A 72,089-nucleotide genomic window follows, 5' to 3' on the forward strand; every position below is an offset into this window, starting at 1 on the left:
CTAAGGAAGGAACTCTGCCATACTTTTCATGGGTTGTACCAGGGTGGAGAGGATCCCAGTCCCTGAAAAACAGGACTAAAGAGCCAAAGAAAGGTTCAAAGAAACTTGACTATAAATAATATTTACATAATGTATTATTTTTTATTATTATGATTAATATAATCCTGCGGTGGGTTGGCACCCTGCCCAGGATTGGTTCCTGCCTTGTGCCCTGTGTTGGCTGGGATTGGCTCCAGCAGACCCCCATGACCCTGTGTTCAGATTCAGCGGGTTGGAAAATGGATGGATGGATGATTAATATAATCAACATAAAACTCTTTGAAAACAAATAGCTTCATCTGTGTACTATTACTAAATAAAAGAAATGAATTTTGCATGATCAGTCATGTTTTACAAAAACACTGAACATCTTACAAATTCTACCAGGGGTATGTAAAATCAAGAGTAGAACTGAATATTTTGTATACGTAGTCTAATTTTTATAATCACTTTACTGGCTTTTGAAACAGCACAATACTTAAATAAAACATTAAATATTCTATAACACATATAATATATATTATTGTGCCCTTTTTGATATTTCAAATTATATTCCTCTTCCTAATGACTTTTCTGGAGGTTGAAAATGTTATATTTTCAAATGTTAGGCCTCACATGGTCATCCAGACCCTACCTGTGTTCTGTCATAAAGACAAGGCAGGGATTTTTTTTTTAATGCAAAATGGCCAGGACATAGAAGAGAAAAAAATCATAGTAAACACACATAGCATTGGGTCAAAATATAAAAAACAAATGACCATGCCAAAGGCAACATTTTTAATATGAAGCAAAAATTCCTTAACAACACACACTTTAAAAAAAATCTTGGAAAAAGTGTTTTTCACCATGCTGACCTTTTATATGGTCAAGCTGATGATGTCATTACGTGACTTATGTGACCACGCCCTCTAGCAAAAGGTCACTGCAGTATAGCAACCCCTCAACAAAATTGTGGCAACAATATGAAAACAAAATGGCATTGCTGTAAACTTTTAAAATCTATAGCATCATTGGATTCTGCAATGTACTTTAGTGCAAGGAGATGTCAATGATTTTGCTGTAATATAATAAAGATGTGATATTGTATCTTTTATTAGTGATGACAAACCAGCTATAGGATCTCATTTCAACGTGTGGAGCAGGGTCATTGCGGGCACTGAAGAGAGGAAGCGAATGGTAAGAACTCTTCAACTGGCAATTCCAATGACTTCCATAATTGTAAAAAAAAAACAAAATAAACAGCCCCTGAATTAGCTCTATGATGCTTAAATAATACGTCTTCAGCCTTGGTTTAATTGTTGAACTGGCAAAACCTCCTTAATACTAGCAAGTAGATCATTCTAGAGTTTGCAGCTTTTATAGCTGAAGGCTCTGATTCCTGCACTAGTTTTATTTGTCATAGGAATCTGAAGAAGACCTGCGCCTTGATATTACAGTGTACACTGTGGAGTACCGACATTAATAAGTTCTTTAAGGTAAGATCAGTCAGACCAAAGTGTTTTATGACTATACCTGTTAAAATAAGGATTTTAAAAGTGCTCTAAAAAAAACTGTAACAGCATAATGATGTAAGATCTAAATTTACATAGTCATTGCTCTTTAGTCCTACTTATAATCTTTGCTGATGATTTTTAAATAAACTGTTCAGCATTAGTCTAACAATTTCAACAGAATGATGGTAAATTATTATAAATGTAAGATTTAACTGTGGTGGAGCATTAATGTTCTCTGTAATTAGCCTGTATCTGAAACATTTTTGAGATTACTTTTTCACACTTTTTTTTTTAATCCTGCTGGGAATTTGCATTTATGTATGCAGTTGTTAAAGATGATAAAGGACCTGTTGATGGACCTGTATTCTTATTGAGCCATACCATGGGGATGCTCAACTGGATTCACATCTAGTGACCAGAGAAAACTCTGCATTAAGCCAAATTCACTGTCATGTTGCTAGAGTCATTCCAGACTTATGAGATGTCTCCTCATGTCTTTTCATGTACAAGTAGGAGGAGGAGCAAAATTCTTTGTTTCCCTAAGGCATGGGGAGAACATGTAAATTCCTCAGAGATAGTGATATTTTACATGTGCTCAGTAATACTTCCACTGTAAGCAAATGGCCTTTGGGAGTATTTCTTAAATGCACTTATACTACAAACATGTTTAAACACATTAACTATTTTCCTTAAATTTAAAAGAAGTATTGATTTGTGAAAGTAGTTAAATTTTCACTTACATTATAGCAACTATTTGTTGGTCCACCATAGGAGAAGAGCATGGACAAATATGCAAATGATCAGGGACATAAAAGAGTGGTATCAAGACAGAAATGGATTTTGCTGAACTTCAATCATTATTGCATATAAAAATGCCTCTCTGACACTTTCATCAATCACATAAAGAAGCAGGCAAGTTCATTATGAATCAAAGTGTTGATATCTTCTTCAGTGCTAAATTCAAATTCTTCCTTGTGTTTTAGAGACCACCAGATTCAGAGATGTAAATAATACAGATAACTGTTTTTTATTTAATTTAGCATTCCATTCATATATTAGTGCTACAAGACAGGAATCAACAATGTATACTGTATCAGTATTAAAGTATTCTCGTCAATAAAAGTTCTCAAAATCTTCCTAAATGTAATATGAAACTAAAATATTTAAATTGTTTCTTGACTCATCATTAAATAGCTGCATGGTCTATTTCTTCTCCTCTAATCCCAAACCTCACAGTGACCTTCTTCCTCAGCTACTGATTTTGGAAGTGTTGCATAAATCTTGATTGTGTTAATCTGTTTCTTTTTGCTAATGTACAGCTCACCCAAGCGACAGTCAAAGACAATGAATTATTTTTGAGGTGGTGCAGTGGTTAGAATTGGTATTTTGCAGCTCCAGGAGACAGTTTGGATCCTGGCCCTTTCACCACATTTCTATGGAGTATGCATATTCTTCCCATGATTGTGTGAGGTTTTTCTCTATATACTCTTGTTTTCCTCCTTCCATAATAGGTTCCATGTTGGATTAAAAATATTAGGAAATGGATAGATGGCTGGATTAAACAAATCTCAAGACACCTTAATCTACATATTTCAGTCTTCATCTTGCTTGCTATATTTTTCTATTGTCTGAAATATCTTTATACAAAAGAAACAACATGATTCATCATTAGGAGTATAAGAATAAGTTAAACTAATTCTGACCTTCTGTATAATGATTGTATACATATTGCCCAATCCACCTCATAATCCTCCCTTATTGATAGTAGTCTTTAGGACACAAGAAATGTAGCAGAATAATACAATATTTGTTTCACTTACATGTTTTAGCTTCAGAATTTTCATTTAACTTTGTAACATTATAGGTATTTGTTGAACTGCCAATTCCTAATCACCAGTGACAAAAGAACTTTACCAGTTGACTGCAAAATACCACTGACAATTTTTCATCCCTAATGAATACAACGAATCGCAAAGTATATCTACCCCTTTGATAAATGGGTCCATGTTGGCAGTACAGGTATCGTCCATTATGGCCATTCTTGATCTTCAAGCACTGAGATGTCTTCATTGGCACCTAATCTGTATCATGTAATAACAAACAACCTTTTTAGATTTACAACAAATTATTCAGGAGATATGGTGAATTACTACATAATAAAAGTGCAGATGTCCACTTTTTCATAATTACTGATTATTATAATTATTTTATATCTGTGCATATATTTACACATTAATTCACTGAACCTGAGTCACAGAGAACCTGATATTATTCTTAAGTATCAGTTGCAAGGCAAGAGACAAACCTAGATGGGGCACCAAAACAATACTAGACATACTGTAACTGCAGAACCAAGACGGTTTAAGATGCCTTAACTGAGTAACTCAAATGAAACAATTATGTTACTGCTATACAGTTTAAGATACACTATCTAATCAATGTATCTATTTCAGGATTACAAGAAGTTGCAGCATTATACACAAAGTGAGAAAAACCACACGTGGAACATCAATTCATTGCAAGGCACATTCACTCCTACAAAGCCAATTTCAAGTTGCCAGTTAAAATAAAATTCACAGTTTTTATGTGGGTGATAGAAAACACAATAAACTCAGAGGAAAATCTGAGGAGACATGGGAAAGGGAGCAAACTCTGTATAATTGTCAACTATTCTGAGAATACAGGCAAGAAAGAATGTTACTGTACTATGTCCACTGACAATTAACTTGACCTTGAACTGCAGACTATCTCTCCGTTTCTCTAACTTCATTTGTAGCTTCTACCTTGTATCTTTGCACAAGTCAAGGTCATCTGCAAAAGCACTTACCTCACACGCTCACAATACCGTGTTGATCCGTCAAAGATTAGTATAAACAATAATAGATTGAATGTTGACCCCAAAGTAATCTCGCACTCACTTCAAACTCTTCTTCTATACCTAATTTGCATATAATCGCTGTGTTCATTTCGGCATACGTAGTTTTCTATCGGTTATATTAACATAGCCTTATAGAAAGACCAGGCGTTTTTAATTAGAATTTAAAATGCTGCGGCAGGTTCATGGAAATTATTTTCAAATAATACTGCTTCATTAGTCTAAAGAACACAACAGATATGGTTTTATGAATTAATATTACAAATTTAGGCGTTATTGGCTGAGATACCAAGTAAATCTTGTAGACAGAAATAAAAAAATACACACAGGAAAGTCACTTTCAGAGTTATGCCGTACTTTACAAAGATATTAGTGATTACAAAAACATACAGCACCAAAAAACGTGGATATATTAAAATCAATAACCCTGTTTAGTTCAAATTAAAACGCGAAAATTGGAAAACTTCGCCTATCCCTCTACAGTAAAATGATTTGAATATGACCACGTTGTCACACCTGCAAAATGTCTGAACCCGCCCACTGTGCCGCGAAGCCGCCCTCCAAATTAAACGGCACAGTGACAGAAGTCAGAGCTGTAAATGTTGCCGGATTAGGCGGTTTCGAAAGTGACGCAATACGTGTTCCCACGCCCTCTTTAGCACATGGACACGCCCCTTGTATGCAAATTAGGTACAATTGGCGTCATGCAACGCGCATTTTGAAGGAAAAATGTGAAGGATCGACCCATCCTTACGTCCATCCAAAAAGACAGCGGAAAAAATGTAAACAGTTGAAGGAAAAATGTGAAGGATCGACCCATCCTTACGTCCATCCAAAAAGACAGCGGAAAAAATGTAAACAGTGTGAAATCTGTAAACCGAATGCGCCAACCATTTTCAATACAACATTGGACCGAATATAGCCTAAGAAAGTGGTAAATATATGTTCACGCGAGACAGTAGAAGTCGACAAACGGATTGCGATATTTTGAGCCTATCTCTGCGAAAGTTCCAGTTTGGGCTGGATTTTTCTAAATATGTGCAAAATGTAATAGTTTACATAACGAAAGCCTTACTAGTCCTATTACATATATCTCAACTTTATTCTAACATTTGTTGAAAGAAAGAGAACAATTTAACAATAACCAATTAAACAGGATCAAGTGAATTATGAAATATCCATCTGGTGTAAGCAGCAACTCATGCAGTGAGTTGTCACTAAAAACAAAACCGCCTCAGTAATTGTGTGATCCGAACTTCGCCGTTTGAAATGACATCAACAGTCTCTACGGAGCCGGAACTAATTATTGATGAAGTTCATCATTCCACTCGGGTTGGTTAGCTGAGGAGACGCGCGGCTACCGGAAGAAATTCTTTAGAAGAACATCATGGCTGACTGAAGTCGTGTAGTGTCTCTCCGCCTACGAGAAGAGAAGCCGAACCGAGTCTCCGTCGTATCTGCGAGGCTCTCTTGGGTGTCGGTTCCCACTCCGAGCGCGAGGTGGGTATTATTAGCGCGAAACGTTTTGCTTGCTGTGTGAGAAGCGGTAAAGTGTAAGTCTACGAATGTGTGAGAGCGGCCATCTGTTTCAGCGTGTAAGAGAAAAGAGAAAAATGAGCGGTGGAAAATGTGTTTTGTGACTAGTTACCCACCACTTTTTGTTTTTCATTTCATTTCTAAACGATGACATTTTTGTGTACATGTCCTGCCAGCAAAACATATTTCGTAAACTGAATTACATTCTCTTATTTCAAACGAGCTTGTATTGGCACAAGTTACTTGCAGTATTTTATTATACAGCTAATAAAGTAAATCATGTTGTACAATAAGTGGAAAGTACATATTTGGACACGAAACGCATGTAGATATTGCCAGAATTGTGTTTTAAGTGTGTTCTTTATGTAGAGACTAAAATGACATTTTCATTTCTTTCAATTATATATAAATGAAGCAATACAAGACATAATACCTCAAACACATGAACAAACCCAAGCTTGCATGTAGTTTGGCTAGGAACTTATGAATTGTAAGGTTAATATCAATTATCCATTCACCCATTCATTTTCCGAATATGTGGGGCCTACCAGACATGATAGGAGCTAACCATTTATACAAACCCCAAAAATATGTTCAGTGGGAAAAAGGTGTGTATAGAAAATATTTACATATGCACAACAAGTGTCTTTACAAAGAACAGTGTTTCCAAAAGCAAAATTAAAATTACTTGTGCTTATTAATGTTTATGTCCAGTGCAGTAATTCAGACTTAAAATATGATTGATTAGCTGCAGGCAAAAGAGAATATTCACATTAGTTTTGCTTTAGATAGATACTTTATTAATCCCCAAGGGGAAATTCACAAATCTTTAGATCCTTCCTTTGATGTACCCAGCTTACTGCAAAAGCTGATTCAGTTAAAGTGGTCCTGTGTACCATTTATGTATTAGCTCATGTTGCTATTTTATAATATTAATTAGTTTCACGGGAACATCAGTGTTCTCAGTATTGTGAAGTTCATGTTTCTATGTGAAAAACAAATTTTGATTATTCCTTCTTGAATATGCTACAGTCATTTGCTAAAAAAAAAAAAGCACTGCTGTGTCTGATTTGAAGATTGGGTAGGTATAGTGTCTTGTATATAATGCCCAATAGGCTTAAAAGAAATATCAGACACCCATTGCTCAGTAAAAAAAAAAACTAACGTTAACTATAAAAACGTTAAAGGATGACCAAGAGCAATGTCAGTTGACATCTATAAAGCATTAATGTTTATTAAGAAATGAAAACACCTGATGTGCTTAAAACCAATTTTGTATTCATGTTTTAGCTGTATACACAGATGGAAGTAATATGTAAAAACACAATTTATTTTCAGCCATTTTCCTAACCCAATTAATTCAATAAAAACTTTCTGGTTGGGAGATTTCACTAGCATTTTGAACAAGGCATGAATGACCACTGGCATCGGTCTTTTGCGTGACATGCATTTGTGCACACTGCAGCTCCCAATCATAGAGGATTAGTTCAGATACATTTGTTTTACATAATATTTGAATTTTTAGAATTTTTTTTTTTTTTAAAAAAGGCATACCCATATACACACACCATATGGTTTCAGAATGGACCAGGGTTCAACCAGCATAATGTATATAAGAACTTCAGTGTTTCCCCTCAGTATTTATAACAATTTCATCAGCGCTCTCATATGCATATTGGATAGATGCATTCTTCAATAATTCATGTTAGAACTGTAAAACTATTCGCTCAGCACTTCACATCACCTTTTCAGTTCCTATCATTTAGTATGACAACAAGGGAACATGTTACTTAATAGTATTTGATATTAATTCAGTAACATGTTTACAAAAGTATACACAAACACCAACTGTGACATTAAATTAGATCTTTGGGGAGATGGAAATAAAACATGCATAAAATTTGTATAGAAATAGTTAATTCATTAACCTACCAAATTTCAGACCTTAATGTTCTGTTTTGATGGACATATGGTTTAAAGCTGGTATAGATGTATTCCTGGCATTCTTGCATTGATCTTAGGCCTAATCTCAGGCTTAATTTAAGTGCTGTCTAGTGGTGTATTTAATAGCTGTAGATTTTTGGGTAGTCAGAAAAAAGACTGTTGTCTTCTTTATAGTACGTTAATGACAAAGAAAATCATTTCAGAGTACATATAGGATTTTACGATGTATGTGGAAATGTCCCATTGTTTTAAATATTTTTGATTGCTGTTGACATTGTACAGTTTGTTTACAAACTGAAAACAAAGAAGAAAAACAAATTTTATATTTGAACACTATTGCCCAATGCCACATTTCATTGGGCACACAATACATTAAATGCTGAAGCAAATTTTGAGAAACTGAATATTAGTGTTTGAAACTTTTTTTTCCCTCATCTATTTTCCATCTTGCTTGTCCCATTTAGGATTGTGTGGAGTAGGTGCTTATCTCAGTATTTCTGGGTATGGTACAAGGTCTAAAGCAAAATTTAACAGGAAATCAGTCTTTAGCAGGATCAGTCACATTTAGATATCTTGTATGTGTAAAGTTGTATTTTAAATGCATTTAAACTCTTAAATTAGTACTGAATTACAATTAATGACAGTGTGGTGCAAATGTGTATTGTGTGTATATAGGATCATGAGTAAATAGGTAACAGTTTGTGAGTACACTTGTGTTTATGTACAGCACATATCAGCCATTAGAGGAAACTGTGATTTGTGACACAGTTGAGTTGCTGTCCAGCTGTTAATCTTCTTTTGCTTTTATGCTTTGGACTCAAAAAAAAATTATTTTTTTCCAACCAGAGTTCCTCAAGATGGCAGGGGAACAGAAGCCTCCAAACAATCCTCTGGAGCAGTTTATTCTCCTAGCAAAGAGTGCAAAGGGAGCAGCACTGACTGCACTGATTAGCCAGGTGCTGGAGGCCCCTGGGGTCTATGTTTTTGGGGAGTTATTGGAGTTGCCTTGTGTGCAGGAGGTTAGTGTATCATATATATCTAAATATGTTGACAGTGTGTATTTTGTATTGGCTAACACAGATTGTTCATAATTATTTTATTAAATGACTCCATTAATTTCATTGCAGTAAATGTACCTAAAGATATTTAAACCTGCAGGCTGATCCTTGGATCATGAAAAGAGAATATACTTCTCTCTTTTCCCTGCTTTTTGCCATTTTGTTCAAGTAATTGTTATATTAATTGCTTAAATTTCAAAAATACTTTTTTGACCCATCTGAATGCTGAATCTTAACACAAGTATTCAGTTATTAGAGCAAATTAGAGTTCAATCAAATTATTTTCCAGAACATACAGCAGCAGTCCTGCCAACCATTTTACTTATTTCTGAAACACATTGTTAAGCATGTACAGACAGGAGATGAGAAAGCAGATGTTTGAAACACACCAAATGTGTTTTGGCAATATAGTGCTCAAGTTAAATGAATTATGAGGTGTGCCTCTATAGCAATAAATTTAGTAAATGTTTAAACACAGTTCAATTTCCAGTCGAAATAAATAAGCCTCTAATATGTTTAGGTAGTTGCAATTTCAGTGGTTAAAAGTGAATCGCCTTAATAGGTGATGTTATCATATTTTCACTTGTTCATCATTAACATATGTAGTTGCTTTACAACGGTTTTAATTACTGATTGAGAAGCTGGGGCAGCGTAAATACTCTCTATATAGTGAATTGCCCAAAACATAATGCATCAGAAATTGTTCAGGTAAGTGAACAACTACTTGCAAAGATCTGTTTCTTTCAACTAACGGTGTTATTTGCATTAAAAAGGAAATGTGGCTTCTATTTTAGATTAAATATTTTGTCACATTAAAGAATAAGTTTGGCATCTTCAAGTCAGATATTTCTTCACCAACATGGGTTGTGTGTGTGTGTGTGTATGTATATACCAAACCAAACCCTCCGGCCTGTGCTACGTACCAGCCACTTCGCATCTCTGCAGCTCCCGTTGTGAAGAGGGGAGCTGAACGCACCCCAAGGAGATGTGGTCGCTTCTCCGAAACCCCCTCTTAAATGGTGATACAATGGGAAACAAATTTTTTTTTTTTTTTTTTTTTTATACCTCCTCTTTGCTAAATTAGCTGCTGGCTTGCTGCCATGCCGTGTGATCTGCATCTCGCGTGGCGCTTTGATCATTTAAAAGCCTGTACAGCAGCTGTCCTACTATTTGTCATTTATTTCTGGCCCCGGGTGTGGTTAAATCTCTTGGCACAAAGTCTCGTCTTGAGGGACTTGAGTTCTTAATGTTTTTTTTTTGTTTATAATTTAAAAACGGAATAAGAATCTGAAAATCTAACATCACCTTAAAGTTCGATAAATTCTGAAAAGAATGATACCAAACATATATATGTAGGTTTTAAAATAAGCCAATTTGAGTATGATAAAAATGTCACATAAAATCATTGCACAAAATCGTTGCACTTTTAGGCTTAGGATTTTATATATATATATATATATATATATATATATATATATATTATACACATACAGTTGGGTCCATAAATATTTGGACAGAGACAATTTTTTTTCTAATTTTGGTTCTGTACATTACCACAATGAATTTTAAATGAAACAACTCAGATTCAGTTGAAGTGCAGACTTTCAGCTTTAATTCAGTGGGGTGAACAAAACAATTGCATAAAAATGTGAGGCAACTAAAGGCAACATTTTTTTAACACAAGCCCTTCATTTTAGGGCTTCAAAAGTAATTGGACAAATTAAATAACTGGAAATAAAATGTTCATTTCTAATACTTGGTTGAAAACTCTTTGCTGGCAATGACAGCCTGAAGTCTTGAACTCATGGACATCACCAGATGCTGGGTTTTCTCCTTTTTAATGCTCTGCCAGGCCTTTACTGCAGTGGCTTTCAGTTGCTGTTTGTTTGTGGGCCTTTCTGTCTGAAGTTTAGTCTTCAACAAGTGAAATGTATGCTCAATTGGGTTAAGATCAGGTGACTGACTTGGCCATTCAAGAATTTTCCACTTCTTTGCTTTAAGAAACTCCTGGGTTGCTTTGGCTGTATGTTTTGGGTCATTGTCCATCTGTATCATGAAACGCCACCCAATCAATTTGACTGCATTTAGCTGGATTTGAGCAGACAGTATGTCTTTGAACACCTCAGAATTAATTTGGCCGCTTTTGTCCTGTGTCACATCATCAATAAACACTAGTGTCCCAGTGCCACTGGCAGCCATGCACGCCCAAGCCATCACACTGCCTCCACCGTGTTTTACAGATGATGTGGTATGCTTTGGGTAATGAGCTGTTCCACGCCTTCTCCATACTTTTTTCTTGCCATCATTCTGGTAGAGGTTGATCTTGGTTTCATCTCTCCAAAGAATGTTTTTCCAGAACTGTGCTGGCTTTTTTAGATGTTCTTTAGCCAAGTCCAATCTAGCCTTTCTATTCTTGAGGCTTATGAGTGGCTTGCACCTTGCAGTGCACCCTCTGTATTTACTTTCATGCAGTCTTCTCTTTATGGTAGACTTGGATATCGATGCGCCTACCCCCTGGAGAGTGTCGTTCACTTGGTTGGCTGTTGTGAAGGGGTTTCTCTTCACCATGGAAATGATTCTGCGATCATCCACCACTGTTGTCTTCCGTGGAAGTCCAGGGGCCTCATGTATAATGCCGTGCGTAGAACTCACACTATAACATGGCGTAAGCACAAAAGCGGGATTGTGCGTACGCACAGAAAAATCCAGATGCAGGAATCTGTGCGCACGCATACTTTCACGTTCTTCCACTACATAAATCCCGATCGACGTGAAAAGTAACGCACGTGCACGCGCCTTCTGTCCCGCCCCAACTCCTCCCAGAATTACGCCTCTTTCAATATGCAAATCAATATAAATAGCCTTCTGTGAAAAGACAATGGGAAAAGCACGGGGAAAATATAAGAATTTCAGCGAATACCAAGTGGAGGAAAAGGAAAAACGTACTATTTGTTGGTTTAAGCAGTGGTATAATCAACAAAAGAAAGTTGATCGAGTGACAGAGTGTCGGAGAAACTCGAAGGCTCAACTTCACAAAGTCGCACAGTGCCCGAAATAAAAAAGAAATCACATATCAAAGTCGCCGTGAAAAGGCGAGTCGTAGCCCACCGTCTGAGTGTCATATGAAAGCTTATCAGGGTACAGAGAAAAAAAAATAGGCACACAGTGGGGAAAAAAGCACGAAATGTCAACTTTAATCTCGAAATTTCACGTAGTTTATTTTGCCATTAAAATAGAACATCATAAACTTCATTTTAAAATCGTTTATTTTACTAGTTTCTCAAGTAGCACGTTAAATGCTTTGTTCTGTATTTGATCTTCTATGTGCTCTATGTATATGAATCACTACGTGCTTCCGTTCTTTCTCTTTCTCCGACACAGAATCCATTTCATTCGAGATATTACAGCTCTCTGAATAATTAAAATACTGACATGTATACGTGATATCATTTTCATGATGATAGGAATGAAAGCATGTTATTAAACATGGGAACACGGTGGCGCAGTGATTGTTCATATCTCACGCAAGAGGCTTGCTGCGCCATGTGCGACCTTCGATGAAATAATTTAATACAGAAGTACTGTCTCTTTCAAATGTACTAACCTCCAATTCCTGTCCTTACTTTTCTTTCTCCAAATGACCAATCGCCACACAATCAGCTCTGTAATAGACGTTAAGCCATCTGTAAGCTTAGAACGCCGATTCTTCAAAACTTTTAAGGAACATCGAAATATCTTCGTAGTACATGTTTGTTTATTCTATCCGTCTATCTTTCCCGTGTCGCGTCAGTGCAAGAATACAACGCAATGCAGGAACAATCCCTGAGCTAGCTAGCGCTGCGGCACCGTGTCCTCACATGTTTAATTATTAACAATACAGATTATTTAAATGAAGTTAGTTTTATCTATATAATATCAACATATTTTGCTGCATTTCATCTTAAAAATGAATACCGTCATCATATGTAAATACGCACTTTATAAAGTGGCGCAGGTTGTGCAATATTATAACTGTAGTGCAAGTTTACAGTGAGGTGATTGTACTTATAAGTAAACAGTTATATAAGGAGCACTTGATGGACTGATTGAGTGCGTTTAGAGTTCTTGGGATGAAACCTTTTCTAAACCGCGAAGTCCGTACTGGGAAGTCTCTATAAAGCGTTTTGCCATGGCTCAGGCAGCATCTGCTTCATGCTGTATACCGATATTTCAGCTGCTGCTGTGATTCCCCACTCAGATACAGTGATATAAATACTCCGAGTAGTGCAGCGAGAGTAATATGGAAAAAGATGATCTGCTGTGGCAACCCTTAACGGGAGCAGCTGAAAGAAGAAGAAGATGCAGTGAGAGTTACAACACTAAAGCAGTTATGGTATTTGGAATACTATGGCTATTCCCTGGACCATTATATTGCTGCAGGTTAATTACAATCAGATGCATTACACTAATACACAATATGCAGTTAGTTTCAGTGTATTTATAAAGCAGCGTCAGGAATGTGGATCTAAGAAAGAAAGGTGATCACACAGGAACAGTAGCACTGCTTTGACGCTGGGTGCCGCCAGTCTGCAAAACCGATCGGAGAAATTGCGTACGCCAAGGTATGAGTTACCATTGAAATGTACGTGGCTTTACGCCAAGTTTAGGTTTTATACATCGCGATTTGAGCGTGGAAAGGTTCGTACGCAACATTTCTGTGCGTACGCACCGTTTATACATGAGGCCCCAGGTCTTTTTGCTTTGCTGAGTTCACCAGTGCTTGCTTTCTTTCTCAGGATGTACCAAACTGTAGATTTTGCCACTCGTAATATTGTAGCAATTTCTCGGATGGGTTTTTTCTGTTTTCGCAGCTTAAGGATGGCATCTTTCACCTGCATGGAGAGCTCCTTTGACCGCATGTTGTCTTTTCACAGCAAAATCTTCCACATGCAAGCACCACACCTCAGATCAACTCCAGGCCTTTTATCTGCTTAATTGATAATGACATAACGACGGACTTGCCCACACCTGCCCATGAAATAGCCTTTGAGTCAATTGTCCAATTACTTTTGAGCCCCTGAAATGAAGGGATTGTGTTAAAAAAAAAAATGCTTTAGTTGCCTCACATTTTTAGGCAATCTTTTTGTTCACCCCACTTAATTAATGCTGAAAGTCTACACTTCAACTGCATCTGAGTTGTTTCATTTAAAATTCATTGTGGTAATGTACAGAACCAAAATTAGAAAAAAGTTGTCCCTGTCCAAATATTTATGGACCTAACTGTAGATGTAGATGTAGATATAGAGATAGATATAGATAGATAGATATGTTACGGCCAAAACTCGAAGTTTTGCCATTTCCCAAATTGGCCGGCCATTTCGCATTTTGCCCGAGAGGTGTGGCCAAAGTCCGAATTACTAGAAATGACCAGTGTATATGCTACTTTGGCCAGCCATTTCGCGAAGTGGCGAGGACTCCCTGGCCAAAATTCGATGTGTTGATGTAAAACTGTCCGCTCAAGGTGCAAAGTTGCTTAATTTCAGATGCAGATTCAGAAGTGAGTTTTCCATTCTGCACGAGAAACTGCTCACACTGGAATCCGTAGGCACAGAAGAAAAATTACTCGAACCGTCGCGTCTTCCCAATCACTGAAGGCTACACTTAATGCAATTGCACTACTAAGTGTGAAACAAATCACTGCTCATGCCTTTTTTCTTCCGACTTTTGCCGATCACCCCATGCTATTTTGCAAATTGGCTGGCCAAACCCTAAAATCAAGGAAAAGATTGAACATTGGCTGGCCAGTTTACAGCAACATTGGCCATTTCCCGATTTGGCCAGACACTTCCCGCTTTGGCCGATCGTGGGTTTTGGCTGTGACATATATATATATTGTGAAAGGCGCTATATAGGGGCCCGACTCGACACGGAGGCACACGTAAAAATAGAACACATTTATTTTTCTTCAGCTGGAGGGCACTTCTTCCCTGTGTCCCCCAGCCACAGCACAGTCCCAAAAACACAAATACAAAAACCACACCGATTCTTCCTCCAATCCTCACAGGCAGCTTTGGCCTTCTCCCGACTCTGGCGCCTCAAGTAGTGGCTGCAGGCTCTTCTTATAGCCCTCCTGGAAGTGCTCTAGGTGGTAATTGGCCTAATTAGGCTGCACTTCCGGGTGTGGCTGCATTCCAGCCCACACAGGCTTGTTAAGCCATGCAGCTCCTCCGGGTGGTGGCCACAGAGCCCAACAGGTCTGAGCCCTGAAGTTCCACACCTGTGGCCCCGATGTAACCCAGGAGGGCTGCCACCAAGTGTTCCAGGGAACGCAGTGTGCATCCCATGGCTGCTCCCCTGGTCCCAGTGTCAAAGGGGCGTTCTGGCCGCATTTGTCAAACAAAATTGTGTTCTAACACAGCCAGTCCTAGTGTTGTATAATGGGGCACAGAGCACCACCTGATAGTAAAAGCCAAAAAACCTGACCACATATGTCCCCTTTGAAGTGTCAAAAGAAGGCATGCTTTCTGTGTTTCAGATACATGTTTGTGATAACAACAGTGATCTGGAAATAATCACTTTATTGTATTTATTGTATTGTAATATTTTTCTAGAAGTAAGGATACATTTTCTATTCTGTTGTGTGATACTACTAGCATTCCTGTGAGGGGTTCTCACATAAAAATGAAGTAAATTAACATACTAAGCATGTGACACAAGCAGTTTACTTTGAATTTGTCTTTTGAGGGGAAGAAACACCATTTGAGGGTGAAATGTTGTTGAAGAGAAGACAGACACTGAGCTAACTTGTCTTTAGATTGAACAAACAAAAGCATCAATACTTAAGACATGGATTAATGCTTAACAGTGCTTGACTTGAAAAATGGAAATATTCAGTAATACTTTAGACTTTTGTTTTCCAGGTGACCCCTTCACAAAATGTTTCCGTCATACAGCTTCAGGAGTGGCTATGTATTTTTGTAATTTATAGAAAATTCTTAATTTTAGAACACAATGTTGTGAGGCAAATGAATATATACCATGTTTGTGAAGAAATAACAACTTTGACTTGAAGCATACCAAATACAGAGCAGTATATCCTTTTTAACACTGAATAGTACAGTTCTAATTCACTTGAATGGCCACTAGATGTCACTCTTAAACTCCATTTTCCGAGATCACTCTGCCTTATCCTGTGGTCTTCACTTGAAAAATTGGTTCATCTCATTTTCTCTGTTGCAGTACTTAAGTTTGGTGAAAGAGTGGGATCAATAAGTGAGATATGGGTACACTTTGAGTTTAAAATCTGTTTGAAGTGAAGCTTTACCTGAAATTCTTACTTGGATTATTTGTTAATTTGTGAAATGGTTGCAGAAATTCTGCTTGGAACCAGCACTGTTTCATAATTAGTGTTTTAGATTTGTAACAGCTGTACTTTTCATTTCCAGCTTTCAGATGGACCAAATGCTGGATATTACCGTTTGCTGAACATGTTTGCTTATGGCACTTACCCTGACTACACAGGTAAGTAAAGATTTAGATCTTTTGGTACTCCTCTGAATAGTTGTAGAAAATACTTAATCTTTTACTTTCTGTCTTTACAGCCAACAAGGAAGCCCTCCCAGAGCTATCTGCGGCACAGAGGAACAAGTTGAAGCATTTAACTATTGTCAGTCTGGCAGCTCAGATGAAGGTATTACGTCTTGGTTGCAAACGTAGATTTCTTTTAATAGCTGATGTGCTAATGACAGAGCTGGACTTATCTGTACCCCTACCAAAAGAATTTTATATTCCCTTTGATGTGGTGTAATTGGAATGCAAAGATCTTCCTGGTCATTCCTTAGTACAGATTTATCTATGTGTTATATACATCTAAAAATATTCTCATTTCAGCAGTGCATTCCCTATTCTGTGCTTTTGAGAGACCTTGATGTAAAGAATTTGCGTGAGCTTGAGGACCTCATCATTGAAGCCGTGTATACAGATATTTTTCAGGGAAAACTTGATCAACGCAACCAGCTTCTGGAAGTGGACCTTTGCATTGGCCGAGACATCCAAAGAAAAGACACAAGCAGCATAGTCAAAACTCTTCAGGAGTGGTGAGTTAAATGTACATTTGGTGATAACAAATAAAAAAAAAAAAATCATTACTGATAGTCACAAATACAGTTTTTACACTGACCCCCATGCTGCTTTTGTTGCAGGTGCAGTGGCTGTGAAGTGGTGCTTTCAGGCATTGAACAGCAGGTTATCCGTGCAGATCAGTGTAGAGAGAACAGCATCAGAATAACACAGCAAATGGACGCAGAGGTAAAAGTGTTTTTGCATGATTGTTCTTTTAAAACCCTTTCTGTTGCAAAAACACTAAAGGAAAATTCACTGTTTTGTGAAAATAATCTACATAATGTCTTCAGGGCCATATGAATGTAGCTTTGCACAGTTTGGTATGAGGAGCCTCCCAACATATAGGGTACATCAGCGATAAGAACATTCCTCTTCTGAGTCCTTTTTATATTACAATAGCAAACAATTGGAGTGAAACTTGTGTTGTGCACTGTAAAAAAAATAAATAAAATACCTTCCCGTTTTTTCACGCCTTTGGGCAAAAAAGAGGCTCTTATTCTGTTCTGTTATTTCATCTATGTTAGAAGTGTGGCATCTGTTTTATTTATAAAAGCAAAAATCACAACCCCTCAGTTTAATTTTAATATGAAGCTTTTTTACCTTTATTTTTTTTTTTAACAGGTTTTAAATATAAAGAAGACATTGAAAGCCACGGCATCCACTTCTGCCCAAGATGTTGACCCCCACTTGATGGACAGGGATGCAGTGCAGCCTGCAGACCAGAGGCAAACACTAAAAAAGATTGCCAAAGTGAGGGGCCTTGTGTCCCTCCGACATTGAGGTTAAAGTGGGCAGCACTGCTTGAAAGAGATGTGACTGCCATGCTGCGCCCATTTAGATACGGGCATACACATACACACAATTTGAGGGCAGATGCTCTTTATATTGTTTATTTTAGTTTAATTTCTTTACTGTGGAATGTTTTAAAGAAGTCATTCCAGTGTTGAGAAAAACACTGCTCTGCTGTGGATGCAAAAAGCTGGGTATGGAGAGGTGACCATCTTGCTGACTTTGTATTGTCTAGATGACACATTGTTTCCTGCAACCTGGTGATGACCCAAACCCATTTCTAAATCATCCTGCTAGATAACTTTTCCGGTGTTTTTTTTTTTTTTGTTTTGTTTTTGTTTTTGTTTTTTACCCCAGTTCAGAAACAAAGTTTACATAAGCGCGTATCCTGGAAACTTGATTTATTAATGATGTTTTTGTAACATTTTGTATTGCATGTTTTGTTGTTGTTTTTTCATGTGTGGTTGCTGGCCTTATGCGTTGTACTTGGCAGCACCATCTTTCATTCAGTGTGGGTCACTTTCAGCTCGAGCCATTTGTTTGCAACAATCTCAGGCTTGCTACTGAATGTGCCCATCAACTTCCCCATCCCCCAGATATTCCCATCCTCACCAGTCACACACCAGTTCTTCCACTGGCTGTTTTGCTGTTATTTTTCCCATGTACTTAAAAAAAAAAAAAAAAAAAAATTTGGGAAGTAAAGTTATTTTATAAATTATGCCTTTTTGTCTGCTCATTCCTAGAAATTAGTGGTCAAGCCATTTGCAAACCTCCACTAAGAAAAACAAAATAATTAACCTTTTTTTTTTTTTAAAGTTGAGTATTTTCTTTTTCAGTGACAAGTACGATGTGGGCCCTACAAGTAAAAAGTTTGGGGCAGTTGACCCTTGGAAGTGATTCCCACATCCCTGTTCATCTTGAAGTCGTAGTGTGTTGCTCAGGATAGTGCAGGCTTTTTTGTCACAAATCGTGTCAATATTTTTTTGAGACAATTATGTCTTATCAAAATGTTATTTTATGTTTTTTCTCTTTATACATTTGATGACTTTTGTATATATTTATGCAGTTTTTTATCCTGTTTTCTTAAATTATGTAAATATATTAAATATCATGCCAGCTCCCTGTACTCTCTGGTTTCTTATAAGAAACATACAGCCAAGTTGTATTTATTTTCTTTTAATAATTTCTTGTGTACGGTATTCTCTTTTACTAAACCTTAAAGAACTCACCATTTTTTTATTCAGGCGGTAGCTGACTGGCAATTGCCTCATCTTACAGTAATGTCAATAGGTGTGTGTGAACAGACAGTTTAGGTCCTCAATTTGTACATTGTTTTCCATATTAAATACACCAACTTCCTTCTGCTAGCACTTCTCTTTGGGGCCATTAACAATACTTGTGTGAATTTTGGAAATCTGAATTAGTGCCACAGTAGTGCAATGGCTATCTTTGTTATTTAACACCTGTAGATATTGTGTTGTCAGTTATTGGTTTTTGGACGCTACCTTTGTGTCGTGGCACACTTTTCCTGAACGTGTCTATTCAGGTCATTTTGTTACTTTGGAATTCTGGCCCATTATGAGTGAGTGTGCCCTGTGATGGGCTGGAACGTCTTCATTTGTTCCAGGGTTACACAGGCCTCCTTCAACCCTCAGTTGCATAAGTAGGTTAGCATATTGATGGGTGGATGAATTTCAGATCAAGTTCCCTTAACCTTTTAGTCCTGGGTTGTCTGTCTTGACCTATCTCTGTCGTCTCCAATTTGTTGAAAGTGAGTGTGACTCTTGGGTGTCTTGCGTGGCTGGCCTGTTTCTTTGTGAGACTATTGAGTCTAGACTGTTTTTTTCCCCCCAATCTGTATTCTGTACGTGTTTCTGCCTTTCCTTGTTTGGTATACTGTACTTTTTGATTTGTGCGTGTTAATTTTCAGAATGATTCTCTTCTATGTATTTGTTGCCTTTATGACTTTAACTTTTACACTTGATTCTGCATGTGTGACATGCTTGTATGTATTTTCTTCAATGGATACATAACTATTACTCCCTCTCTAAACATAGCTACTGCTTAGTAATGACTGTGAAGTACAATACTACAGTAGTATTTTGTTCTCTGGCACCCCAGAAGCAATTGCAGTGTCTACCCATCTTCTGTATACCCCCTACCGTGTCCTTTTGCAGCTGTCTTGCATGTGCGTCAGATATCAAGCTGTGCAGATGTGAGAGTTATTTTACTTGTCAAGACCCCTCTGGAGAAATTTGCTGAATGGACAATTGCAGAGGCCCAAGCACAGTGCCCCCTGCTGAGGCTTCATTACGCAAATAAAATAATGATCTGCACAATTAGCTCAAGTACAAGCCCTAGTGGGCGGGCCTGTTTGTCTTAGGGCTGCTTTAATTAGAGACAGAGTGAGGGGGAGAAACAAAACCAGTATGCTGTTATAGAGGAGCTCAGGATTTCCCTTGGGAAATGTGCAAGCAGGTGGAACTGTGCAAGTTTCATCAGGACAAGTGGAGGCAAAAATGTCCTTATGGTTATTTGCAAGTGAAAAAGTTGACCACAGCTTACCTTCAGGAAACACTAGCAAGAGTCCCAAAAGTAGAACTTTATCCTCCCTCCAATGAAAAAAAAATAAAGGCTTCTCTCTTGTTCCTTTTGCTGACCCCTCCTCGAATGACAAGATGACAAAGGAAGCTGAACTCATTTCATCATTGGTCAGTACTGGTATCACTTTTAACAGTTGAGAGAACTGAATTAGAGTATCTCTCTAGTGACCTCTCTGCCGACTGCATAGGAGACTAGCAAAAGCATGGTAAAGAAATAAAGTGAATAATTTTATCTCCTCACTAAACAATTAGCCAAAACTAGCAGGGTGACTGATGATTGGAATGGAGGAATGTTGACTGCAATTCTCTCGCTTTCCATTCAGTAGTGGCCGAGATGAGTTGAGACACAAAAGGCCAGTAAGCCCTTTCTTTTCATAATGCCTCCTCCCAGCTGAAAAAATGTCTTGTTAAGCGGGTACATTAAAAATGGGGTTATTCATGTCTTGCTTATAAATGGCATTGCTTAAGAGGCATCCTTCACAACCTTGAATGCTTCCTCCTTAGCCTATTGAAATGGCAGAGTGCAGGCACTACTATATCTACTTTGTGGGTCACAGGAAACATCCCATCCAGTCAGAAGTAAAGCCAGGGCCTTTCATTTCTTTTCTCATTTATGTAATAAGCAGAAGCCATGCCCAGCATGGGCAGACAAAAGTGATCTGAACTTACAAAATGTTATTCTGGAAGATAAAAAGCATGAAAATGATCAATTGCGGCGGCTCTCCTGTGATCGTTAAAGAGCCGCCTTTGAAGTATGCAAGCTCTGAGGGGCCAAGAGGACAATGCCTGCTTTGACGACAGGGCAGAGTGGCAGACTTTCCCCTCTCTTCATCTTTCTGTGTTGTCCAAGCCGAGTGACTGAAGCCACAAGTTCTCCTGCACTAATGAATTCAAATGGGCAACTCCACAACTTGCCCCCCCACACATTGTTGTAGCAAACCCTTTTTAGTTGTCTGCCTTGGCAAGTTTTACTGTGCTGGTTATCGTCATCTTAATGAACTAAGCTGTAGGAGCCCCGCCCCCCTTCCATATATACTTCAACGCTCTCTCATTGTTCCACGAGGCTAACTTGCAGCCAAGAGTGTGAGAGAGAGTAAACTTCCTCTGAAGGACAGAAACATCTGAGGAGACAGTCAGCCCACCTGCCATTCTGCAGCAAGTGAAACTGGAATTTTACCAAACAGAAGAGCTTCCGAACTCTTGCTGCCTGCCCCCTGCTGTGAGCCTGCCACACAATGTCATTGACGGTCCTCCTCCTGATGCTGAGCAGCTGCACTGCAGCTCCACTTGTCAGAGATGTCCACCGGCTACCCCAGAGTGCTCTCCAAGGTAGGAAGCCTGGCCTGCTATGAGCATCTTACATGTAGGGCTTGACTCTGATATCTGCTAATGAATTTCATATGGTAGCAGGGCACAAGTGAACAAAGAGGGAAATGGGAATTTGATTGTCAGAGACAGGAAGTCTGTATGGGGCCTGGTTTAGGATCCTGTTTAAAATGACAAAGAGGTGCTATCAGGATGGGATTGGACATATGGGATCTTCTACATACATACTTTATAATTCTTCCTGGGCTAACAGAAATCCTTGTTAGTACTTTCATAATTTCCCCGTTTCCTCCTCTACCTTCTTTGATAGTTACTCTCCCTCTCTCTCTTGATTTCTGTCATTGCCCCTTTTCTGCTTCTGTAAGGTTCTTCTATCCATTCAATTTCTCAGCCATCTTTTTGCTTTTTATCTTTCCATCATAGCCTTTGCTACTTTCATCTGCTTTTTGTTTTGGAGCCTCTCTTTTTTTTCTCCTAGATAGCCTATAATGGTCAATTTTTGTTGTCCTCCTCTGACTTACTAGATTTCTCACTGATGAACCTCCTCTCATCTTCATTTCTCTGAAAATGGTTGATTATCTTCCAGGTTTCTTGTATGTTTTGTTCCGTAACATACATGAGTGTCAGCTGCCAGGTATGGTTTTATTTGATGCTAAGTGTGCTGTTTTCTGACTGCAGTTCTGTCTGAACGTGGCACAGTGATTTTGGAGGCTGCTTTGGCAAATGCTCTTTCTGCCTTGGATCTTGCTGCTTCACATCATAATCAAGGAGACACTGTATGTCAAACCTGTGGACCATGTATCTTCCAAGACTGCGGACAGCAGACTACACCATGTGGTAAGAGCTGTTTGGATGAACAGAAGCCAGCAATCAGTTGCAGCTATTTTAAGTAGTAACATTGTTTCTGTGTGAGTGTATATGTGTGAAAGTGGACTGATATGTTGTCCAGGAATAGGCTAAAGACCTCTACGATCCTGAATTGGATTCAATGGACTGGAGATTATGATGCTGTGCTCCACTGCAAGGGATTTGTGGAGAGCAGAGTAACTAGAGCAACACAATGATAAATAGGTGGATTTTTATAGTAGTTATTTAAAAGGGAATCAAGTCAATTAAATTGGAAAAAATAAATCAGAAAATACGATGAAGGCAACTGTCTTTAGTCAAGTTAGCTATAGTGGAGGTGTGGTTAGTTTGTCTTCATTTCTGTTTGTCTCCACCCATTCTTGTGTATGTTACTCTCATATAGATCTTTGCACTGTCCTGGATGCTCCAACGGTGACTGGATATTAAAGCTTCAACACATCTTTTACAGTTGAGTGGTTTTGGGAGATAAGCTCAATTTTAAGACCACCCTACGGTGGTAGGTGAGCATCATGTGGCCTCAGATGTGTCTAATTAAACGAGAACATCTTGGAAAGCTTTGGATGCACCTTGTAGAAGCTTTGATAGTTGAACTTTCTGGGAAGTTGCACATCATTTCAGGACTTATGTTTGCACTACACCTGCGGTTTCAGAGGGTTTGTCATGTTGTATGAATGTCATGGGAGAATCCTTGTGTGCTGTTCCCTGCAACTTTGTAGTAGATTAAGCAGTCACAGAAAATGGATTGATGGAGAAGCTTTGCTTGAAAAGCTTCAGATTTATCCATATCTCCTCTTTCCACAGCAAACCCAAAGCTGCCCTCCACAGAGCCGAGTTGCATGGACATAACTCAGGCTCAGTCCTACTCCGATGCAAGGAAGCGTAACTGGGCGCTGAGCCAGGCCTGTTATTTCTACAAGCATCAATGTCCATCCGAAGGGACCACTACTGAGAGCCAGTGCTTGCGTGTGATGGCAGAGAGCTGCAATGCCCGTGTCCTGCAGTGCAGTAAGTCTACTAAATGTGCCATAAAGCAGCTTGAAGTATACAGAGTACTAGATCAGTCCAGTCATCTTCAACCATCTTATGTCACTTTGTAGGTTTAGTGAACGCCATTGACAGCCTAGAGCCTGTGTCTTCTCCTAAGAACCAAGGTAATACCAGAGATGAAATTTCAAATTGTGTACTCCCATGAACGTATTGAATAAAATGTAGGGAGCTAGTGCTTAAAAGGGATGACAGTCAATGGATGTATAATCTGTATAAACACGAGGAGCAATAGAGTGACAATTAAAGTAAGAAAAAAACATTCTGGGTGTAGCAGTGAGAGTCCTGGAGGTAGCCATGGAAGTTGGATTAAAGTCAAGACAGACAAATGTGTAAGCACAAACGTCAAGAGCATGCCGAAGTCCATTTTTAGTACAGTCTTGATGGCTATCAAATATTGCCCATTTGCTCTAGTTAATATCCAGTAGGGGGCAAGAGAGCAAGCTTCAAGGTCAGAAATGTGGCATTTAGTTTTCAAGTGTCTGTGGAGGTGTGATGAAGGATGAAGTATCCATGGAGGCTATTAAGTAGGAAAAAGGTTCTCAATGAGATCATGGGGTGGTCCATTAGAGTTGAGTTGGCTTTCCAAAAATAAAAAATTTCTATGGCAAAAATTGCACAAAGCAATTGTCATCATCAGAACAATAGCCAAGGGGTTTTAAAGCATATCAGTGAAAGCAATGAGAATCACCTATGTGGTCTTAAAATACTGTTGAGTGTGTTTGCTTATTTTCTTAACATCTTGGAAATGTATGACTTCTGAACTTTCCTTTTTTATATTACCATGCAGATATCTGTGGCCAACAGATAAAGAGCCTGAACTTTTCGCAGCCTCGCTTCCGTATTGTAGGTGGATCACCTGCAACCTTAGGCAGCTGGCCATGGTTGGTGTCTCTACAGCTGGACAAGACTCTGATGTGTGGTGGAGTGCTGGTAGATAGTTCTTGGGTACTGACTGCTGCTCACTGCTTCAATGGGTTAGTGATTACACTGTTAAAGTTCAGAATTCTAAGGCTGGCTAATGTATCTGTGTTAATGTCACTAACTGAAGTGGCAACAGTGTCAAGCGACTATCCCAATGGAAACTGCAGCATGATAAGTACAGGCTTGTACTTCATCCCCAACAGCGATTTGATGTATCTGATGGGGAAGTAATGTCAAGTGAAATATGAATGAGCACCTTAGTGGATATGGTTAGTTATCCCATGTCATGAAGGACTTAGGGTTAATCATACATTCTGGTCCAACAAACCTTCAATGAAAGCTATTTTTAATTTCTGTAGGAATCACAATGAGAATTACTGGACAGTTACTCTGGGCGAGTATGACCTGACCAAAACTGATCCAGATCAGCAGGTCATTCCAGTCAACAGAATTATCATTCACCCCAAGGTACAGATCATTGATGACTTGTTTTGACTGTTGAGGTTGGTGCTGTCCAGCACTCCTAGTAAATGATTCCATGTCTTGCTCTATCTGTAGTTCAACCAGAAAACCTTCAATAATGACATTGCTTTAGTGGAGCTGACCTTCCCAGCTCGCCTGTCTGCTTATGTGACTCCTGTGTGTCTCCCTGCTGGCATGGAGGAGCCTGCAATGGGCACAGATTGCTATATTGCAGGATGGGGTTCACTCTATGAGGGTGAGTTGGCTCAGTTGCAGTTTCATGTCCTAGAAGATACTTTCTAGTCTATTCCAGTCATATCATTACTTGCTTCTCTTTCCCCTCCTTCTTCAGATGGCCCTTCAGCTGATGTGGTTATGGAAGCTAAATTGCCTACACTGCCACAGAGCACCTGCCAGAGCACCTTGAGCAAAGAGCTGATCACAAGCACCATGTTCTGCGCGGGCTATCTCTCTGGAGGAATTGATTCATGCCAGGTAAAGTAGAATAGTGTGACTGAGAAGCTGGTACTCCGGTTAGACAGGTCTAGCATCTGCTGCTCTAGTAGACCACCAGACTGTATGTGCTGTATATCACACGCCCCATATCTCAAAACTATTCAATGTTTTGTAACTCATAGGGTGATTCTGGAGGACCACTGACCTGTCAGGATCCCAAAACTGGCCGATTCCAGCTTTTTGGGATCACCTCTTGGGGAGATGGCTGTGGCGAGAAGGGGAAGCCGGGAGTGTACACACGTGTCAGTGCCTATTCCGACTGGGTCAACTCAGAGATCTACAGTGAGTTGTCTTTATTATGTCTGGGCCTAGTTTTCATCTAAACATGAATAGTAATCTTGCATGAACAATCTGTTTGAGGGACCCTGCCATGCAGATCAGCCTATCATCATAATGACAAGTGTCCACTATACCATCCAGGCTATAGAAGGCAGGTCCTTCACCCTAAAAAAAGATAATGTCCAAAACAGGAATATAGAAAATAATTTATACTAATTCAATTTATATGGAAACCATATAAAAAGTGACGACAAGCAGAAATCCCAAATCCAAAAGGAAAATGATCACAGAAATAAGAGCACTTAAGCCACCACAAAGTAACCAAAGAGGTAAGACTGCACTCCGCTGCTCTGAAAAACTCTCACATTTTATCAATAGAAAATTTTGTCATTGAAAACTAAATAGTCTAACAGTGACCCCATGAACAACCAAAATCCCACCATAAAGTAAAAAGCCCTGAATGTAAACTGATTAAAATTGATTACACCCCAGAGTGTAGATAGATACAGTAGATAGGTAGATACTTTATTAATCCCAAGGGGAAATTCACATTCTCCAGCAGCAGCATACTGATAAAAAAACAATAAATTAAAGAGTGATAAAAATGCAGGTATAACAAACAGTAACTTTGTATAATGTTAACGTTTACCCCCCCAGGGTGGAATTGAAGAGTCGCATAGTGTGGGGGAGGAACGATCTCCTCAGTCTGTCAGTGGAGCAGGACTTTGACAGCAGTCTGTCGCTGAAACTGCTCCACTGTTTGGAGATGATACTGTTCAGTGGATGCAGTGTATTCTCCATGATTGACAAGAGCCTACTTGAGCGCCTGTCACTCTGCCATGGATGTCAAACTGTCCAGCTCCATGCCTACAATAGAGCCTGCCTTCCTCACCAGTTTGTCCAGGCATGAGGCGTCCTTCTTCTTAATGCTGCCTCCCTAGCACACCACCGCGTAGAAGAGGGCACTCACCACAACCGTCTGATAGAACATCTGCAGCATCTTATTGCAGATGTTGAAGGACACCAGCCTTCTAAGGAAGTATAGTCGTCTCTGTCCTCTCTTGCGCAGAGCATCAGTATTGGCAGTCCAGTCCAATTTATCATCCAGCTGCACTCCCAGGTATTTATAGGTCTGCACCCTCTGCACACAGTTACCTCTGATGATCACGGGGTCCAGGAGGGGCCTGGGTCTCCTAAACTTCACCACCAGCTCTTTGTGGGCCTGAAGATGCCCTCTCTACCCAATGTTAGGCTTGGAAAGTACAGCTTTTTACTTTTTGCACATTTGGTGTAAGCGTCTGTGCCCCAGAGTTGCTTGTTTATATCCTTTAATACTATCTTCCCAGAATCCTCGACTAGTCGGGAACCCAGCTGTCCTGAACTGCTTAAAGCAGCAGCCTTTGAGAAGGAGTCAACAGGGTCAGAATTTGCCCATCTGTGTCGCTTCTACTCGCAGACTTGTCCACCATCACTGGGAGCTGCTGGCTGTACTCGTCTAGCTGAGGAAAAATGCCATGCTCAGCACAAGAAATGCCGTAAGTCTCCTTGTACTAAATTCCTGGAAGAGTCATGGGGAATATTCCAAACTTTGGTTTGTTCCTACTGTAGCATTTTTATCATGTAGAACTTCAGTCTGAAAAGCATTCTTAAAGGCACGTATCTTGCTGCTTCCATACATTTGAACCCAACAGTGACATGGAGCCCTGCTTGAAGAGTATTGTATAGCTCGGGGTCAGCAACCTTTCAGCGGTGTCATGCCGAACCTATGTTACAATGCTATTCCGTGTGCCGACATAATTCTACCAATTTTGTTATATATAGTATAAAAATTGGTCCGGTTATAATGGGCTTCAAAAGTATATATTATTATATTATATACTTTTGAAGCCCATTATTACCGGATATTATATTATTGGTCATTCAATATTTTAAAATACATTGTGTCAATTTTTTTTTTTTTTAACTACATTCGGTGGCTTTATTTTTCATTCCAAAAATTTGACTAAAATAAGTAGTTTGTTTCTTAGTCAGAAACAGCCCTTTTTATAGCTTCACTTTTCTTATCAGAGTTTTTAAACGTGGACTAATGGTTAGTTTGATAATGTCTTTGTACACTTGACATACGACACACAACACTTTCACAGCATAATGCACACATTTTAATGTACCACGGCTTGCACTGAACACATGGTTTCCCTTTACATGTGAGTCGCATGTGCTAAACGTAGGTGAGGACACGGAGCGTGAATGCATGTGCTATAATTAAAATATAATAACAAGAGGTTTGTTTTAACGTACCATGGCCTGCATTGAACACATGGTTTCCATTTACATGTGAGTCGCATATACAAAATGTAGGTGAGGGTGCGAATGCGTGCGCTGTAATTAAAATATAATTTTTTACTATATTTCAATTCATTTAGAGCGCCATTGAGAATTCCGAGTGCCAACGGTAGGTTGCCAATCCCTGGTATAGCTGTTAACTACAAACTGACCACTAGCAAGTTTAACCATTGTTCAGAGTGAGCAGAGAGAAGCTGCAAGAAACAAGTCAGAAGACAACAATTACAGGCAGTCGAACTGTTAATTATGAATGACTTTTGAAGTTCTGAATTGTCATATAGTAAGCTGTTAATTCCAGATGATTCAATATGGAACTGTACATTGTTTATTTTCAAATTTCAAGACCATTCTATACCATTCTCTACTAGTGAGTGGTTACTTACTGTACTAGGTGATTGCTGCCCAGTGAGTAATTGTTAATTAGGGTTTTAACAGTAGAATGCTAACCATTTCAGAATATGAAATTAGGGCCTAAGGTTTTAATCTTGCCTTCTTGGTCTATCCTTTGCACAAGTGATGCAGTGACAAGGGTATGGCCCACCACTAACGTCAGGGCATTATATGATTACAGAGCTACGCTCATTCCTGCAAATGCTGCTTGATTTGCTGCGCCGGGTGGAGCATTTCATACGAGAAAAGCTAGATCTGTCATTCTTCACTCAGACTCTTCCTCAGTTTGTGGAACAGATCTACAGGAGTAGCCTGGTGACAAGGGAGAGAAGGAATACAGACTCCCAGTCAGGTAAAACACCTATACTCAACAGAGGAAGGCTGGGAAGTGACCAGCAAGTTGAACTGTGGACCTTTTACACCTTTCTTTCATCTCCTGGTCAATGGCTGATTCTACAGGGAGAATGTTGGGCAATTGTAGCCTGAAAAATGTCACACGCATTTGTGTCATTAGTAGACATCAGGCTCTATGAGACACCACTAAGCTTCTTTTTGCCTTTTTAAAGGACAGATACCTGTAGAAGCCACCTCCAAAGCAGCTACCCCACTCTCTTTCTTCAAGAGAGTTGGAGCAAGCATTGAAGACTGGGTGGAGTACCTTAGGGGCCTCTCACAGGATACTGATGAAGAGTCTGGTCCCACACCTCATGCAGAGGAGAAGTTCTTTGTGCAGGTAATCTGCAGTCAGAATAGACAATTCGTGGTCATTTTTAAAGACTGACCTATACTAATTTAAACTTTTTCTAGATGTTAAGCCTGCTTTGAACAAAGACTATGAATTCAGAGGTGGGAGGGAAGGAGCTGAGTCTTGCTAAAAAGTGAAAGAGCTTTAACCCAGAAACTAGAGGGGTTAAAGGCACTTTATGCTCATGACAGCTGCCAGACTCTCATAACGATTCTGACTTGACTGTATAAGAGAATAAATTTGACTGTTTCTCAGTGTGATGAGTCAAGAACTTGTCATTAACAAGAGTTTGATTTTAAATTGCAGGGGGACACCCCATTGATGCCCAGTGTTAAAGAAGAATACCTTTCCCTTATTGAGACGCTGCAATCTCGGCTTGGCTCTAGGAATCTCATTGCTAACCCTATTTCAGCAGAGGTGAAGACCCACACTGCACCTACCTTGGCCTCTGTCACTTCTTTCACTGTAACCTGGCCTATAGGGCTGCTACACAAACGAAAAGGTTAGTTTACAGACGATGGTAGACCAGGAGTTAAATGGCATGCAATACAATAAATTGCCATCACAGGCCAAAAGGGCACTTTTCTCATTACCTGGCACTGAAGCAGCTAACACAGCACCTCATCATATTTATAGGGCAGGGCCTTAGAAAACGGCGGACTCTGAAGAACCGGGAGGTGACGCAACTCAGCACTAATGGTAAGAATGTAGCCAGACCAAATCACTCTGTTGATGTACCCATGTGATTCATTAGAGCAGGAATCTCAAACTCCAGTCCTGGAGGGCCTCAGTGGCTGCAGGTTTTCATTCTAACCTTTTTCTTAATTAGTGACCTGTCTTTGCTGCTAATTAACTTCTTTTGAATTAATTTTAACTGACTTGTTTTTTAAGATTTGTTCCCTGGAATTTCTTCATCGTTCCTCTGAATTGCTTCATTTCTCTCCTTAAACAGAAATGAAATGTGATGTGAGTGAGCCAACAGAAGACCAACTAAGTCAGGTCCTCAAACTCCAACCAATTTCACTCCAACCAGCTGCTTAATTAGATGCCGAGTTTTGTTGTTAATTAAACACGTTCTTTAATTCCATGGCTTGTTGCTGTTCTCATTGTGCAATAGCAAACATAATTGTTGATTTTCTCTCTTCTAAGCGCACTGTTAAAATGTTCTGGGGACCTGAGCAAATCAACATTCCTGAGACCTTCACCCTTTTTATTTTCAGATATTGTGTGATGGTCACAGTTTGCTGGACACATTTTGGTTCATTTTTTGTTAGGCTGCTAATTAAACGATTATTGGGTCTGAGTCTTCCAGAGCAAGTCAATTAAAATTAATTCAAAAGAATTCAATTAGCAGCAAAAACAGGTCATTAATTAAGAAAAGAGTTAGAATGAAAACCTGCAGCTACTGCAGCCCTCCAGGACTGGAGTTTGAGATCTCTGCATTAGAACATCTTTAAGCTGCACTGATTTTTTTCCCCTGGCAGGGTGTGCCATGGATATCAAGGCTTTGCCACTCATTGGCTCACTCAGGGACACTTACAGCTGGATTCTGGGCATTCCCATGCAAGACCTGTCGATGAACTTTCAGGAGGTGAGGAGAACAAGTAAAGAAAGGGGGAACAATTCCATCTTGCAGGCCATTGAGGGGAGGGGGGGGGGGGGAAGATAGGGTTTCTGGGAAACTGGCACATGTAGAAAGAGAACACCGTTTAATAAATCTGACCACAACAAACTATTAATTCATTAAACAAACAAAGGAATTCAAAATTAGAAGAGTACTAAATTTTCAAATGCAAACCAAGAATAAAACAAAATTGAAAAAAAAATTTACAACAAGAATAATACAGAACTTAAGAAACATACAGAACAAAATAATTAACCACGTGAGTAAAGATAAAATGGTTAAAATCCAAACATTATTAAAAAAAAAACAAAAGAATTAAAAAAAAATTCCAAACTTAAAAAGATTATTAATGCTAATCAGACTTAACCAAAATCTCTACATTCATATTCAAAGTCTTAATACAAAAGTTAAAATGAAATTCAGAATGAAAATGGCAAGACATCACAAAACTAAAGGAAAGACATGGAGCATAAGGTACCAAAAAACACATTAGGTTAATGCCACTGTGCAGAGGCAGTGGCTGTCAGAACCCATGACAATAATTTCAAAAATAATATTAACACATACCCACCAAATGGAAATCAAATGAACATTCAAAATGAAAGTAAAACAGAAATCTGTGACTTCCAAGTTGTAAGATGTAAAAAAAAACAAAAAAACAACAAAATACACAATTAATGGCAACTGCATCACATTTAATGACTGCAGTTGCTGGATGTTGTTAGCTTGCAGGTGTAGAATTATGTAACTGGTCATCACACTCCCTAATAATTTTCCAGCACTGTTTCTAATTTCCTTCCTATTGAGACAGGAAGAGTATTGTAAGATTAACACATTTTTTTGTAAATCAATGTGGAGCATCTGATTTCTTTTTCCATTCTGCCTTGGTACAATAAAGATGAGATGTCAAATAGATATTTATGATGGCTCTAAAGTTCAGTGAACCTCTCTTTTGTTTGTGGGCTCCACATTTCCCTTTATTTCTTGAGGTCTCCAATGCCTTCCTCTCTTCCGGCTGAGCTCCCATTAATTGTCCACTCTCATACCTGCCACAAAAGTAAAAGCTGTTTGGTTTTGTTGTCGATTACACACAAAGTGGCTGGGAGATTCACACTACAGGACTGACAGTCACAGCCAAGTGTTGCGACTTGTGAAGACCACGTAAATAAAGGCTATGACTGAAAATTACTATGAAAGTTGTGTAGTGTGACAGGTTGTTCAATGTAATTAAAGAAACAGAAAGTACATAGTTAAATTAACAAAAGAAACTAAAAGAAGATAGCAATAATGAGACAATTACCAAAAATAAATCTATAATAAAACATCTTGAGACAAAACAATATAAAATTAACAATAAACAAAATCTCAGATCAAGGCCCACAGTAGACCATAACAGCTATAGACTGTGTGGCTGATGGCTGCTACTCATGAAATGGGGTTAGGAGCTGGAACAGAATAATAGGAGGATAGGGATATACAACAGAGGGTGAAAAGAGAATTGACAGAGATACACGTGTGGTGAGACAGATATAGACAGTGGGAAAGATCTGCAAGGTGGGCTGCTGGAGGTCCTGGGGTGGAAGGGTCTGTATTAGAAAAGGTGGCTTATGATGCAGGGGTATAGGAGGAATGCTATGCTTGTGTCTAATGCCTCTAGTCTAGATCTTAGCATAAGTTTTGTGTTTGAGGATAGCATCCCATCACCGCCACCCCTCTCTCTCGCTAACTGTAATATTTACTCTTATTAGGTTCTGGTAGACATGATGTCCAAGAATGAAAGAGGACTCTATGAGGCCCGGGTCCGTGGTACTGTGGGCGGACGATCCGTCACTTTCTATAGCCTGGTGGGTCTGGAAGGTGAAGCTTTCTACCGGAGTGTGCCCCGACTCCTGGCTTTGGCACTAAACACCCTCAAGACATAAGAGAGACACCTATGCACAAACATGGAACGCCTTTTTTCCCATTTTGGGACTGTATTGAGCTTCTGGACTGGTTCAGAGGGAGTAGGGGGAAGGTAATCTGCTTGGCAAAAGGACCCGCTTCACTAGAACGGTTGCAACAGGACAGCCAAGCTCAACAAGTCTATGATAGCTGCCTCCAAAATGCCCCTTTGTGTGTCTCTCACGTTTTGGGCTTTTAATTTGGGAAAGAGAGAGAGTCTAGACTGCTGCCCAGTCAGCTGGAGAATCTTGAATGAATGACATTACAACCAGTGAGGAAGCAGAGCTGTGATGAGTCAGTGATCATAGGGGCTACCATTAACCAGTAGCCAAAGGACTGAGGGACATGGCAGCTAAGTTTTGCTGCATCACCCAAGGAGCAAACAATGAAAGAGAATAACTGTACAAAGTCTCTTGGCTTATTTATTTGTAAATATATTCATGTCAGTAATAAAAATAACAAATCAAACCCAAGTGCTTCCAAAATGCATCTTGACTGACTTGATGGTAAGCCACCTACTCTTAATTCATGGAAAGTTGACCTACTTCTCCTTTGTCCTGTTTCACTCAGCTACTTCCTTGTCTTCCACTCACACTTTCTATGCCTACTTGTTCTGCTCCTTCCTTCCGTCTCCCTCAGATGGCTGCAGAAGTATTGAATTAAGGTGGCAGGTGTCGGGTTTCTCTGTACCAAAAGAGCTGCACTGCAGCTGTTGTCCCTGACTGTGGCCGACATTTTGGGACCTCATTATTTGCAATAGGTCAGTCAGTCCTCTTGCCAGTAACAGGGGTACAGAGCATTCATGGGTGCATATGAAGTAGACTCATAGGGTGCCAGTTTCATTTTAGATGTGATGGCCTGGTGCTCATGGACACGAGTGGGGCTCCCTTCAGGCAACAAGCTGAGCTCATTTCCAGCCACTGAATCCAAAACAGGAAATTCCGTATCAGAATTGGCTGTTTGTTCACCTGCTGCTGCATGTCAGAGTCTTGAGGGTGGAGGAAAGCTGTCAGCTGAGACTCAGTGGCCCTGTCCTTCATAACAGAGTGGGGAGCACAGGAACAAGGAGGCCATGAAAGACGGAAAGCTGAGTGTGTGTGTTGCAACGGTAGCCACATTGGTGGTCCTCTCTCTGTCAGGTAAGTTCTGCTGTCACCTTGACTTTTGAATTTGGGTCACTATTTCAATTAGTGGGTTTCTTTGTAGGACAGAGATAATAAAAGTATCTGGTATCTGGCTCTACACACACACACACACACACACACAAGCCAGGAAAGTGGACCTCTAAAAATGATTGCAGTCAAGAACAAAGCTGACAAACATGACTCACGTACCTCACTTCAGAGTTGTGGCCGTGGCTGGAACCTCTCAAAGTAGCAATGGACGCAAGGCAAGAAACTTTGGATAGGACACCAGTCCATCATGGGTCAGGCAAACACACACACACTTCACAGTCACTGACACTGGTACCAGTTTAGAGTCCTCAATTAATCTGACTTGCTCAAGTTAGGGGATGAGGGAGAGAAAGTAAGGTATTTAGAAAATAAACACTTATGGGGGGGCATGTAAACTGCACGGGAACAAAAACTGGAGTGGGACTCAAACCTTACGTGTGACTTGACAAAAATGAGTGCATCATATATTGATACAATTTGGGGGACAAAGGAGTGCAGGAAAGGGACAAAAACCTGGAAAATAAAAGTAAGTAGGTGATCAAGCCCACTACTGCTGAAAAAACAAAGCACACTTGAGGAGAACCACCATTTAAATGGCTGGACAGTCAAGACAGACGATGCAGAAAGGAATACAAATCAGGGCAATCAAGTTGAAAGTCCGCTCTGGCAATGCACACTATGTGATGATTAGCCAAGTAAGCAGGTACTGTATTAATAATAAGAAATGATCAATAAAAACATCTGAATTAGCATAAACTGCCCTAATTTGGGGTGTTCATAGGAGATGCAATAACTTACTTCAAGAGGTAGAGGTACATAATACAGATGAAGAGTTGCATCAAATATTTGAAATATTAAAATATGTGCCTCAGTTTAAATGGCCCATGTCCAAATATTTTCAATTGTAATAGAAATTTGTCATTTGTCACCCACTGATAGAGGTACATGGATGGCTAGGTTCCTAGTACAGGATTAAAAAATAATAGTCTAAAATGGTAACCCTTATGTCTGAAATTCAAATTAATGTTATTTTAACCTTCTCTCGGAGAGCCAGGGCTGCCGGTAAAGAATCAAATATCAAAAATTCTATCATACTCATGATCAGCAAACTCAAAATAGTATAAAACAACACTCGACATGATTACATTAGTTTTATGAAAAAGGAGTATCTTTGTATCCCATTAAGGGGTGAATCCCTAGGGTTAGTTGATGTGACATGAACAACTTCCAAGTTTTCTGATCATTTTTGCTGATGACATGTAATGGTTTAGGGTGGCATGGTGGCTTAGTAGTAGCACTGCTGCCTTGTAGTAAGGAGGCCAGGGTTCACATCCTGGGTCCTGCCTGTGTGGAGTTTGCATGTTCACCCTGTGTCTGCGTGGTTTCTTTGCACTTTCCAAAGACATGCAGATTATGTGAATTGGTTCTACTAAATTGGCCGTAGTGTGTGTGTTTGTCCAGTGATTGATTGGTACACTGTCCAGAGTTTTTTTTTTTCTGTCTTGTGCCCAATGCTAGCTGGGATAGGGCTCAGCCCCCACAGCAACCCTTGTCTGGATTTAGCGGGTTAGAAAATGACATGACTTATTGGTTTACTCTTTATTATAATGATGTAAATTCCTGCACAAAGTATAGCCCAAAAATTACCTAAAAATAACAGGTTTTTTTTGGATCTAGAGGTTCAAAAATTTGGGGGAACCTTTAAAGCTTGACATTTCATATAAATAGACATGAAAACCAGTTGAACGATACATCGTATGTGGATGTTTTCTTGTACTGATAAGTCAGGAGTTGCCAGACAAAACGAAACTGAAGTGATTTTAAAGCCTTCACAAGTCATTCTCATATAAAAAGATTAAAAACTACATATCGCTGAGCAACACCATACTCTGAAAATCTATATAATGACATATAATTAAAGAAATGTATCACAAAATACTGTACATATATGTAAAGAAAAAAAATATGCACAAACATAATGGAATTAAATAAAGTTAGAATGTTTTTTTTTCAAATTAAGGCAATTTCCCCCATCTCTATCTATCTATCTATCTATCTATCTATCTATCTATCTATCTATCTATCTATCTAATATAATGACTTTCCTATATCTATCTATCTATCTATCTATCTATCTATCTATCTATCTATCTATCATAAAGACAAACATAAATGGTACATGAAATATACTTATATATATGTAGTACATAAAATAAAAGGCAGTAAAGAGAGTAAATTCTAAACACATTTATTTTGGAAAACATTTCAATATTGCAGTAGAGCCTGTACATTATCCCAAATTTCTTTCTGTGTAAAGGCAGGTTCTATTTCGGGGCCATTTCAAACAACTCTGTGTCTGTTACTGAAGATGTAACCAAATACTGGAAAGAAACAGGAAAACTACACATAATACCAAAGAGAGAGTATAACACAAATAGCTGGTAGTTTTATAGACTTGTAGTTTACTTGTGTAACAACAGAAGCGCCCTTTAAATTTCAGTCACAGTAGGTGGATGGAGGATCCCTACCGGCTCGTTGATCAGGAGAAGACAATGGGGTAGCTGACCTGTTAGGAGACTCACAGTATGTGAGCACTGAGACGCTGTACCCAGATGGCTAGACAGTCGGGACAGTTTATAAAGCATAGCTTATTTATCTGAACAGAGTCTGAGCAAGGATCTGTTCAGTGGAAAAACACACTGACCTCCTACTGTAAATGGAAGGGCACCAGCAAAGGAAAAGGCAATCTAGCTTAGCTAAGACAATGACTGTAATAGTTATGCAAGCTGACCGTTCATGAAATGTGAGACTGTATTTCTGAAATTACTTATCAACAGGAAAAGTGCAAGGATAGAACCGATGAGTCTTAATTTTTTTTCACTGTACAAAGGATTCCAAATAATAAACCTGAAGTTGTCTATAATTGTGCATTCCTATTTTATTATAGCATGTTGACCCTGCTGCCTCTTAGATTCAGCTTTCTAAATTCTAATCCCATACCTGAGCACTGCTTATTTCAGACTTGCCCGGCCTTCCTTTGTGTGCTTAGGTTTTGCTTCAGGTACGCAAGTGATGCTTTCAAATAGAGCTTGTGTGAGCCTGGGCATGAACTTGGTGCTCAGAAGGACTGGCCCCCTGTCTGGATTTGCACCCGATACAGCCAGGACAGACTCTGACCCCTCAAGATCCTGAACTGGATACGTCAGGCATGAAAATGAATGGATAATATTTATACAGACTATTTAAAAAATACAGGCCAGAGTGGAGGTGAGGACATGGGGAAGGTGAACATAAAACTGGGCTGTTAGAACAGAAGGCTAAGCACAACACTGGGGGTGTTAGAGACATTTGCACACATAAACTACTTTAAAATAATATTAAAAAAGCAAATTTAGATGGGATATCTTGTTAGTTAGTGCCTTTGATTACACTGAAATGAACTGAGAAAACCCAATAAATTAATGGACAAGAAGAAAAGGGACTTATAGCTGTGATTGTCTAATTCAGTACGTTTAAAGACCAAGCAGACAGAGGGAAAGCCTGTCTAGACATGAAGTTCTGTAATAACAAAGAAGACATAAAGAAATGATTGAACTGTTATTATGTAGCAATCATAATAGTTTGAAAGTCTGTTAGCAGAGTAGTAATAAAAACTACAGTTATCCATTCTTCTAATAATTAATTCATTGTTGGGTAACACTTTAGTTTTGGTACTGCAAAAATGCATCCAGTACTCATTTATTGTTATGCAACATGACCTTTACAAACACTTTGGATCTCCATAACGCTTCCAAAGCATCAGTAAAGTGTTTCTTCATCTCTGCAATGTGACCTACTAACTAAACATCACTTTGGAGAGCTCTGAGGTGGCTTAACTGAGACACACTTCTCTTGATATGACATATTTAGTTTAAGATCTGTGGCTCCTTCATATTAACAAGTCATTTTACCAGCAGCACAGAGATGAATGACCAAGCTAGTGATGTTTTATGAGTGTGATGAAGACCAAAAGAAGCCTGCATTATGTCTTGTAACATACTGTAAGAGTCAATGAGTAGTAGATGCATTTTTGCAATACCTAAAGTACAGTGTTACCCATTTTCGAAACAGAAATAATTTCAAAAATGCAGAATTTAATAGATATAAACTTATACGTGTAGGATAGAAGGATAGCAAGGTGGTGCAATGGTCAGCGCTGGAGCCTCAGAGTTCTAACTGACCAAATTCCAGTCCTGTCCCTGGGCACCGTCTGTGTGGAGTCTGCATGTTCTCCCTTTTGTCTGGGAACAGATGATTCCTCCCACTTCCCAAAGGTGCATGTAGGTTAAATAGAATGATGCTGCTAAAATACTAGTTCATGTTCAAATACAATACAAAAAATTAGATTTAACCCCACAACATAAACGTATGTTAGTGTAAATAAAACTAGGGCAGACTGGCCCGGGTGAGGTGGATGTTGGTGGTGGGCTGGACCACGTTAGAAGTATGTTTGTGGTGGGATATGTGGAGCAAAAATAAGCCACAATATTTTAATTTAACAAAAGGAGGTCTCTATTCGCATTAAGGCTGATCCAGAACTTGAACATTAAAGTCCTGAATACCCAATTAACACAGTGTGCACTCAATATAGTTTGAAAACCGTTCCCCCCTTATCTTAGATAAGTCATAAATAAACCTCAAACTGCTTAGTTCATACCAGACAAGACTTAAATCATGTCTGGTGACTTTTTGGTGACCCTTAGTTAGCAAAATATTATCACCTTTATTGCTTACAGAGTTCATTAATTGTGTTATCAGTAACAGCCTGTCCTTAAACTCCAAGATACTCCTTTAATAACAACTGGACAGAAGTTACATCACCCTCTCATAACATCAATGACGGCCTATGGAAATATTTTTATTAAAAATTAAAGGAACCTTTATTCAGAGTATAGCATTAAGTCAATGAAACTTCTGGGCTATTGATCTGGTCAGTTACATAGCAGAGGGGGTTGTTAATCAATTTCAGCTGCTTTGGTGTTAATGAAATTAACAACAGGTGCACTAGAGGGGCAACAATGAGACGACCCCCAAAACAGGAATGGTTTAACAGGTGGAGGCCACTGACATTTTTCCCTCCTCATCTTTTCTGACTGTTTTTTTCACTAGTTTTGCATTTGGTTACGGTCAGTGTCACTACTGGTAGCATGAGGAGATACCTGGACCCTACAGAGGTTGCACAGTTAGTCTAACTTCTCCAGCATGGCACATCAATATGTACCATTGCCAGAAGGTTTGCTGTGTCTCCCAGTACAGTCTCAAGGGCATGGAGGAGATTCCAGGAGACAGGCAGTTACTTTAGAAGAGCTGGAAAGAGCCGTAGAAGGTCCTTAACCCATCAGCAGGACCGGTATCTGCTCCTTTGGGCAAGGAGGAACAGGATGAGCACTGCCAGAACCCTACAAAATGACCTCCAGCAGGCCATTGGTCTGAATGTCTCTGGCCAAACAATCAGAAACAGACTTCATGAGGGTGGTCTGAGGGCCCGATGTCCTCTAGTGGGCCCTGTGGTCACTGCCCAGCACCATGGAGCTCAATTGGCATTTGCCATAGAATACCAGAATTGGCAGGTCTACCACTGGCGTCCTGTGCTTTTCACAGATGACAGCAGGTTCACCCTGAGCACATGTGACAGACGTGAAAGGGTCTGGAGAAGCCGTGGAGAACGTTATGCTGCCTGTAACATCGTTCAGCATGACCGGTTTGGTGGTGGGTCAGTGATGGTTTGGGGAGGCATATCCATGGAGGGACACACAAACCTCTACAGGCTAGACAACGGCATCTTGACTGCCATTAAGTATCGGGATGAAATCCTTAGACCCATTGTCAGACCCTATGCTGGTGCAGTGGGTCCTGGGTTCCTCCTGGTGTATGACAATGCCTCGCCTCATGTGGCGAGAGTATGCAGGTAGTTCCTGGAGGATGAAGGAATGATACCATTGACTGGCCCCCACGCTCACCTGACCTAAATCCAATAGAACATCTCTGGGACATTATGTTTCGGTCCATCCGACGCCGCCAGGTTGCACCTCAGACTGTCCAGGAGCTCAGTGATGCCCTGGTCCTGATCTGGGAGGAGATCCCCAGGACACCATCCATTGTCTCATTAGGAGCATGACCCCCGACATTGTCAGGCACGCATACAAGCATGTGAGCACCATACAAACTACTGAGTACAATTATTGCTGCAATGAAATTTTGGCAAAATGGACTAGCCTGCCGCATCATTTTTTCACTTTGATTTTCGGAGTGTCTTTGAATTCAGCCCTCTGTAGGATGATAATTTTCATTTCCATCAAACAATGTGGCATCCTTTAATTCATAACACATTACCCAGTCCATAGCAGTAGAGATATCCAGCAGGATTTTTTCCCCCATTCAGATCTGATGTGTTTTCAAAGTGTTCCTTTAATTTTTTTGAACAGTTTATTTGTGGTAGGCTGGAGTAGGCCAGTAGTGTGTTTGTGGTGGGCTAGACTAGTTCAGATATATGTTTGTGGAAATTGGACTTGGTCAAGCATATGTTTGTGGTGGGCTGGCGTTCTATTCCTGTCTTAGTCTTGTAATTAATGCCTCTGGCAAATAACCAAGCAAAGATTAAGAAGGTTGCGAAACTAAAATAGTTAAGTGTGTGCAGAAACATTTCAGTTGAAGCGAGACAGATGTAAAGGAATATTCAAAAGAGTCATAATTTATAATTAGTGGTAGAATAACTAACAGATTTCATTAGTGGATAAATAAACAAGATAAAAAATAATTAGAAACATGCAGCAATCTTGGAAACTGGAAAAATAAAAAAAACACAGACATTAGAAAAGCTAGCTGGTCATACAAAAGTCCCTATCAGAGAAGAAACAGGAAATTTGTGAACAGTGGATTTATATGACAAGATAAACAATAAATTACTATAGAACAGGCAACAGCTCTGTAATGAAAATGAAATACATTCATAAGGAAACTAAACCTGACAAAAACAACTAAACAACTAAAATGCCAACAGCAAGCTGGAGAAGATTATAAGTGAATGCGAAAGTCCATCTCAGTGGTTTTTAATGCTCTGCGCTCTCCCCCACCATAACCTATCATCTATGATGTAGGAGCGAAAGCTTTAGATTCGTCAAAAATTTTGATCTCCACTTTTTGATGTATCTTGACATTTTAGGGTGCCTTGATACCAAAAACACTGATATGCCGATGATGGGTGTGTGTCGGTCTGTGTGTCACAGTTTCTTGAAGATCGTCTAAAGCTAAAATGGCTGGATGGAAAAATAACAAACCTGAAACTTAAGCTTTCTTATGAGGTGACAATATACTGATTAGTTTTTGAGCCAAATTGTGCAAGAGAAAGAGACACGCTAGAGGAACCCTGAAATACCGTAATTCTGTAATTAATTATGAATTCTTCTTGTCCATTGCTGTCGTAATGACCTATTTCATGATCAGAAAGATCAGCATCAGTGCGGTAAATAATTACTGAAATGTTACAGAATGGTTCGGGTAACTTGGTTTCAAGAGCACAAAGCCTACTGACGCTCATGTCCAAATTTTTACTATCAGTTTCACAGTCAGTGCATCATACTTACTTTAAATATGTTGTTTCATTTAGTTACAGTATCTGCCCTTCACATGTTTATAAACGATTCATAAATGATTGTAGCTTTAAATGCTTTTCTTTTAAATATTTTCATTTCTGTAGAGTGTTTTCCCCCTTAAGTGCAGACGATTAGTAATGAGCAGTGCAGACACAGGTGCAAAACCACTGAATGCTAAAGGAAATCGGTTACTTCACTGCCATTTTCACTGGTCTGTATATTAAAAGCATTTCTTGCAAATGAGGAGACCAATGAATGTGGATCTCAAGTAATTGTTCCCTTCTCAACATTTGGAAACATTTACAGGAGCAAATGGTCAGGACAATTGTGGGTTACAAAGAAAATGGCAAAAGTAGCTTAAGCATTTAAGGTTTTGCTAAAAATACAACTATTTAAAAATTGCTTAGCATAAGAGAATAAAAAAGTTCATCCCAGTAAATAATGAGATGCATTTAAAGTAAGAATTATGTACTGATTGTGAAACTGGTTTTAAAAAAATAAATTAAAAAAATGCAGCATTAGTGGTCCCCTGGGGCTTAACTTAGAAACCACTGGCCTCAGGATTTTAACAAGAAGAAGATGGCCAAGGGGCAGGTGATGTTCATGAAGAACAAGAAAGGAGAAATAAATCTTCTGATTGGGGGAAAAAGCAAAAACACTTACATCTTACTCTTCTGATGTTTTCTCACTTGAAGAGGTGACCTGTCGGTAGTTACAGGTAAAAGTCAGAACGTGGCAAACACTGTGGACATTTTAGTGAAAGAGATGCTGCAAAAATGTAAATAGTTAGAAATAAATAAAGTACTAGAGCCAGACAATATTAGCCTTGTGGGCAAAATGCCGATAACTGCACCTTCTGTGCTTCAGTTACCTGTAAACGCTTTTAGAACAGCTCAGTACTTGCAAAGCACCTTGGGAGCCCTATAACAAAACATTCACTCACATTTTCCTCAACACATCTTAAATAAGCCAGTGATTTAAATCCAAGCCTTTATTATTTGTTTTCAATTTGGGGGGTAGTTGCCGACTCTGCCCCTTTACATAAAAGTGAAGTTTAGTGGGACGTTCATTACTGTAGTTTAATTTGTGTTACAAGTAAATTAATGAACGTGATTACAAAAGGCAAGATACAATAGCATGTACAACTTGCTCTGACGTTGACAAAGCTTTTGATAAAATGACCCATGGGGATGGGGCTAATCATGAAACTGTAAGAGGTGTGAGTTTATGGAATGCTGGGCATCCATAGGAGCATCATATTTTGAATCAAATGTTGTAACAAGTGGAGTCCCACAGGGATCAGAGCTGAAACCACTGTAGTTTTGCATTTATATGAATACCATATCATGGCAATTTCTTATCCCACCTATCCTGAGCAAGGTACAGTACGTAACAAAAAAGTGGATGAATATGACACTAAATTAGGTGAATTTATTCAGATTTGTTGGACGGGTGACAAGTGAAGCATATCAAAGCAATGCAGTTTCATAGCTCTAGAAGCCTGAGCGTGACTCCTGTCTTGGTCATAGTGTCTGTGGGATCTGCACATTCTCCCAGCGTTTGAGTGTTTTTCTTCACTCTTCTTTTTCAACCTAATGACGTGAGTTTATTTTACTTGGACATGCAAAAAAGCAATAGATATGGCCCCATTTGAGTATTTTAGTCAGCTTTGTGCACGTTATTACTGGGAGATGCAGAAATGGATTAAGCTTGTTTTGTAATGGATGGATGAATAGGCAAATTAAATTTAATCTAAATAAAACATTCTTGCGTATAGGAAGGAAAAATATTAGATCTGTCTATCTAGGGCTCACTTGCCGACTGAGTGCTCCAGTAAGTGTGTGCTGCTTCTACTGTTTTTCAGTCTGTTTAGCCAGAAATCAAGAGGAGCGTCTCATTAATCACCTCTTCAAAGAGCGGGCATACAACAAAGAAGTGCGACCCGTCGAGTCTCAGGAACAGGCGGTGGATGTCTTCTTGGGCCTCACCTTGTCAAACCTCATCTCACTGGTATGCTCTCTGCAGCATCTTTCAATAGATACATAATGTAGCCAAAAATCCCAGAGCAAGGCCCATGTGGGGTCTAGGCATACCAGCCACTTACTGGGAAGTGAAGCTGGGATCCAAAAGGTTGACAGAATTGTTAAAAAATGCTGAACTTTCTCTTTCAGAAAGAAGTGGATGAGACATTAACTACAAATGTGTGGGTGGAGCATGTAAGTAGGTGCCTACCTCATATGTCTGCCAGGATATCATTTAGTCTAAGTGCCAAACTTTCAGTGATTCTGTCCATCACATTCTCACCAGCTGCCATGGCTTCACTGGTGTACCATGTTGCTTGTTTACAGTTCTGTGTGTCTGCCAGTCAGTTATTTTCTGCCTGCCACTTATTATGCATTTCAGTTTTTCTGAAGCATCTTATTTTTTGACAATGTATCATTTTCTCTATCTGTTTTAGGGGTGGAATGACACCCGCCTCTCCTGGAACACCAGCGAGTTTGATGACATAACTATATTGAGATTGCCATCCAGTATGGTATGGCTTCCAGAAATCGTCTTGGAGAACAAGTAAGTGCAATCAAAATACAGCCCAGCAGATACTGTGATGAAGATTGAGTGTCACCTTGTCTAGACTTCCCTGATGGAACATATTAACTAAGAAGTATCTTTTTTTTTTTTGGAGTGATAAAATCTAAAGAAGGCAGGAGGAAAAATCAGTAAACATCTAAAATGAATCCATCCATCCATTTTCTTAGGCTGCTACATAGTTTCAGTGCGCTAGAGCATGTTCAGGCAGAAACAGTGGACAGGGTGCCAGCCCAAGGCAGGGCACTTCCAAGCCAATCAAGATAAAAGGTTTAACACCCAGAGCACCTAAACAAAATCCATAAAGACACAAGGACAACATGCAAGCAAACTGATCCCCAAATTGGGAGGCATCAGCATTAACTTGCTTATATCTTTTTAAAAAGCAAATAAACTTGAATTTATATTCCATCCATCCATTTTCCAACCCGCTGAATCCGAACACAGGGTCACGGGGGTCTGCTGGAGCCAATCCCAGCCAACACAGGGCACAAGGCAGGAAACAATCCCGGGCAGGGTGCCAACCCACCGCAGGACACACACAAACACACACCAAGCACACACTAGGGCCAATTTAGAATCGCCAATCCACCTAACCTGCATGTCTTTGGACTGTGGGAGGAAACCGGAGCGCCCGGAGGAAACCCACGCAGACACGGGGAGAACATGCAAACTCCACGCAGGGAGGATCCGGGAAGCGAACCCAGGTCCCCAGGTCTCCCAACTGCGAGGCAGCAGTGCTACCCACTGCGCCACCGTGCCGCCCTTGCATTTATATTAAGGAAGAATATTTTTACTAGAGCCCCATCCAGGTTGGGTCCTTGCTGTATGCCCAATACACTGCTCTCATCCATCCTTCCATTCATCCATCCATTATCCAACCCGCTATATCCTAACTACAGGGTCACGGGGGTCTGCTGGAGCCAATCCCAGCCAACACATGGGCACAAGGCAGGAAACAAACCCCAGGCAGAGTGCCAGCCCACCACAGGACTGCTCTCACTAATTCTGAAATTGAATGAACAACTTTGGAAAAGTGGACATTTTTACAGTTAAGAAAACAGAAAATGAGTACAACAAGAAGCTCATTAACCCAACAATATCACCTAATCTGGAAAGGTACAAAAACATCATCTATTCAAAGGTGTACACAAAAGAACATTACTAAAGTAGGGGGAAAGCATAGAGACCTGCAAAGAATTTATTAAAAAGTTCAGAACATTGGATGTTTTAAAGATAGATAGATAGATAGATAGATAGATCGATCGATGGGCAAATTTGGATTTTAATGAAGCTCTTTAAATAAATAAACAGAAAATTACAAATAAAGAAATATTTCCACCTTAGCAGTCCCAGTAACAGAGAGGGATTATGCAGACGTATTGCTGTTGGTATAAAGGAGCCCAGTACCATTTCTTGACAGTGTTAGTGTGTCATGGGGATGATGTGCAGCATTGTGCAGAATGGCACTCAGTTTTCTTTTAGCTCTCCTTCACTACTACCTCCAAGGGCTCCAGAGTTTGTTCCATAACTGAGTAAAGATAAAAATGGCATGCAGAAGTATTGATTATATAAAAAATGGCTACTCATTTATCCAACTATTCATGTTTTAATCACTTATCTAGCTAGGGGTGTGTCCTGCAGTGGGTTGGCACCCTGCCCGGGATTGGTTCCTGCCTTGTGCCCTGTGTTGGCTGGGATTGGCTCCAGCAGACCCCCGTGACCCTGTGTTCGGATTCAGCAGGTTGGAAAATGGATGGATGGATGGATAGCTAGGGGTTTCAAGGAGCTGGTATTTTCAGTACTCCAAAAGCACTGGGAATAAGACAGGGAACAACCATTCCCACAAACACCTATTTTTAAGTTATCAATTAATCTAACACACGCATCCTTGGGCTGTGTGAAGAAATGCAGAGTACCCAGAGGAAAACCCAAACAGACAATGAAAATGCATACATGTTCCACACTTGCAGTTCCCAAGTCCAGGATTTAATCCTGCAGTAGGGGTGAATGCTGCCCCAAGGGACTCTCTGCTCTTACTGCATTGTCTCTCAGTGGGCTCACACCCTCCTCTGAATAGCTCTCTGCATCCAGAATGGCATTTATGCAATCTTGATGCACATGATTTGAGGCCATTTGGTGCTTGATGGCCATTATTTGTAATATTACAAATATTATTTTTGCAAAATTAGTTTATGGGTTAGATTAGGTTTTGGTAAACTTTGGTAAACCCTGCACATAAGATTTTTTACAGCCCAGGGAACTGTTGGTCATTACGGCTGAATGAAAGATGATATTTTCTAGATTTAATAATAATAATATATATAGCGCTTTTCTCAATTTTAAAAGTGGTTTACACGTGCGGGGGGGGGGGGGGGGGGGGATTTGGTTGTTGGGAGGGTTGTTAACACTTCATCCATGACCATTATGCAGCACCCACCAGGATGATGGGATGAAAGCCATTTTTCAGCAGTATGCTTAGCTATTAAGTAGTTTAATGGTGAGTGAGATAGCCAATTAGAGAAAGGGACTGGTTAAGGGGCCAGAAAGACCAGGCTATGGATATCTTTACGAAGGGTGCCGAGAGATCTTTAATGACCACAAAGAGTCAGGACATCAGCTTTACATCACATCTGAAGGATGGCACCATATTTACAACACAGTGTCCCTGTCACTGCCCTGGAGCATTGGGATCCACACATTTTTCTCAGGATAAGCACCTCCTGCTGGCCTCTCCAACAAGTCTTCTAACATCAATGTAAGCTTTATCTAGATGGTCTCCCATCCAAGTACTGGCTGGGCCTAAACATACTTAACTTCTGATGCATTACATGTTTTGTAGCGCAAATGGTTATGGCTGCACATCACAAATTATTTAGGCAACTTTATTATTCAGGAAATTGTCTGGTGGGAGTTTGCATGTTGCTTAGATTTTTCTTTTTGGAATTCCTTTTGTACTGTTGCATCATGCAGGACATGAATGATAGGGTTTAGATTGTCTCTGTTTGAGTAAATGTGGCAGTGATGTGAGTGTGCCTTGTGATCAGCTGGCATCCTGGCCAGTGTTGCTTCTAGCTGCGCGTATTGGGACAATAACCGGTGCCCATGAACTTGAACTGAATAAACAAGACAGAAGATAAAATAATGGATACACTTTATTGTTGTACACCTCTCTGTTCTTCTTTTATGTGTTTTCCCCTTCATGATTTTTTAAATGATCACCATCACACTTACGACTTAATTAAATTTCAAAGATATAAAATTTCAAAAAATCACCTTTGCCAATTTTAGTGCTGGCTTCTTCTACCTATCACAGATTTTTAAAAAATTCCTTAACACAATACATGTTTCCTGCATTGTCAAATATGCATTTCCCTGGCACTCTGGTAGATGGTGCTATATGCAGCCCTACTCTGATGCTGACATATAGTATATACACTCTCTTTGTTCTCAATAAATCTGCTTTATTAAAATAGCATTCAATAATTTAGTCTTAGGTTTTAGTTTTTTTTTTAAATTTCATGTCTTGTTGAAGATATGCAATAGTTTAAAAAAACAAATAGCTATAGCAGTTTTTGGTCTGGTGTCTTTTGATGGTGTTTTCTTTGAAAGACTATATATGATGGTTGACTAAAAATGCTTGGCCTTTGTGAAACATTTGAAAGGATGAAAGAATTACCAGAAAAAGGGCAGCGTCCTGAGGTCATTCAACCATTTTAACCAGGAAAAAGTGACACATCGTTTATGTAATAAAATAGGACTAACGGCTTGTCTGCAAGTCATTGTCCAGTCTATGCTACAACAACCACACTGCTTATAAGGATACAAATAATTATCAATATTGAAATGTAGTAAGGCATGTTGCGCTCTATAGCATTGTTTGCTGAAAAAAAAGAAAACCATACAAACTAATGACTCAGTGTGCACATTCTGCCTGTGTCTGTGTTGATTTCTCCATTTTCACCTAACATTCCAAAAATGTGCAGATGAATGTGCGATGTTCATGAAGCTGCCCGACTATGGACTGATGTTCAGTCCAGGATTGGTTCCCACTTTGCACCCAGTGCTGCCTTGAGAGCTTCCAACTGATCCTGACCTGGAAAAAGTGGGATCCATAATAGATATATGGAAGGATTTCATATCATTTGTTATTCATCACACATTTCTTTTCAAATTTAGCTTAATATGTATGGAGCTATAAAAAATAAAAACTGGTAAGAATGATCTTGAGATTTTGGTCTGGCGCCTTTTTATGGTGGACACTTTATAAAGTTTGATTTATTCTGCCCTTTGCTATATGGAGAAATAAATAAGGCACTATATTCAATACTCCTCTTGAGTCTTTCCTCAGTTTCTTACTTTATGTAAGCTAATGTTAAACTTCACAGGCCCTGCTAAACTTGTATGATGATTTCTGCTCATTTATTATTACCGTATCTGTAAACTGTAAGCTCTGGTGACATTTTTTGGGTGTGGCATGATTTGACAAGTGTTCATGATGTAGAACAGTCCTGGTACTTTTAATTTATCTTTGTATACTTTTTTATTTGTGTACCTTTTGGATAAATTCTTTTTTTCACCGCTTTTCAAAAGAATTTTCTTCTTTAGATTTAACATAAACAGACTATTTCAGATATTTGCTTATTTTTGTCCTTCCTTTTTGTCATTCTTACTATATGTGTTTCTCTCACATTTTTCCAATTTTGTTTTTCACATCCTCTATAAACAAAGGTTGTTTGATTAGATGCTCATTTACTTTTTCATTTTGAGTCAAATTTTCATCTGAGTGGCTCAATTTGCAACATTTGCAGTCCAGGTTCCATGACTAGTCTTCTGTGTGAAGCTGGCAAATTGTCTCAGTGCTTTCATGGTTTGATTCTTCAGTCCAAAAGACATGCTGTTAAGCTGACCGGAGACTCTAAACTAGCTCCACGGTGGAGTAGCATAAGAAGTGGTTCTTGCTTCCCCTGTTACACAAAAGTTCTAACAAATGGATGGATGGAGGTCCTCAGAAATGACAAGACTCACAAGTCCTCCATAATAATAATTCTTTATTTATTTGTCACATACTGTACATAGTTACACAGGACAACACTCAGTGAAATGCATCTTTTCGCATACCCCTTGGGGTCAGATAATAGGGTCAGCCATTGTACAGTGCCACTGGAGCAATTGAAGGTTAAGGGCCTTGCTCAAGGGCCCAGCAGAGTAGCATCTCTTTTGGCAGTGATGGGGATTTGAACCGGCAACCTTTGGGATGCCAGCGCAGATCCTTAGCCTCAGAGCCACCACTTCGCTAGCTACGGTGAAGTTTTCATCTGTTAGCTCCCGCCACACTCTTCAGATTACACTGTCCTTTGGTGGGTCTCAACCTCTGTGGGTCTTATCACCAAACTTTGAAGTGTATTTCTTCTTGCTCTGTATACAGTCCTATGTTCTTTGTATTTCATCCTTCTTTTTCTTCTTTGTTCTCTCTCCTTTCTGCAGTAATGATGCTCAATTCCAAGTGGCTTACTACTGCAATGTCCTGCTCTCCCCAAATGGATATGTCTACTGGCTACCTCCAGCCATCTTCCGCAGCTCCTGTCCAATCAATGTTAATTATTTTCCTTTTGACTGGCAAAATTGTTCTCTCAAATTCAGGTAATCCTAAAGGGGTGTTTGGATGTGGCCTTCTATCACCTTGCATTCCTCATTCCAGGCTGACCATTTTTGGAAAATCTTGGTTGCCACTGAGATGAAGGTTGTTTTCTTTGAGGTCAATGAGACACATTGTAGAAGTGACAAATGGCCTTAGTGTAGACACCAAGTCAGAAGTGATGAGAAGTCTGGTTAGGCTAGTAGTTTAAGGGACCTGGAAGGGTTCTAAATGAAGTGCAACATTCTTCACTTGCATGTCATTTCTCAGCTGGTTCTAGTTTCTATATGAGTACACATCAGTTAAAAGTAAAGGAGAAGCTAAATGGTGCTCAAGCAGGAGTTGACATTTCTTTCTCACAATCCCAGTCTGGTGGTGATCTGGCAGATCAAGCAGATGCGAGGGTACCTGTGACCAACCGGCTTTTTCTGAATACATTGTAGGGCCACATATCAGTTTGCATTCTGGGTTAGGGTTGTGTCCTCTTACATGGTGGGTCTCATCTAGCCAACCCCTACTATTTAGGAAAGCAGCAGCAAATTAGCAACGCTCAGAATGAAACTAAGCTGATGTTGTATGATGTTTTAGTATGATCATGTTTCCAATCTGTTTGTCTTCTCTTTCATTCTCCCACTCTACAGCTCTCTAAGTTACAATGCCAAAGAGATCAACATGCACTTGAAGGTGGACACAGAGAAAGGGCCAGACATGAGTTTTCCTGTGGAATGGATAGTCATCGACCTAGCTGCTTTTACAGGTGACCAAAAAGCCTGGGAGTGTGATAGCTTACAAAGTTTACAAAGCTGCTGTAGAGTCTGATGGTGCCATAGATTCTGGCGTCATTCTGTAAATGTTCAGAGCTTAACATTATTATCAATGAATGGGCCTGTCCTATGTACATAAAAAATAAGAAATTTGACAAACAAGATGAGACCATTCAGTCTATCAGGCTTCTTTGTTTAGCTAAAAAGCAAGCTGTCCCACTACAGTATCTTCTTTAGGTTGTCAAGGTTTTTGCTTCAACTACATGTCTTGGTAGGTTGTTCCAGATTCTCACAACTCTTTGAGAAAAGAAGTGCTTCCTGGCTTCAGTCCTAAAAACACTTTCCCTTAATTTCTACTGATGTTCTCGAGTACATAGTTTATTTCTCTGAGTCTGTCGGAGTATGAATTGACAAATAGTAGGAAATTATGGGAGTCTGGGGTCACTACCTCCAGGAACAGCATGGACAAGCATTTTGCTTGCTGCATTTCAGTCTTCACAGACTCAACTGGGATACACAAATCAGCCCTAAAGTTGCTCTTGACCGCTCTCAGGTGAGTGATTCATTTTAGCAAAACTAAAACTGCTGGTTCAAAGATTAAAATAGGTTTTACTTTTCAGATTATAAACAACTTCTCACTGAAAGTCTCAAATTACTTGTACAAACACCATTAAGGACTTGCCACTTTCAGGCCTGTACCATGCATCATGATGGAGGCCAGGATGAAAGTCACGTCAAGTCAATTTATTTTTGTATTGTGCTCTTCACTGACTGCAGGCTCAGAGCACTGTATAGTGTGGCCACCAGGGAGCACAGGAGGCAACAAGTCCAGCACAACACAGGCTTTTATTCACTTATTGGAAACTCTTCCCAATAGTTTCCCACCTATACAGCATAGTCACAAAAGCACAAAGTAGTATACAGCACTCTGTCTTTGTCTTTTTTCTCTCTGTCTCTCCTTCTGCCTTCACTCCTCCTCCAGCAAGCTTTGTTCCTCTTCTTTCTAACTCTGGCTCCTGGAGCAGTCGCAGTGGGCTTCTTTTATTCTGCACCCAGGAGTACTTCCGATGGCCTATCAGTGTGGTCTGGAAACACCTCCGGGTGAGGCAGATGCCCAACAAAGTAGGGCTCTGCAGTCCCTGGCAGCACCCATGGAACCCAACAGGGCAGTACCAAAATCCAACTCCCATTGAGCCCTGTTGGAATCCAAGGCACGCTTTAATCCAGGGGGGCTGTGATCTAGCGCTCCAGGGGAGATAATGCCCTATGCATGTCCTCTCCTCCAGTCCTTCCTTTATGAAGGTGTCATGGCCAGGCAAGGGCCCTGGCTATCTGCCACAACAGGTAGAATACAATTGTAAGTTTACACATTACGAAAGATATGCATACAATAATACTGACTAGTTTAAACACACAGTAAACAAAGCAACTTCAAACTGATTTAAATAATTTCATCATTGAGATATGGCCAGTTAACAACAGAGAACAGGAAAACAAAATCCCAGTCAGCAATCTTGCCTGGGAAAAAAAAAAACCCCTGGGGGGTCCATGGTCAGTTATAACACAATGCCATAGACAAAGTTGGACACAGTCACAGTTCTGGGAAGCTAAGTAAATTGGCGTCCCACCTTATCCTTGGTATTGTATGGTGCTACATAAGTTTGGGTAGGATGGTCTAATAAGAAGTGTTAGCACACTGCCACCTGGGGACTGAGAACAATCCATGCACACATCTTGACTCTGTTTCTTTCCAGAGAATGGCGAGTGGGAAATTATTCACAAGCCAGCCAAGAAGAACGTTCACAAGAATATCCCCATGGACAGCAACAAGCACCAAGACATCACCTTCTACCTGATCATCAAGCGCAAACCACTCTTCTACATCATCAACATCATAACTCCTTGCGTCCTTATCTCCTTCATGGCCTCGCTGGTATATTATCTGCCAGCAGACAGTAAGTCTAACTCCATTTATAGTGCCATGGCTGGCCTTGGCATCAAGAGCACTTTTTAACTTAGGCCTGGGTTTCATTTCCTTATGAGTTTGTTTTCTGACATGCTCTATAGTCCTCCACAAGGGGGTAGAAGGCACCTCTCTTTCAAATAAACTCCTGAGTCATTAGCCCTTCAAGCAGGTACAAACAGCTTATCATGCTTTAGTTTAGGTGTGTTTCGGTCACAACAAAAATAATTTATCCTCCTAATCATGACAGGATGCAGGATAACCAGAAGTAGTTAAGAAGAGGGACACTGGGTACTGAGGGACTGAAGTTTTCACTTCAGAAATTATATTACAACATTTACTGCTTTGCATTGGTCTTTTGTTAGATATACACAGAAAATAATCTGTTCATGAATCCACTGCTTTGTTTTCCAGTTTGAGTCATACAACTTTTTCTAAAACGTAGTACATCAATTAAGTGTAGTCACTGATTCATTAATACACTGGTGTCAACTCAACCAGCTTTTAGTAAATAGACAAGTAGAGTGAGACCAGCCTTGACATCTCAAGAAAAAATGTAAACTTTTGCTGAATGTTTGGAGAAAATCAGAGAATGAGTAAAGCTGAACAGAGTTTACCTCAGATGATCTGTTGAAGCCACTGTGGTCCTTTACGACAGAGTTTGCTCCTCCTGCTAATGGAATAAATGGACCTGGTTAGTTTTTACAGCTCTCAACTTAAACCCTTTTCTTTTGTGTCATGTTATGGACAGGTGGTGAGAAGATGACACTCTCCATCTCAGTACTGTTGGCACAGTCTGTCTTCTTGCTGCTAATTTCACAACGTCTCCCAGAGACATCACTGGCCATCCCCCTAATTGTCAAGTAAGTATGCCCAAAAGATCTACTTGTAAACCCACCAATATTGTATATAGTGGCTGGTGCCAACTTCTTTGAACATGGTTTCAACCTTTAACCCTTCTCAGGCTTCATAATAATAAAGTTTTAGAGAGAGTAAAGTGATGTTCTAAGCCCACTGCTTCTCCATGCTTCTGCAATTTGCTGGTCAGATGACCCAAATAGTACTGGAAGAAAGACAAAACTTGTGGCTATCACCAATTAATATGTATATTGTGTCTCCTTACTCTTAGGTATCTGACCTTCATCATGTTGTTGGTCACAGTGGTGGTGCTCACCTGTGTTGTCGTGTTGAACCTGCACTTCCGCACGCCAAGCACTCATGTGATGTCAGACTGGACCAAAGAGGTGCCTGCACCCTATTCTTCTTAATAAATAACCTGTAGTTCTCTGGCCATTGTGTGGCTGACCTACCAAGTGGACTGTCTTAGCTAGTGACTGTCTCAGCACATCCAGCTAGTCAGATTAGCAATTGTTTATCCAAGTTAAACTTACACAATGTAGTTAATTCTCACTTATTCTGTTAGTACTAGTGGTCATTAGTCTGTGGCTGGCAGAGCATTCTAGTGCTCACCATTTTCAGTCATCGCTTGTTCCTTTATTATGCAGTTCTTCCTAGAGCGACTGCCACGGATCCTTCACATGTCTCTTCCTGCGGACGAAGCAGATGCTGGCCAATGGAAGGGGGCACTGCAGCGTAGGAGCAGTTCACTGGGGTACATTTCTAAGGCGGAGGAGTACTACAGTGTGAAGTCTCGCAGTGAGCTCATGTTTGAGAAGCAGTCCGAGAGGCATGGGCTGGTCAGCCGGAGTACACCTGCTGCAGGTAAGGCAAAGCAACAATGAACAGAAAGCACTAGGATGGGGGAGACTGTTGAAAATAGCAACAATCAGGGGGTGTTAGGATAGCAAGATGGCAGTCAACGTGCAAATTCATTGGGAAGAGGATGAAGTTAGAAAAGAAGAGAATGTACATACTCAGCATTACCTGGAGTAAATGGACATACACAAGGAGCCAGGGAAACAGAGGTGAAACATGAGGGCATACACCTACTTGAGGACACCTAGCTTGCGATGTTTGACAACATATGCCTACACACGGACACTCATAGCCCCAGAATGAGGCAGTACCTGAGAAGTGTGACTGAAGCACACAGTACTTCTGGCAAAGTGTGTAAGACAGGATGCTCAATAAGCACATGGTAGAATTTGTTTACAGAGAGTGAACATTGACATTTTACACTAGTGATCAGAATTAGAGAACAAATAACATTTTTGTAATTTACAAAGTCACTGCTTATCCATATCGAATGTTATCTCAACATGAACAGAAGAGACATATTGTAATCATATTTCATTAGTGAAATCTATCCCACATCACAAAATAAATGATAACTGAAGATGGTGTAAAGTAAAGAGACAAAAAATGGTAAAGAAGTGGGGTTTCCACCCCATATACTTGGCAAAAATGAAGAAATAAATCAGCAAGATGTCTTTATAGACATGAGTCCAAAACAGCACTGAGGTATAACAGAAATTATGGCCATTATATAGTTGTCAGGCAGGAAGAGGAGGGTTCTAAGGGACCGGAAACGGAAGTGATGTTTCTAGGAGGTGGGCTCTTCTGGTGGTCTGCAGAGGAGAAGAGGAGAATGGGTTAGAGAACAGCGACAACCCCTGGTCTGACAGAGAAACACATTTATTCAAGCCCATAACTGTCTCCCATGTGCACGTGTGACATGGGTCAACAATAAAATTAGACAACATGTTGTACTAGTTACAGTTGGTTCTAATCTGGCAATGTCTTGAAATACCAGGCAACACCAACCAATTAGTCAACATTGGTAGGCATTTTGCAAGATGGTGTAAGGGTAACTGAAACTCTGCAATGTTACGTTGTTCAGATGAAGGGTGATGGGATAAACCTCTCAGCCTTTGGAAGAGAAATTGGTCATTCCAAAAGCATAACTTCTTGAATATTGAAGCTGTACAAAGAAACAAACTTATTCAAGGCCCGAAACAAATGACCGGTTATGCACATAAGACAAGTGCACGAAAAAACAGGATGACATGGTGATAAGCCTTAGATGAGAAGCATGTTGTGTGGACTGAGGAGAACTGATCCAAAGTTCATTTCAGTGACAAAAGTTTAATTTAGTTGGTTCAGATGGGTAATATGTTCAAATTGGAGAAAGTCTGAACCCAAAGTGTATGAAGAAGTTAGTGAATTTTGGAGGTTGAAACATCATGGCAAAGGAGATATTCTCTGCAGCAAGAGTCATCCCTCTCATATAGCTACATGGCAAGGTGAATGCTAATGTGTATCAGAACCTCCTTCAGTAATATGGAGTTCCAGCCCTGCAAGCATCAGCCAATCAGCCAGCCATTTTTATGTACTGTATGACAATGCACCTTGCCACACAGCAAATGGGTGAAGCAAATCTTACATTTACTTATTTGGCCGATGCCTTTATCCAAAGTGATTTACAACATTTATGATACAACTGTTATACATTTCTTTTTCATTTTCCAATTGGAAAACTTGCCCGTGGTCACAATGTGTCAGTAGCAGGATTTGAACTCAAAAAGATCCAAAGCCTTAACAACTACACCACACTAGAAATCTTAGAAACTGAGAATATCGAAGTGATGTAATGGCCAGCCCAGAGTCCTGATCTAAACCTGGAAAATAATTGGTGACAAAATTATGGCAAACCAAACTGTAGCAAATGCTGGAAGACAACTGCAACAAAATCAGTCCAGAGAAGTGCAAGAAGTTGGTCAAATCCTGTGGGCACAAGGGCCATTGCACTTCCTACTAAATTCTGAAAGCTGTAATTGTCAAAAAGCATTGACAAAATTAATCTGCAGGCATCTTTTGCAATACACTTGTAACAGTTCAATTATTTTGATCACTGTGGTTTTCCAAAACTAAAATGTTTTTTGTTTAATTACTTTTTTTTTGCCTTGGTTAATTTTTAAAACATTCTAGTAGAACAGTAATCACACCTACGGTCGCTAAGAATTAAATTTTGAGCAGTGACAGTCACCAATATTTTAAAGAATTATTTTTCATGAATTGTTCTGTACATTTGATCGCTAGTGTAGATTAAACACTTCAGTTGTCAGTTGTGATTGTAGTCAAAGTTCATACTAACATAGACACACTTACTTCTTTCAGCTTACTTTGATGAAGATGGTGAGAAGACTGATGTCACAGAGCAACTTTTTACGGAGATAAAACCAGCGGTGGACAGTGCAAACTACATTGTGAAGCACATGAGGGACAAGAATGATTATAATGAGGTAACAGTATTCTGTTGTGAATTGCTTTGCAAGTGGATGAAACAAGAGTACTAACACAATAGTATGGGGGCATGTATGTAAAGCAAAGGATGCCCCCCTGAGATATTACAACTGTATTTTAATTTATGCATTCATTTGAGTTGGTGTGCTTACATGTCTCTTTCTTATTCCAACAACTCTGTGGTCAGCTGGAGGAATCCAAAGTCATGCCCAGCCTGAGAACTTGTGGAATTCCACATATACTGTAGTATTTTATTGTACTGAAAATGTACATGCCAGCATACTCCTGAGATTACTTACAAATGTTGCAGCAGTCATTGTATGCCCATGGATAATTATTGAGAACAGTAATCTAACTAGTCTTGTTTTCACAGGAAAAGGACAACTGGACCCGGATTGCTCGTACAGTCGATCGCCTCTGCCTCTTCCTGGTGACTCCAGTCATGATTCTGGGAACAGTCATCATTTTCCTCAGAGGAATGTACAACCACCCTCCACCTTTGCCCTTTGAGGGAGATCCATACAATTACAATTCAGAAAACCAGCGCTTCCTGTAGAACTGCTGAACCCAAATATCCTTCAAGACTTTGTGGTTAGAAGTTGATGAATAAACCAGTTGATTCCAGGGCCAGAATTAAAGGTTAAATAAAAACAGACAAAAAGAGACAGAAAGGACAGATGTGAATCAATAAGTGGATAACATCACACAATCTGATGACTAGAAAAGTAAAGCTCTGACTGTAGGGGCAAAACCTGTGAGAGAGCTTGAAAGATGTTTATGCTCCTTATAGATACGTTTCATGACAATGAATACTGACTGGATCAGATGGGGGCATTTAAAGCTATAGGATACTGGTAACAGAGAAGATTAGACTATAAATGGGTACAAAAGACAGGATCAGACTCCTTGAAATAAAGCAGTTACATACTGGCATTGAGTTCTATCCATCCATCCATTTTCCAATGCGCTGAATCCGAACACAGGGTCACGGGGGTCTGCTGGAGCCAATCCCAGCCAACACAGGGCACAAGGCAGGGAACCAATCCTGGGCAGGGTGCCAACCCACCGCAGGACACACACAAACACACCTACACACCAAGCACACACTAGGGCCAATTTAGAATCACCAATCCACCTAACCTGCATGTCTTTGGACTGTGGGAGGAAGCCGGAGCGCCCGGAGGAAACCCACGCAGACACGGGGAGAACATGCAAACTCCACGCAGGGTGGACCCGGGAAGCGAACCCGGGTCTCCTAACTGCAAGGCAGCAGCGCTACCACTGCGCCACCATGCCGCCCGGCATTGAGTTCAAAAGGTAAAATTACAAGACTACACAGGTGAGACTCTGAAAGTTAGCAAAAGAGGCTACTGACATGTTGCAAAGCTTGCTTACCAGAAGGCAGAACAGGGACAGGCTTCCAAAGGACAGAGTCACAGCATAAAGAACCTTCAATAATCTGAATCTTAGAGGGCAGAGTATATTGACATCTGGTAGGATCGGAATCTTGGATTCTAAGATCTTACTTGATTGGATCTGACAGGATCAGATTCACAGTGAACACAGTTACAAGAAACGGATATATCACAAAATTAGACCCCTGGACAGTAGATTGGCAGAATACTGAGATCTGATTGGATCAGACTCCTGGAGGGTGGAGCTATACAGCAGTAAAACCTCAAACAAATCAGATTCTTAGAAGGTAAAATGGTAGGTTACTGTTACTGGAAAACTGAAGGAAAAGAAAAACACAGGGTTCTGACAACTTACAAAATGAGGGAGTGGAGTTGGTCCATAAGATCTGACAGGATTGCACTACCAGAAGGTAGCATGGTAGAATACTGAGATTTGACAGAATCAGAATCAACTTTTGAAATACTACCACCTACTAAGATCTAACAAAATAAGACCTACAAACAAGAAAGAACGGCCAAAAGAGAATGATCGGCCTGAAAAATTGCAATCCAAGTAGACTGATATTACCTAGTCTGTGCACTAGACATAATTTCATAGTAATCTTCTGGTGTTCTTTATTATAGGTGGCCTGCTGGTATGCTTACCACAGATTTGTCATGCTTGAGTATATGGTAACAGCTGACAATGCTGTGGACAGCTGTGTCAGACTCAGGCTCCCAAAATAACTTTCCAAGGCACAAAATGGATTAGAAAGGCGTGTGGAAAGATCCTCCACATTAGAAAACAAAGCAAATAACAAAAAGAAAATAAGTTTGTCACATCTTGGAGGTCTTTGTTATCTATAAAAGAGACAGGCAAGATAAAACCTAAGCATATACTAGTAGGGACTCATCAGTGCTATGAAATCTTTAACTGTATCTAATGAAGGTTTATACAAAGGTATGATTAAAAAAAAATCCATTTAACATAGGCGCCCTCCGATTCTTTGTGGCATGTTCTGCTCTGGATTCTTTAAATAGCTTTGGCAGGAACATCTGCAGTGGAGAGCAGAGGATGTCTCCTTTGTGTTTTATATGTTCCTGTCATTAGATGTGTCCTCAAACCAACGTAAAAGCAAACCAAACCCCTAAAAATAGTTTTTCATGTGCTGGGCATACCCAGGCTGACCAACAGTGCATGCCACCGGATACAACTCGTGAGTTACCTTCAATCATAAGTGACTACTGAGTTCTGCATCTGTTGTCATGATTTGCTTTAACTATTTTGCACCTGAAAGATGGGTTTTAGCCAAAATTAGGTCCACGGCTTCAACCTGTTTGGGATGAGAACTGAAACCTGCTGTTGTCTGGGTTTACAGTTAAGATGGAGCTTGTCTGCAACATGTCAATGGCTTTTCTTTGAAGCTGAGTATTGACACCAGAGAATGCCTGGATTCAACTTTTGTTGTTTACCACCAAGGGAGAGAAGACTTGCTGAAAGGGCTCCAAAAAATAAAAAAAAACAAGATAATAGTCAAGATGACTCTCTTTAGCTTAATCTTTCAGCAGCCACATTCTTTAAAAATAATCAGCTTGCTTGGGTGTTCCACCACATAGAACTCATCCACAACAGTTACTGAATGCTAGCTGGTTATTCATCTTCTGCTTGTCTATAAGAAAAGGAAAAGCACTCACAAACAGTATGTCGGGGGGCAGTTTTACTTAGGGAGGCTAGTGGGTAACACCACTGGCTAAACCAGAGGTATCCGTACAGCCAGGTCAGTTTGATCAGTCCATACAGAAGCTCTCCAGCCTGCAGGGAGAGTTGATTAAAACTTGTCAAGTCTGTGATACTGGCCACTTCAAAAATAAGTCTCAAGATTAATACCAGTGAGAACAAATTCCTATTCAACAGTGAGACTGCTTGGTTCAGCATTTCTTTCGAGAGTAGGATCAGTCATATCAGAGCCTCACTGGACACTAAGATCAACCAACTCAAAATTCCTTTTCCCAGCTCACTGAATACATTTGGGATTATATGAAATTCACTGTGGAACAGCACTTGAGATTGCTTATCTTCTTCTTTCGGCTGCTCCCGTTGGGGGTTGCCACCATATCTTTCTGTCCTCTGCATCTTGTTCTGTTACACCCATCACCTGCATGTCCTCTCTCACCACATCCATAAACCTTCTCTCAGGCCTTCCTCTTTTCTTCTTCCCTGGCAGCTCCATCCTTAGCATCCTTCTCCCAATATACAGTACTCAGCATCTCTCCTCTGCACATGTACAAACCAATGCAATCTCGCCTCTCTGATTTTTGTCTCCCAACCATCCAACTTGAGCTGACCCTCTAATGTACTCATTTCTAATCCTATCCATCCTCGTCACACCCAGTGCAAATCTTAGCATCTTTAATTCTGCTACCTTCAGCTCTGTCTCCTGCTTTCAGGTCAGTGCCACCGTCTCCAACCCATATAACATAGCTGGTCTCACTACCGTCCTGTAGACCTTCCCTTTCACTCTTGCTGATACCCGTCTGTCACAAATCACTCCTGACACTCTTCTCCACCCATTCCACCCTGCCTGCACTCTCTTTTTCACCTCTCTTCCACAATCCCCATTACCCTGTACTGTTGATCCCAAGTATTTAAACTTATTCACCTTCACCAACTCTACTCACTGCATCCTCACCATTCCACTGACCTTCCTCTCATTTACACACATGTATTTTGTCTTGTTCCTACTGACCTTCATTCCTCTCCCTTCCAGGGCATATCTCCTCCTCTCCAGGGTCTCCTCAACCTGCTCCTTACTATCGTTACAGATCACAATGTCATCAGCAAACATCATAGTCCTGTCTAATCTCGTCTGTCAACCTGTCCATCACCATTGCAAATAAGAAAGGGCTCAGAGATGATCCCTGATGTAATCCAACCTCCACCCTGAATGCATCCGTCACTCCTACCGCAGACCTCACCACTGTCACACTTCCCTTGTACATATCCTTTACAACTCATACGCACTTCTGTGCCACTCCCGACTTCCTTATACAATACCACAGCTCCTCTCGAGGCACCTACTTGAGAATGCTTATGAACTTCAAAAATAAATCAGTTCAGAATTCAGAACCATTATTAAGAGTAGGTTTTTCTGCCTCATTCTACATTATAGATGCTCCTTTAATGAGTTGTGGTGTGAGGCCTGAAGACAGGCTTTTCTAGATCACTTGTCACTTGTTCACTAGATCATTTATCTTCCCTCCTTTTTGCCTCAATGGTGTGATGATTGACCATTAAGTTATAATTCCAGGTATGAGGCCATTGCTCTGGAGATGAATACTGAAGTCACAAAATCACAAGCTACAGATTGCTTGCTTGTCCCTGACTGCTTTTTATCATAAATATAGAAGTTCCTAAGCACTTTAAGTCCCTATATTAAAAAAAGGATCCTGTTGTTGATGTCCATGACCAAGTCCTGGCTTTCTGTCTGCTGGATTAAGCTAAAGAAATACTCTTTTGAGGCCCAGTATCCAGGCCATCTTAATATATGGGCACAACGGGCACTGGCTGGGGGGGTCTCAGAAGCATAGGGCCCACAATGTTTCTGATGCCTATGTATGTTTCTGTTTTGCTATCAAAACAGGAAGCCCAATGCACTACTTTGCCCGGGGGCCTATGATGCCATTAAGGCTGCTCTGCCAGTAGCTCAATCTCCTGGCTACTGTCTACTTCTACAGCTTCTCCATCCCATCAACCCTTTTCCCATTGACCTTTACCTTAAAATAATTTATTATTACTTCAATCTACTTCAATTTGTAAATGTATACTGCCATTGCAACATGCAAGCGTCAAAATCCTCTGCTTAAATAAACCACCCTAAAGGCTGGCAGCAAGACTGTCATCTTACCTGTCGTTGATTGTCATCATGAAAACTGTAACTTAAAGGACAAAAAAATTAATTAAGTGAAATAAAAATAAAACTAAAATGTGAGTGTAAACCAAACCTAACTTAATTCAAAAACTAACTACAAACATTTTTAAATGGACAGAAGTGAAAATCTGTTCTTTCTATTTTTTAATATGTTAATTTGCTGGTACCCTACTGTAGATTGCCATAATGTTCCTCTGAGGTGCACGTGTGCGGGTGAGTGTGTGAATGTACACACATTTTTATTTGAGTGCACACAGAAGTGCACAAAGAGGAGGGATGGCACAAGAGCCCTCTTCGCAGTAACCAGACTGCATGGAATGCCCACAGGTGAATACTTTACAAAATGATTACCCAATTAATCTGTCTTATTTGTGCATGGTTTATTGAATTGAAACATGGAGAAGCAAAGCTCAGCAACCGAATATTTCGACAAATAACCAAGAAGAAAGCCCCAACATCTTCTCTGAGGTCAAGCAATTGTCTAATCGAGGAGCCCCTGAGATGGCACTTTACGATGAATTTGGTCTCTAATCAGTTGAGTTGTAGCAATTAGATCATTCTACAAAAACATTCTTAATAATGTGTGATGTACAACTGGTTTGAAGACAGCAAAGCAGGAAAAGCATCTTTCTGTGACATGACTAATGAACACTGATATGTGAAGCATCCTAACTGACATGAACCATGGAACTCACTGGATTATGATATCAAGATCAATATGGACACGACCCTCATCAAACCCCATTTATGGTACGCCTCAATATGTTCTTATCCTTGCTCTTTGTCCTGATCATTTTTAAAGGTGGCTAGGTGATACAGCATTTTCTTGTATTATTTTTGCTCGTTTTGTTTCTGGTTTTGCATTTGATGCTGTCGGATTAGGCTTTCGGGGGTTAGGCTGATTTAATCATAAAGGAATGGATGGACAGATAACATTATTCATTAAAAAATTAAACATTTTCAGGCAGGTCAATGTTTTGGTAAGTTGTATCCAGACTGGGGCACGTGCTCCCTGGGAATCTGTTCTTTTTGGAAATGCAGCTCCTACTTTGAACCTGTACATACATATACTCCTTCAGTAACCATGGTGGAAATATTAAGACAAGAGAAACACGGGACAAAAGAAAGATATATACAGTATCTTCAACTTGCTTTAAACTGTCGTTTGCTCCTAATATACATGCAGGATAATCTTTATACATACAAAAACAGCCGAAGAGGAGCCATTGGAACAGTGCAATCATCATGCACTTCTTCTATTGGGCTTGTTGATGAGTGAGCTGTCATCTGTGGGTAGAGAGCAGGGGGCATTGTTCTTGGCACAGAGTAGATGTCACATCTATGCAGACACAGCAGAGTTTCTGACCCCCAAGGGGTAAATTTAACCTGCTCAGGGGGTAAGATTGCTTAAGGTCTTGTTCAGTTCCCAAAGACAACATGAGATTTGGTCTTTCAAGAACTGTGCCAGGAATATCCAAAATCGTATGTGAAAAGTAAAAACAAGCAGATGTCTCACTTATTCTCATGAACTCAATTTGTTTTGTTCTGGTATAGCAGTATCTGCTCTTCATTAGTTGTTTCTAAATGAGTGAAATAGTGTTATTATGTGTTATTATTATTATTATTGTCATTGTTATTTGAATTTAAAATAAAAAAGTAAAAAATAAGATTTTAATTTCTCTTTCTCAAACGCTTTATTATGGTAGAAGTATAAACTCAAATTACTGAACAAAACAAGTTGGGGCGAAATTTACTTTTGAAATGTTTCCATGAGGGGTGAAAAATGTTAGGAACCGCTGGACTAGAGGCTTCCTGACAAGCCTTAAATATCTATGCGCTGAGCATACGCAGTGAGCTACTTGTGACCAATACCAGGTATGGGTGACTACCAGCTGAGCTATCTGAATACGCTACATTTGGACTGCTGTGCTCTTCTAACACCACAATGTAGCACATTGTTTTCACTACCTGGGCACAATGCATCTGTTCTAAACATTGAAAGATGTGTCTGTGCTTCAGCTGCCTGCATGTATGCTAAACATAATTAGTCTCACAAACCACATTTTTCAATTCAGGTTACTCAAGTAAAAAGTGGGGCTCTTCCTCCTGTCCTCCCAGTGCTGGCCCCTGCACTGACTCCTCTTATGATCTATGTGGAAAGGAATCCAACCGACTTAAGCATCCAAAAGGAATGTCTGGACTTAAGTGATGAAACCATGCAAACACCAGCTGTAAAGTGGAAACAGTAAACCAGCCGATTTGCAGACTACTACAGACCTTGAATACTCTAAAGAGTGCTGTGCAAATATTGGAGGTAACCACCAACGCACTGCTGGAACAGGTAACTGTCTACTTGCTAAAGCTGGGAATAAAAGTCCTGCCAAAAAGTGATTTGGCTGTACATGAAACCAAATCCTGTGCAGTAGAGTATAAAAGAACGCACTGCAAAGGGGTCGCTTATATATATGAGGGGAACTGAGTAGGCCTTGTTCCAACAGCGGTACAAACCAAGAGTTTACCCACGACTACACCCAAAGCTGGGCAGATGACAACCCATAAACAGAGGTCAGAATAGGACACAGGGACACATATGACACTATTTCCTTCCAGAATATGTCAGCTGACATTTGCTGACCTCTCTGATTGGACTCTCTGATGCCCTCACAGGACTAGCAATTCTGCCTTCAGGGGCTCAGCTTGGAAGGGGGCAATGTCATAGATAGATGCACATCCTGCTGAAGGTGGGCTCAGCTCCCGTACCTGGATGGGAGGCTAACATAATGGATGTTCTCAGTCAGTGTGATATAACACCTTGCAAGACTGGATGGTTGGCAGTTCTTTCTCCTTTGGGGGCATCCCGTCAGGATGGTTAGCTTTTCCTTTAGTGGTTGAAGGGCTCTGGGAGGCTGCCTCCTATGATTTCCTGTGTGCTGTGTCACTTTCCTGTACACTATGGGACAGCTTCCCTTTCATTAAGTCCCTGTCTGAAAATGTGCAGGGCAGCATAAGAGTTGTGGTTCTGTAGGGCTGTCCTGTTGGGTTTCATGGGTGCTGCCAGGAGGAGCTAATGAGAGTTGAGTCTCATGTCTTGTAGTGGTTCTGCCCGAGTTGGAAGTGATTCCCAGAGGAGGTGATTGGGCACTGAATGTACTTCTGGGTTAGGTTGAAAGGGAGCAGAATACACAACCAAGGGAGTCGGAGTTGAGGGAAGATGGCCAAAGCTCACCTGGATGGACAGGAGGAAGAATTACGATTGTATGGATGATGAAAACAAACCTGTGGCAGATACTTTCTTTAAATAAAAAACAAATTTAAACCCCCCCAACAGGAAATGAAGTCTGAGTTATTATGCCTTGGTTTTTTTTGCTGGTCTGTGACGCCACATAGTGGCCACAATTTAAACAAATGATGTATCTCTAAAACTCATGCAAAAATGTTGCAAATCACTAGGACTGGTCACATGACTAAACTGAGCAGACTGCAAAATTACTATGGAATTTATCATTGGATATAAGTCAAACTATTTTGGAACAATATGTGGACCTAGAGCTTGTAACAATAAAACAAAATTCAATTTGTTTGAAAAATACTGATCTATTTTTTTAAAAATTATTATTGAACATGGGTCTTGGAGATAAGGTTGGATATCTTGGAAAGTACAAATTCTAAAACGTTCAGTCTTTGCTAGGATGTTGTCATCCAGGAGCTCTAAACAGCACAAAAAACACATGATTTCCTGATGAAAATTGAAATTTTAAGATGTAAAAATAAATTTAAATTTTCCACAAACACACACACACATACAAAACAGGAGACAGAGCTGGAGGTGGCAAAGATGTTAAGGTTTGCATTGTGTGTGATGAAGATGATTAGAAATGAGTACATTAGAGGGTAGGGAGACAAAGTCAGAGAGGTGAGATTGAGTTGGTTTGGACATGTGCAGAGGAGAGATGCTGGGTATATTGGGAAAAGGATGTCAAGTGGGGAGCTGTCAGGAAAGAGGAGAAGAGGAAGGCCTAAGAGAAGCTTTATGGATGTAGTGAGAGAAGACATGCAGGTGATGGGTGTGACAGAACAAGATGCAGAAGACAGGAAGATATGGGAACAGATCATCCACTGTGGCGACCCCTAACGGGAGCAGCCAAAAGGTGAAGAAAAAGATTATGAATGGCCTTGAACATTCTTGTGTTCATTAATTTTTTATGAAAGTGCTTGAGTCACTGTCACTTTGAGTGAGACACACTTCTTGGCCTTAGAATGGAACCTCAAAAGAACAATGGTATCAATGCTATCAAACTCATATATGAAGATCCAACATCACAGATTGTCCACAGCAGAATTGGATGGCCAGTTGGCCTAAGCTCGAGAGACTTTGGCTTTTCCAGGACCATCACATCTATTGTAGGTTGATTTTTAAGGATCTCTATCGAGTTGGCTTCATTCTGCCACACTGGGAAAATTTTGTAACGGAAGCAGGCCAGTTGATTTGTGCTAAAATGGAATTCTGTGTTTTAATGTACTTCTGTTTATAGTGGCACCAGTGAATGGTGATGTGATCTATGTTAGTTGGACATGCAGTAAGAATTTCACATGACAATACTACTACTACTAATACATTAAGTAAACTGAATTGAAAAGTGACAGGCACAATGGTTAGTGGTGCTGCCTTCCAACTCCAGCAACCACCTTAATAACGGTCAGTGTGGACTCCCCAAACATCACAATGACAAGCAAATCTCTTGGCCGACTTGCCCCAGAGTGAGCAAGTGTGCCGTGTGATGAAATGGCATTCCTTTCAGGGCTGGTTCCTGCCTTGCATCTGACACCAGTGGTGTAATACTGCTGGTCTCATAAATCAAAAAATGATTTGAGGGATGGTTTAATAAAATGTGAGACATCAGGAGTATAGAAGAGCATATCTTGTGTGCCACTTTTATTTTGAGGACCATGTATATCCAATGAATTGAAAATTATAACTTGAGGTATTAATGTATCAGCATTACTTTTTTTCTAGAAAATTACACAGATGTAAATCTTTAAATTTGATGCCCCCTCAAATCAATATAAGCACTCACCTCATGACATGTCCCTTTAGCTTCTCCAGAATTTTATGAATTAACAGTCAAGTAATATTTTTAGTTAGCCAATAAAAGTGTCGATTTGCTTGACTTATCACTACAGTAATCCCTCACCTATCGTGGGGGTTACGTTCCAGAGCCCCCCGCGATAGGTGAAAATCCGCGAAGTAGCGACCTATATTTATTTTATTATTTATACATATTTTAAGGCTTTATAAACCCTTCCCACACTCTTATAAACCTTTCTCACTCTCTTGTTAACCTTTCCCACGCTCTTATAAACACTTCCTATGCTCTTAAACACTTTCTACATTCTTAAACACCTCAGACCAACACTGCACACTGCACGCAGCGATCAGACGTCAATGTGTCTGCACTCGCTTTGTGAAGGGGGGCAGCTGAACTCACGCTGAGCAGAAATGGACTTTGTGCTGCTTCTGCCAAAATGCCTGCTTGTCGCTCTGCGCGTTCGGAAGGAGGAGTGTGTGTGTGTGTGTGTGGGTGTGTGAGAGCTGAACGCACCTTCGCTCAAACCCCCCCTCTCCGGAAGCGCAGTACGCTCCTGCCACTTCGCATTGTCAAGGGGGTGGGGAGCTGAATGAACGCTAAGGAGAAGTGGACTTTGTGCTGGCTTTGTGCTGCTTGTCGCTCTGCGTGTCAATAATTTTAAGCCTGTACATCACCAATTTTCCTGTCTCACTGTCTTGTCTTGCGTGAAGTTAAAATGTTTTATAATAGTGAGATGTTACTCATATCCTTAGCCCGACATCCACATATCATATGTGTTAACAAAGTGTGTTTTATAATTTTACATGTGTTTAAAGCATGTGGGATGGGTATTTTAAGGCTTAAACTATAAAAATGTTTATTTATATGGTCTTTCTATATCGCGGATTTTCTCCTGTTGCTGATGGGTCTGGAACATAACTTCAGCGATAGGCGGGCAATCACTTGTATTTAAAAACCCGCGAAGTCGTGAATCCGCGAAAAGTGAACCGCGAAGTAGCGAGGGATTACTGTACATTCATAATGGCTAACATGGTACAACACTCTAGTACTATAGACATACATGAATTAACAGAAAACTTATGAACTCCTCTGGATCACTTTAGCAGGTCTAACTCTTAAGACTTACAAACCTTAATAACCCTTGGTGGTCTCTCTCCTTTGAGTCTTGAACCAAAAGGGTAAATGAGGTAGAACTGGTTCGGTTTGGACTTCAGCCAGGCCATTTAATGGATCAGTATTGTATTTCTAACCATATGATATGACTAGGGCCATACAGCCTCTGGCTTACTAGTAGGCTCTCAAAGACAAGAACTTGGAGAAGATCAGTAAGCCATTGAGGACAGAGGAAACCCATTTGCTGTAGCTCACGTTACAGAGAAAGACAGATTTTTAAACCTTCTATCAACAGGGTCATTTATAGACATGTGGACAATTGAGAAATCAACGTAAGACTAAAATATGGATAGGAACCCTAGCAACCTCAAGTGATAACTTGGACAACAGGAAGTCATGTGTTAGAATGAAGGATAGGTCTAATAAAAAAATACCATTGATGAACATAAGTTCACCTTCTAGTCACTGTGCCGATCTCTTTCTTATTTTACACAAGAGGCTTACCAGCAATGAAGCAATAACATTTACTTTGCAGAGAACTACTAAGGCCGGTCAGACAGAGGGGTTGTTTGAATGAAGCTAGGCTAGTCAGTGGGACATTGTTTCTGAATGAATGCAGCTCTTCTTCTCAAAACGTGGCAGCCACCTCAAAGAGACAGCTGTTAGCTCAGAGTGAAAAACAAACTTGAAAACTCAAAAGGCAAAAAAGATCAGAGCCCTCCTGCACACTGATTCAGAGCACTTCTATAAACTGCACTGCAATGTCCTACTCATATTGTGACTCCCGCTGGGCATTAAGCCCCTAGTGCTCAAGGAGGAGGGTCTCAAAGTCACATCTGAGGACTGCCTTTATTCTAGAACAATGGGCAGATCCGGCCAGTTGGGATGGAAACCGTCAGGTTGTGGGAGGGGGGAACAAATCTGTAGGGGGGAGGTGCTGAGGATAAAAGTTTGCACATCCTGCAGAGAAAGTCATTTCAGAAAGCCGAGAGAGCAGAATTTTTCCATTTAGGACTGGAAACACCCAAACCGAAGGTGAGCACCTTCAGGCTGCAGCAGTGGATACACTAGGGAGTCGACTCAAGGTAAGGCCGCATGAAGAGAGAATGAACACCAGGGAGACAGGTTGATCAAGAAGCTACAATAGAGATCCACATGAAGTATTCATATTTGGAGAGTCACATGGGATAGTCACAGCACCGAGGCTGAAGTAGACAGCTTGCTGTCAAAATGTGTCCGAGTGTCTGAGCAATAAGCACAGACAGTGGACATACATGGCGCCTATGTACTCAAAAGCTGGTAAGGCTGCTGTATTAGACCTGAAGTAGATGTGTAAAGCTGGTTAGGCTCTTTTTTTGGTAAGGCACTATGTGCCATTGCATGCCATAGAGGTGCTATATGAGTCTGGTTTGACACCACATACAGGAGAGTCTGTTTTATTTTAGAATCTCTTAGGTTATGTTTTATTTTGACAGCACAGCCCCAGAGAATTTGTGCTTCACTATTCTGCTTGACTAACTTCCACTCACACAGGGTTTACAGGCCCTTTCACACATTACCGCTAACACCCAGTGGTCTAGGGGTCACCACTCTTTGGTTTCAGCACCATTAAGTCACTGAGCTGTGAATGACTTGTTCAACAAAGGAGCAAGGCCCTGATGCAATGAAGCTCGCCACAACCAATGCAAGACATTGTCAGCAGTGCCATTTACAAGGTCCACCTCCTGAGCCGAGCCCTAACTCCTATTTGGCCAAGTGCTGGAACACATCTTTGTGGGGGCTACACTGTGGAAGGCAACTCTGCATACCATGACTAGTCAAACACTAAACTCAATGATGCAGCAAAAATAGTCTAATATTCAAAGACAACTGTGAGGCTTTACGTAAAGAGAGTTGAGCCAATTTAAATATGGGTTTCAAAGGAAAATAGCAAATAAAACCAATGAACATGAGGCTTTCCATGGGAAGAACAGTAAAGAACATTTTTTACAAATATAAGGAAAAATGGCTCCCTGTCATTATTTTATATATTAGGGGAAGAACATGCTGATCAGACTATGTGCGTGAGAGATATTTATATATATATATATAGACATACTAAATGTATATCATAATATATATCATAATATAAATATATATACACAGTATATGCATACTGCATATATACAGCGGAGGACAAAAGCAGGTTCACAATTATGAGTTTGCGAAACACAGAGTTTATTCTTATATTACTATTTATTTAGTATAGTATTATTTGTCTTCTTAGATGTTAATAAAGCTATTGAGTTAATAAAACTATTGTAATAACCATAACATGCATGTCTTTTTCCATACAAGAAACTGTAAACCTAATTTTGCCTAACCCTGTATATGAGAGTAAATCAAAAAGTAAAGACAATTTGTAAATTTTGGAGAAAAGATAGAAGCTGACGCAATACAACATGTTCGCAAAGGCTTATGGGTAGTCTGAACACACACATACTTCGGTGAAATTTTGCAAATTTTACTCTGTCTACCTAAAGAAATCTCACTATGCTGTTTTATTTAACAATGGTGCAGTGACACGGACACTGTGCTGTGGGATAGACTAATGGCAGAGCACTGCGCTGTGTGTGTTGCATTGCATCAGCTTCCATCCTTTGCGGTTACCACATAATTTTCAAATTGCTGTTACATTTTGATTTACCCTCATAACTTCAATAAGGCGATCCACAGCAAGGTACTATAAAATATGACAACGGAATGATAAAGTGATGAACTGTGGGACATACTAAAGTAAACCCACCTAGCACTCTAAATTCTCTTTTCAGTGATTAAAATCCTTTGTCCATACTACAGAAGACATCACCATGCTAAAACCAACAAAACTGATGATGTTGTGCTTTCTACTGCATGCACACACTGAAGTTGAGCCAGTGTAGCAGATTATCTCATCAATTTCAGTTTGCATCACATACACTGCAGCAGTGGCGGATTGAGGTATGGGCAACATGGGCAGCTGCCCAGGGAGACATCTTGCTGGAGGCAGCACAGGCTGAGCGCACCAAAAAATTTGGATAGTGATTACAACCTGAGCTTGTCAATCCATTAGTGGTGCCTTTTTTGTAACTAAAGGGGCATGCACTGTGGAGACTGAGGGGGCTGCGCCCTTCTCCTCCCCGCCTAGGGCTCCAAATGGGCCTTAGCTGGCATTGCACTGCTGTTCCTTTAGCAGACAACACATTGGCATTGCTGAATTTTACCCATGACAATCCAAAAGACTCGGATACAGAGGTGTTTACTATCATGTCCTGTTGGTCCACTTACTTCAGATTATGCTATATGTCAATTTATCAAGATGTTAGTGGTACACCAAGCCTGCTGTTCATGAGCTATCTTCTTGAACAAGGCATAGAAAAAATAACCCCGCTGGATAGACGTGGGGACTTTAGGAGCTGCTTAGGGCGGGTCAGAATGTGACAGGAAGGACTGGGCAGCAGCACTGAATATAGAGTAGTAACTAGGGATCTGAGGGCAGACACAGGAAAAATAAGACAAGGCTTCATATTCTGAAAAGTCAGTCAGTCAGTCATTCTCCAACCCGCTATATCCTAACACATGGGCACAAGGGTCTGCTGGTGCCAATCCTAGCCAGCACAGGGCGCAAGGCAGGAAATAAACCCCGGGCAGAGCGCCAGCCCACTGCAGATTATGAAAAGTGTTGTGGAA

General features: G+C 40.1%; 4 protein-coding genes across 5 annotated transcripts in view; all 4 read left to right on the top strand.

Moving 5' to 3' along the window:
* Window positions 1–5,238: 5,238 nt before the first annotated feature.
* On the top strand, window positions 5,239–19,277 carry LOC114646692 (COP9 signalosome complex subunit 7b-like). 2 transcript variants are annotated; one of them, XM_028795007.2, is made up of 7 exons: window positions 5,239–5,907; window positions 8,734–8,906; window positions 16,370–16,445; window positions 16,526–16,614; window positions 16,818–17,020; window positions 17,126–17,231; window positions 17,667–19,277. In XM_028795007.2, exons 2-7 carry the CDS (start codon window positions 8,745–8,747, stop codon window positions 17,823–17,825), a joined length of 795 nt encoding a protein of 264 aa, XP_028650840.1. In that variant the 5' UTR covers window positions 5,239–5,907; window positions 8,734–8,744; the 3' UTR covers window positions 17,826–19,277. The 2 variants fall into 2 exon arrangements, with proteins under 2 accessions (XP_028650840.1, XP_028650839.1); XM_028795006.2 differs by having other exon boundaries at window positions 5,578–5,907; window positions 16,815–17,020; window positions 17,667–19,276.
* Window positions 19,278–20,401: 1,124 nt separating this feature from the next.
* On the top strand, window positions 20,402–33,499 carry prss56 (serine protease 56). Its single transcript, XM_028795008.2, has 16 exons — window positions 20,402–21,766; window positions 22,442–22,600; window positions 23,432–23,635; window positions 23,728–23,781; window positions 24,465–24,651; window positions 24,958–25,066; window positions 25,157–25,316; window positions 25,413–25,555; window positions 25,699–25,858; window positions 27,202–27,390; window positions 28,770–28,940; window positions 29,155–29,321; window positions 29,640–29,835; window positions 29,970–30,032; window positions 30,818–30,924; window positions 32,706–33,499. Exons 1-16 carry the CDS (start codon window positions 21,673–21,675, stop codon window positions 32,877–32,879), a joined length of 2,337 nt encoding a protein of 778 aa, XP_028650841.1. The 5' UTR covers window positions 20,402–21,672; the 3' UTR covers window positions 32,880–33,499.
* Window positions 33,500–33,651: 152 nt separating this feature from the next.
* Window positions 33,652–57,814, top strand: chrnd (cholinergic receptor, nicotinic, delta (muscle)). The gene is made up of 12 exons (XM_028795009.2): window positions 33,652–34,037; window positions 43,569–43,714; window positions 43,876–43,920; window positions 44,163–44,272; window positions 49,778–49,933; window positions 50,570–50,685; window positions 52,447–52,647; window positions 53,407–53,518; window positions 53,785–53,899; window positions 54,161–54,377; window positions 56,733–56,857; window positions 57,232–57,814. The coding sequence occupies exons 1-12, from the start codon at window positions 33,971–33,973 to the stop codon at window positions 57,412–57,414; spliced, it is 1,593 nt and encodes a 530-aa protein (XP_028650842.1). The 5' UTR covers window positions 33,652–33,970; the 3' UTR covers window positions 57,415–57,814.
* An 11,559-nt stretch (window positions 57,815–69,373) lies between these two features.
* The window catches only part of LOC114645511 (phospholipid scramblase 2), a 9,659-nt gene continuing 6,943 nt past the window's right edge, over window positions 69,374–72,089 (top strand). Inside the window, 1 exon segment of the mRNA XM_028793357.2 lies at window positions 69,374–69,466. The gene's annotated coding sequence lies outside the window, so the exon portion shown is untranslated.

Source organism: Erpetoichthys calabaricus, chromosome 2, assembly GCF_900747795.2.
Source record: "Erpetoichthys calabaricus chromosome 2, fErpCal1.3, whole genome shotgun sequence".
NCBI classification, from domain to species: Eukaryota; Metazoa; Chordata; class Cladistia; order Polypteriformes; family Polypteridae; genus Erpetoichthys; species Erpetoichthys calabaricus.

Coding starts and splice junctions, on each gene's coding strand:
- chrnd (XM_028795009.2), top strand. CDS start 33,971: ATGAAAGACGGAAAGCTGAGTGTGTGTGTTGCAACGGTAGCCACATTG. Junction 52,648..53,406: donor ATATTATCTGCCAGCAGACA/GTAAGTCTAACT, acceptor TGTTATGGACAG/GTGGTGAGAAGATGACACTC. Junction 54,378..56,732: donor CCGGAGTACACCTGCTGCAG/GTAAGGCAAAGC, acceptor TACTTCTTTCAG/CTTACTTTGATGAAGATGGT.
- prss56 (XM_028795008.2), top strand. CDS start 21,673: ATGTCATTGACGGTCCTCCTCCTGATGCTGAGCAGCTGCACTGCAGCT. Junction 25,067..25,156: donor GAATTATCATTCACCCCAAG/GTACAGATCATT, acceptor CTCTATCTGTAG/TTCAACCAGAAAACCTTCAA. Junction 29,836..29,969: donor GCTGCTACACAAACGAAAAG/GTTAGTTTACAG, acceptor TCATATTTATAG/GGCAGGGCCTTAGAAAACGG.
- LOC114646692 (XM_028795006.2), top strand. CDS start 8,745: ATGGCAGGGGAACAGAAGCCTCCAAACAATCCTCTGGAGCAGTTTATT. Junction 8,907..16,369: donor AGTTGCCTTGTGTGCAGGAG/GTTAGTGTATCA, acceptor TTTCATTTCCAG/CTTTCAGATGGACCAAATGC. Junction 16,615..16,814: donor GTCTGGCAGCTCAGATGAAG/GTATTACGTCTT, acceptor TTCTCATTTCAG/CAGTGCATTCCCTATTCTGT.